Genomic DNA, 72089 nt, shown 5'->3' on the forward strand with positions numbered 1-72089 from the left:
GTAAATGAACACATGTCCGTCTCACACACACACAATGGGTGCAAGTGAATGTCAAAACCCATATCATGACACGCATGAAACCAATGAGATAATACCACACATCAAAGTATGAACCAAAAAATTTATTAAAAGCAACATGAATGGAGCAAAAAACAAACAAACGACAAAGGGAATTATAAACGAAAAGCTGCATATCCGTAAAATAATGAAAAACAACAAATCATAATCCAAAGGGGAGGTGTCCAAAGTCACAATTCAATAAATGAAATCCAAGGGAAAAACAAGCCTCACAGCCCTGTACATACACATCCATACATGGCCCTACAAAACCACATGTACAACCTGCACACTACTGGCACACCACCACACGCACAGCTTCAAATCAGCATGCATGTACACTTAACGCTCGACTCCAGACAGGTCTGCCTCTGAAGGACCTGGACGTGGAGCGCTGGGCGTATGCGTTCCAGGACCCTCATCTGATGTTCCGACAGGTGGCCCCGGTGCCCCTTAGCATCCGCTACCTTCAAGAGGCGCCGGGCCTTGTTGCGGGTCCTGGACCTGAAGTCCTCCCAGTGCTTCTTGACATGTTGGAAGTCACGGACTGCCACCCCCTCCGCGTTGATGGCAGTCACGATATCCGTCCAGATCCGAGTCCGTCCTTCCTTGTCGGCGGCCGACCTTCTGAAGAGGGCATCATACTGCCCCAGGACTTGCTCCACCAGGACACCAACTTCGGTGGCAGTGAAGCTGGTGGCCCTCTGCCTCCCTGGCTGGGGGTTGCCAGTGGTGCCAGATGGTGTAGTGCCCGACATGGCAACCCCAGAGGCAGGTGTGGGTGGGCAACTGGGTCCTGGGGCTGGGCTGTGGAGCGATGGAATCCCAGTCGGGAGTCTTCTGTTCCAGCAGGGGTGGTCACAGCAACAGCACCCCAGGCTGACGTGCAGGCAGCAAATGGCAGGGCACGTGGGCAGCAGGCAATCAGGCAGCAGCAGATGGCAGGTGGGAGCGTGCTCGGGGCTCTGGGGGGCAGTAATTCGGCCTTCTGGGCAGGAGCGTGGTCTTCCGTATGTGAACGCGTGGCCAGCTTGATACGGAGTGATTTGGCACGTGAAAATCTAGCATGTCAGCGTGTATTTCGAGGAAAGGCCCTTAGCGCGTAAGCGCATCAGCACGGGTACACGATTTCAATGGACCAAAGGCCCTTAGCGCGTAAGCGCGTCTGTGACGTGCGCGCACGGTTGTTTCCATGAACACGGGTGCATGTTACACGTCCAAGAACTGCACGTCCGAGTGTCAGCTCGTGTAATTGGAGGTTAGGGCCTTAGCGCGTATACACGGAAGTGACGTTGGACGTGTGGGCCGGTTCAAAAGGCACGTGTAGGACGTCATTTCCTTGTACGTGCTTTTCGTGGAGAGCGAGTGGGTGAATTCTGTACTTCTTGTCGGTTCACACACGATTTACTTCACAGCGTTTCTAGTTTGTACTCCCTGTTACCTCTGACAGCTTTTTTCTGATTTTCTGTTGGGCCTGTTTCCTCAAACAGCGTTCACTTCTTCTTTTGTCCTGTCTCCTCAGACAGTGTACAATTCTTCTTGTGGTGGGGGTGTTGCCAACGCGCACACGCGCGTATTTTTCACGCTCATTTTCCAGGCAGACGGTGAGTCGTGCACTTATTTACCAACGGTGCTTGCCCCGTGGTTCGCGTACCCCTTCAGAGGTCATTGTAGGCTGCGTGTAACACGCGTACATTCATTTTTGTGTTTCTGGGTGCCACAGCGTAGTGCGGGTTCATTTTTCAACGCACGTGGTCTACGAGGGGTTGCGTGCATGTTATATTCTGTTTTTGGGGTGCCTGTGCATTGCGTGACCCGTCATCTTTCCCCAGGGGTCACATACAGCCTTGCTAGAGCACTAGAGTACGAATTCCATCTAGTACCCTACCCCTTTGACACCCAATTGCCCAGGACAATGGTTTACTGCAACTCCCATACGCACAACACCATCAGTGCCATGGTTGGGAGGCGACCAAGCGGTAAGGGTGGCAAAGGTGGCTGAACCTCAAGAGGTGGCCGTGGTGGGTGCGGTAGGGGACGTGGCCGGGATTTGCAGGGTACCCCTAGCCCCCCATGTGTGGAGGACCAGTCAGGGACACCCATTGCCCCCCATAGTTGAGGGAAACGTTGCTGACACCATCTCTGATCAGCCCTTGTTGGACCAGCCCATTGTGGCACCTGACCTGGCAGAGGGTGACTCCCAGGCTGACTTCCAGGTCACCAAGTCTAGGCCACGTGTGGCGGTGCAAGTTGGTGTCACCAGGCCACGTGGATCAGGGGCAGCTATGTCATCTGCTGCCCCGAGTAGGCAGGGTGGGGCAGCTGCAGGGGCAGCTGCAGCTCCATCCACCCCAGCTCTGACTCTCCCAGCCAGGGCAGTGTTGGTCCCAGTCCATCTTGCTAACGTTCCACCTGACTATGTAACACTTCATCCAATGCCTGCACCAAATCCCATGCTCAGTGTGCATTCCCACACTCCAACTACCCAGTCCACCGGTGCTACTGCCCCTAGTGGCCAGAGCGGCGTAGGCCACTCAGGATCCCCACCACCTTCCAAAAAAAAGAGGAAGAGTGCTCATCCACTACAGGCTGATACCCCAGACACAGCTACGCAGTCCGGCACGCAAAGGAAGCCTAGCTTCAATGAAGCCGAACTTGATGCACTTGTGCAGTATGTGTCCGCACACGACAGTGAAATGTTGATAACTGCAGGGTGCAAGACCACACCTGCTCAACGTCAGGCACACTGGCAGACCGTCGCGGACCCTTGGATCAGTGAGGCGCACAGCTGGTGAGTGCTACAAGCGCTGGAATGACCTTAAGCGCAGGGCAAAGAAAAAGCTGGCCTCAAGTCATGCCGCTACTCTGGTGACTGGAGGTGGGTCTCCACAAGAGGACATTGAGTCTGTTGCTGGTACCTACGTCACAGAGGATCAGATCCAAGGTGTGGGAGATCTGCCAGTTTACGAGGCATTGTCCGGTGAGTGCACATGCATGTGGGTGTGATCCATGTGTATGTTGTGTGTGTGAGGGGATCTGATTGAGTGCCAGGTGAGGGTGTGTGTGCCTGAGTGGTTTGGGTCACCCATGTGCTTCATCCATAACATTCTGCACCCCTGGATTTGGGTATTACAGTATCCCTTCTGCCCACAGTAGACGTTTTGTGCAACATCACGCCATTTGCCCTTGAAGTGGCATCTTGCAACAACATTGTTCCGTATTTCTCATTGTTCATTCAGGCTGATTGTTTCGATCCCCCCACTTTCACTATGCATATCTCAGCCCTATTGTCAAACAATATGTGACATGCCTATGGTACATGCCATCTGTGTGATGGCATGTGTCATGTATGTGGATTGGACATGCCACTCACAGGCCAATGTGTGATGGCTCTGCTAGCCAGCATGCAGCTAATGTGTTGCTCTTCCATCTTGGTGTCTTCAGTGTCTGACACTTTCCTCCCCTTCAAACTCAGTGACAGTGCATGCATGGGAGGGTTATAGTCATGTGGGACATGTGTCAATCAAGTATTGGTTCTGTACCTCGTGAGGCCTAATTGTGTGCCATGGTGCTAATGCCTGTTTCCATTTTTTGTCTTTCATGGTTCTGCAGGGGATGACGCACTTGATGCTGTTGAGGGTGAGGAGATGGTGCAGACCCTGGAGGGATCTCAGGCACGACCGGGTACCAGTGGGGGACAGGGTGTGGTGGTGGGTGAGAACCCACTCTTGCTGCAGACTGTTCTCTCCGGGGGTGTCTCTGGGTGCACCTCACCAGACCTCTTTTCGGGTGTTGATTCGGATGATGAGACCTATGTGGCTCCGCAGGTAGGTGTTTCTTGGAGGGATTCTGTTCTGTCCGACCCACCTGCACCAGGGGTACAGCCCACTATGGGGATGTCAGTGTTGGTAGGTCCGCCTTTGGTGGTTACGGATGCAGGGCCACACTCTGCAACATCTGATCCTGTTCCTGGGCCAGCAGATCAGAGGGGGAATGCAGTCCTGCAGCCTCAGGCAGTGCCGACACAGCAAGGCACAGTTCGCCTTGCCCCAGACAGGTGTGGTGCCCGGCAACACGGTGGCAGCACGCCACCAGGCAATACCGCATGGGAGAGATCCATATACGGTATGGCAAACCAACAGGCAGCAGCATCTGAGATGATGGCTCAAGCTATGGAGAGGATGGCCACTTCCATTCTCGCCCCAGAGCGGCAGATGAAGCAACTACAGCAGGCAACAGACTCCATTTGCCAATCACTCAGGGAGGACATGTTGGCGTCCAACAGGGACAGACGGGCGGCCCTGGACACTCTGCGGGAACCATTTCTTTAGAGTCCCAGGGCTAGAGGGAAGCCCTGAGGGTAGAAGTCCATCACCTCAGGCAGACTCTTGTGGAGCTTGAGGCTTCCACTATCACGAGGACAGAACAGCTGCTGGAGCGTGTCACACGTACGCTCTCAGCAGAGATGCAGGCAACTTGGGAGGAGGTCCGGGCATCACGTCAGGTGGTGTATGGTGATCTCCGCACCATAATCCTACAGAACGAGACCTTCCACACCCGCATGCTTGCTGCCATGGAGGACCAGACTAGGGCTTTGCGTGGGCTGCCTCCCATAGCACCACCACCTCCTGTGGCGGCAGCAGCACAGGGTGATAAGAGTGACCACAGCGATTCTGAATCTCTCACGATAGCCCAGGCCATGAGCCCATGGAGGTGTTTTTTTTTTTGCAACATCCACACAGGTGGCTGTTGGTGTGCACCTTGTCCTCAGACCTCCTGGGTGGCCTTCCCCACCCCCCCTGGCCCCGACATGTCCATTTTTGATTTTTGATTTTTGATTTTTGATTTTTGGATTTTGGTTTTTGATTTTTGAGTTTTTGGCTGGGCACATGCAGGCTTGTCCTGAGTTTGGGTTAGATGCTTGGGTTCGTGAGACACACACCCCTCCTGCTTCCCGTTACCATGAGCTTGCAAAGGGTGTGCCCAAGTGACAGTAACTTACACAGTTATGTTGGACTCCCATGACATGTGTGGGCAGTCTGTAGTCAATACTGTGTATACATTCCTAGTGCATTTTGCTGTAGTATTGTACACTGCATGGTGTATTGATGTGTGCTTGTGCATCCATGTCTCCCTCCTAATTTGCAGGTTCATTCCACATGTCGTCACAAGGCTGTCTACTTTGGAGATGGAGTTCATGTTGTAAGCAGTGCACTTCCAGATTTGCGTGGCACCAACACTGTACAGTTGGGGGTGGTCGATGTGCTAGCATCAGCAGGTTGTAGGTCTACTTTAACTTAGTACTGTCATGTGAATGCTATGTTTGGGGTGGCTAGCTGCATTGTATTGTGGTAAGTCTTTGGTCATGTGTGTTGTCAGTTCTACATTAATGGGAGCATATTGTGTGTGGCCATTTTCCAAACGGGACACTGTACTTTGTGACACTTGTGGGGGATTCCTTTGTTTGCTCTCACATAGCATGACATGGCATGGTATGTTGGGGGGCAGTGCTGGGGAGGTGTTGGGTGACATGGCACTGTTGTCATGTTGTATCTTGCAAGGGGGTAATAATTTTAGCAGCATAGAAGTGTGTCTTTTGATGACACAGCATTGGTAGTGTTTGTGTAGGTAGGGATGCACACAATGGTACACTACGAGGTGAACAATCTCAGGCTGGTATGGTTGTGACAGTTGACTGTCAGTTGACTCATCATCATTAACAGTCAGCTGGTATATGCCAGGGCTGTGTGCACTCCACAGGGGTGTGATTTTAGGTGAAGTAATTAGCCACCAGCTGCGTACGGGCTGCCTCACCCCATGCGCAGCGGGCGTGCATGTGTTTGGGTATGTGGGGGCACCACCATGTGCACCGGCAGGCCCCTGCATGTTGCAACGTTGTACAGGATACCTGCTGCCACTATGATCCTGCACACTACTGGGGGAGCGTATAACAGCTGCCCGCCAGAACGGTCAAGGGAGCGAAAGCAAAAGCGTGACTTGAGCACTCCGAATGTGTGCTCCACTATGCCCCGGGTTGCAATATGGGCTGTGTTATATCTTACCTCGGGTGGCGTGGTGGGGTTCCGAATTGGCATCATCATGTGGGTGCTCAGAGGGTAGGCACTGTCCCCTGGGGAGGTGGTGATGGGGATCATTAGTGGGGTTGTGACATTACTCAGTATCTGACATGCATGCATGTGCTGTGGCATTTATACTCACCAATCAGCCATGTATTGCCATGGAGACCAGCTTCTAGGTCCCGGTTTAGGGTTGAAATTCTGTAAATGAAACTGTCGTGGGTGGACCCTGGATAGTTGGCATATACTGAGGTTAGGATTCCCTTGGCATCACATACTACCTGCACGTTGATGGAATGCCAGTGCTTGAGGTTTTTATAGATGTGCTCAGATGCCCTGGGGGGACGTAGATCCACATGGGTGCAGTCAATGGCACCTAGCACTTTGGGGAAGTGTGCCACCCCGTAAAAATCCTGGACGACAGCCTGCCTTTCTGCAGGTGTTCTGGGCAGGTATATGTGCCTGAGTACTGATGGGCGTGCAGTCATGATGGCCAAGACCTGGTGTAGGCAGCGTGACTGCGTGTCCTGTGACACCCCCCCCACTATGGCACTTGTCCGCTGAAATGATCCAGTGGCCAAGAAGTGCAGTACATTAAGGACCTTCCCCAGGGGGCTGAGTGCTTGGGAGCAGAGGGTGGGTGATGTGAGGTCATCCTCCCACTCACTGACCAGGTCGAGTATTACGTGAGGTGGAAACCTGTACCTCCCATACACGTGGTCATCAGGCATCCCAAAAAGGCTGGTTCTGGGTGTAAAAATGCTGGCCCTGGCTATCCTCCTCCTCCTCCTGCGGTATCCCATGGCCACTGCTGCTAGGACCGGTATATTCATCCTGGCGTCTGAGCACTTTTATGCTGCGTGGGTCGACGTATGCCTGCTTCCTGCTCGTGTACGTGTTTCCGGATTAGCGATTAGCGTGACTTTTTTTGCGTGTGCGTGTGGGCGTTCCGCGCATTTGCCTCTTGTACTTCCACGCCCACCACAGTGATACACATACCCCGCTTGCCCAGGCCCAATCGCGTGTGAAACTTCCCACGAGCCCCGGAAGTACACAGACCCCGCTCGGCCAGGACCAATCGCGTGTGAAAGTTCCCGCGAGCCCCCGAAATACACGCTATTTTTGACACAGCGGGTGTCCGTATTTGTTGCACCCCTTTGCACGTCATTCGTCCTAGAGGGCCACGGTATGGGACATTCATCGGAGCTGTATATACGGCTTTTTGTTTGCGCACATTTTTTTAATGTGCATGGACGCTACCGCCGGCCTTCATGTGGCGGACATGTGTTGATGTACATAGTTGACTTTTGGTTTGTGTTGTGGGATTGCCATTTCACTGCTGGGGGGCGGGGGTGCATGGGGACTTGAGTGGGGGCCTGCTGGCAGGTGCCCCGCACTGGTGAGGGTGCAGGGGGACATGAGTGGGACATGAGTGGGGGCCTGCTGGCAGGTGCCCCGCACTGCTAGGGGGTGGGTGTGCAAGGGGCATGAGTGGGGGCCTGCTGGCAGGTGCCCCGCACTGGTGGGGGGTGGGGGTGCAGGGGGACATGAGTGGAACATGATTGGGGGCCTGCTGGCAGGTGCCCCACACTGGTTGGGGGTAGGGGTGCAGGGGGACATGTGTGGGACATGAGTAGGGGCCTGCTGGCAGGTGCCCGCACTGCTGGAGGGTGGGGGTGCAAGGGGACATGAGTGGGGGCCTGCTGGCAGGTGCCCCGCACTGCTGGGGGGTGGGTGTGCAAGGGAACATGAGTGGGGGCCTGCTGGCAGGTGCCCCGCACTGCTGGGGGGTGGGGGTGCAGGGGACATGAGTGTGGGCCTGCTGGCAGGTGCCCCGCACTGCTGGGGGGTGGGGGTAAGGGGACATGAGTGGGGGCCTGCTGGCAGGTGCCCCGCACTGGTGGGGGGTGGGGGTGCAGGGGGACATGAGTGGGACATGAGTGGGGGCCTGCTGGCAGGTGCCCCGCACTGCTGGGGGGTGGATGTGCAAGGGGACATGAGTGGGGGCCTGCTGGCAGGTGCGCTGCACTGCTGGGGGGTGGGCGTGCAAGGGGACATGAGTGGGGGCCTGCTGGCAGGTGACCCGCACTGGTGGGGGGTTGGGGTGCAGGGGGACATGCATGGGGGCTTGCTGGCAGGTGCCCTGCACTGCTGGGGGGTGGGGGTGCAAGGGGACATGAGTGGGGGCCTGCTGGCAGGTGCCTCGCACTGCTGGGGGGTGGGGGTGCAAGGGGACATGAGTGGGGGCCTGCTGGCAGGTGCCCCCCACTGCTGGGGGGTGGGTGTGCAAGGGGACATGAGTGGGGGCCTGCTGGCAGGTGCCCCGCACTGGTGGTGGGTGAGGGCGCAGGGGGACATGAGTGGGACATGAGTGGGGGCCTGATGGCAGGTGCCCCGCACTGGTGGGGGGTGGGGGTGCAGGGGGACATGAGTGGGGGCCTGCTGGCAGGTGCCTCTCACTGCTGGGGGGTGGGTGTGCAAGGGGACATGAGTGGGGGCCTGCTGGCAGGTGCCCCACACTGCTGGGGGGTAGGGGTGCAGGGGGACATGAGTGGGACATTAGTGGGGGCCTGCTGGCAGGTGCCCCGCACTGGTGGGGGGTGGGGTGCAGGGGGACATGAGTGGGACATGAGTGGGGGCCTGCTGGCAGGTGCCCCGAACTGCTGGGGGTGGGGGTGCAAGGGGACATGAGTGGGGGCGTGCTGGCAGGTGCCCCGCACTGGTGGGGTGTGGGGGTGTAGGGGACATGAGTGGGACATGAGTGGGGGCCTGCTGGCAGGTGCCCCTCACTGCTGGGGGGTGGGGGTGCAGGGGGTCATGCGTTGGTGATCAGTAGTATTAGTGGTGCAAGCTGACATGTGGCTTGCCTGGGGGGCATGCCCATGGTGGATGGGCTGCCTGTGGAACATAAATCCCCTGTGGTGTGGGCTGCCTGAAGGGGCCGTGGAGGGTATAGAGGGAACACCTTGGAGGACCCACACCGCCAATTCACGTGTAGGACTCCCCTGCTCCCCAGATATACATGTACCCCACTCGCACATGGCCTGTCTCGTGTGATGATTTCCGCGTACCCCCGAAATACACGTTCCCCGCTTGACCAAGGCCAATCGCGTGTGAAACTTCCCGCCCACCCCAGATTTACACGTACCCAGCCCAATCGCGTGTGAAACTTCACGTGAACCCCAGGAATACACGCACCCCACTCGCACAGGGCCTATCGCGTTTGAAACTTCCCACGAACCCCTGGAATACATGTATCCCGCTCCCCCAGGCACGATCGCGTGTGGAACTTCACGCGCACCCCTGAAATACACGTACCCCGCTCCCCCATGCCCGTTCGCGTGTAAAATTTCACACGCACACATGAAATACACGCACAAGCTAATTTTTCACACAGCGGGTGTCGCTGTTTGTCGCATACCCTTTTGCACGTCATTTGTCCTAGGGGGCGTTCATCAGAGCTGTTTATTCGTGCTTTTTGTTAGCGGACATTTTGGCGCACATTTTTTTCCACGCAGGGACGCTACCGCCTGCCTTCGTGTGGCGGACGATTTTGGGTCAGTGCCCGTCTTTTCCCATGCACTGGTTTGCCCTATTTGATTCCATGAATACATGTTGTAGGTGAGCGTGTGGGCGTTCCGCGCACTTGCCTCCTGTACTTCCCCCATGATGCCCACATTTTCACGAGTTGTTCTCCATTCCGAGTGTTCCGCCCCGTGTTCCGCCTACTTTTGTTATGTGCGCCGCGCTATGTGCGCTTTCGCTGTGGCCTTCGCGCACGCCGTTAGATGACCTGTGCGCCGGCGTGCGCCGCGCACTTTTTCAGCGCACATCCCTGATTTTACTCATGCACGGACTTCCATGAATAGATGTGCAATGGTTTCCCTGCGATATTCGCACTTGCACTGCGATTTTCGCTCTTTCACTGCGAATCGCACGTTTTCGCACGCTTGTGCCGAAATTTTCAGCGCACATTAATTCCATGAATCGGCCTGATAGGCTTCAGGTGTCGTTCGTGCAACCATCATTCTCTTATTGGTATAGGCGACTTCATCTTTCATAATCGTCTCACTTTTGGATGCCATACGCTTGGCTTCTGTGTCTGCTGCTTGATTTCCGTGTGAGATAAAACCTGTCCCCTTCGTGTGGGCGGCACATTTCATGACCAATATGCCCACTTAGAGTTGTAGTGCCTTAATCAGCCTGTCCAAAAAGGCTGCGTGCTGCACTGGCATGCCGTCCGCTCAGAGGTAGCCCCTCCTTTTCCAGTGTGCTAAGCCTGTGTGCACTGTTAACATCATATAGGCGGAGTCACTGTACACCATTACTTCCTGGTCTGCGTGATTCTCAACGGCGAGTATCATCTCCAATAATTCTGCAGCCTGCGCTGAGTAATGAGATGGTATTTGTGCGCTAAGAAGTACTCGAAATTCTCCATTTGCTGTGTGTTTCATTACAGCAACGCCTGTATATCTTTGTCTGTTATTTTGAACGATCCTCGAAGACCCTACAATAAAGACGATCTCTCCTACTGCCAAGGCATTTTCTTTCACCCTGGGGATTTCATCATAGAATTCTTCATAATTTGCAAAGTCATGTATTGGCTCTCCTTCAGTGACTGGCTCTGCTATAAATATGACTGGGTTCACTATCTTACATCGAACTATCTTATTCTAAGGATTTGATATGATCACTTCATAAGCGGAAGCTCTCTGAGATGTCAATGTGCCCTTTGGTCTCTCTAGAATGGCAAATAGTGAGTGCTCTACGTACAACGTCATTGAGCATCCCATTACAATAGTTGTAGCCTTCTCTATGGCGAATGCTGCGGCAGCTAAACTCTTTTCGCACAGGAAATTACCTCTCATTACTGGGTCCAAATTCCCAATATAGTATGCCAGGGGTTTGTACCCCAACGTGGTTCTCTGTCTGAATACTGCTGTCATAATGCTGCCATTTGTATGCAAAAACAGATAAAATTCCTCTGCATAATTGGGAATCCCGTGAACTGGAGCTGTGCAAACAGCTCTTTTGAGTTCAGCAAACCCTTTCTCCATGGCCTCAGACCATTCAATCTTTTCTTTTGGGCCTTCTTTAGGGCCTGAAATCAAGGCTTAGTGTAAGAGCTGTAGTCGAAGACCCATGCCCTGACATAGTTGCATAGACCTAAAAAGCTCTGCATCTGCTTTATTGTGTGCAGCTTAGTCTTGTTCAATATGGCTTTAGCCCTTTCGGGGGTCACCTTCCTTCCCTCATGTGAGATCAGCTGGCCTATGTACAGCACTTCTTGCTGACAATATTGTAACTTTTCCTTGTCAACTTTATATCCTTTCTCAGCCAGTATAGGCTGTTGTGCTGCAAATTAGGATGTCATCCACATACTGCAGGACAACACTTTTTAATGCTATATTGCTTAGGTCCATCTGCAGGACTCTGTTAAAAATAGAAGGAGACACAGAGTACCCCTGTGGAAGCCTCGTGCTTTTCAGACGCATTTGTCTGAACGTGAATGACGTCAGATTTTAGTCTCGGTGCAACGGGATTAAAATGCATTTTTCAAGTCAATCATTGTGAAATGTTTTGCCTCAACAGGTATATTACATAGGATTGTAGACGGGTTAGGGACTAAAGGGAACTCAGCCTCAACAATGTCGTTTATTGGCCTTAGGTCTTGCACTAGCCTCCAAGACCCCCTTTAATTTTTTTCACAGGATACACTGACGTATTACATGGTGACTCTGATCACGTCACTAAGATGCCCTGGTCCATCATGGCAGAAATTGTCTTGAAAATCCCCCCATCGGCCTCTCTGGGCATGGGATATTGTCGGGCTCTTGGTAAAATTGCTCCTGGGTTCAGTTTAATCTTCACTTCTCCAACCCCCTTCAAGAAGACTACATCATAGGGTCGTGTATTCCACACTGAGACAGGCACTTTGGCTATGTCGTCATCAAAATATTCAGGACGATTTAGTGCGATCATCATTCTCTGAGGTACTTCTCTTTTAATCATCTTTACCCAAAAGGTGAGACTCACTTACACCATTGCCTCTCCCATCTCTGCTTGTTCTTCAAACAGATCGTCATCGGTGACATCAGTCACTCGATGACCTTCTTCAATGGCAATTATCGCGCACCATTGTCGGCACTCGTCATTGTAACTGTCAACCAAAGCCACTTTCCCTCGTATTGCAGCTGTGTGTATCATCAAGGGAAATACTTGTCCCTCCTCCTCGTGCATCGGTATTCTGGGTCTGAATAAGATCTCATCAGGGATTCTCATGATTTTGTCTGCAAGGCTTGGCAATCCTGCCATAAGCACACGTATAACATATGCGAACATTTCTGGCTCTAATGGTATAGCCCTCATGGCTATGTTTCCTGAGTTTGTTCTAATCATTTTGCATACACTTGAGTAGTGCATGCCTGGAGTGGAACATACTATGCCCTTCTCTGTGAACAAGATTGTCATGTCCAACTTTGTCATTAAATCTCAACCCAAAATACTTACTGGGGTCTGCCGAGAATATAATAGAGGTACATTAATTTTGCAATCTCATATAGAGACTGGAAGTGCATTTGTAAAGGGAACTCGACTGGTAGCTCCTGTAAAACTCTGAGTATCTATGGCCTCGCCGGACAAGGATGTGCCTTCACGTATGCACAAGCGTGTTACACCCGTATCAACTAGGAAGGAATTTTCTTTACCCCCTTTAACAACATCCACCCTAGGTTCCCTGTGTGGGTCTGGTGTCACTGACAGGATTGAACACATCAGGGTTCCCAGTGAGCTGCCCTAGTTTATATACAAATTCAGCCCACTGTGTAGTGGTGGATTTCACCCATTACCATTATTACTTCTCATTCCAGGGTTCATGGTCTGTGATAGTTGCAGCGATGCCTGTTGGGATTGTCCTTGTGGAAAATTCCCAATGCTTTGAGGTTGCACTCCTTACTGCTCTCCTTGCGCTTGTTCTTGAACTGTATTTCAGCCCAAGGTTTGGCTTTGATTCCCATCAATTCCTGGGTTTTTTCTGCACCAGCTCTGGCAGCCCTTGGCACAGTATTTGGTAAAACACAGGTATAGATTTCATCCACGATTCATGAGTCTCGAGCACCCATGTGTCTTGGAAATTCTGTATATAAATTAACGGATCTTCAGACTCCTTCATCTTTCGCGTCATTATAGCTCCCATATTAGAAGTTTCTGGTTATAGTACTCATAGCGCTTTCAATACTGCGGCTCTACAATTGTTAAATGGAGCTCCATCCTGCGAAGTATTAATTGTGGTTACGCCAGGGTAGCCTGCTCGTGCCCACACATCGTCTGCTCTCTCACCAAGTATGGCAAATAGGAGACCTTTGATGTCCCCTATAGCTAGCGTGTTTCCTCCTGTCATTTTTTCCAACTCCTGTATCCATTTTCCAGCTCCCGATGTCAGCATTGGAAGCTTGTTTTTCAAATTTTCGGATCCATGTGTGGCCATGGAATATATTGTGGTTTTATTCCCCCTTCTCAAGCAACAGAAATTGGAATGTGTAGCATTCTCTCTCTTCTCTCATTGTTCTCCTGTCTATTGCAGGGGTAATATTCCTGCATCGCCGTCAACCTGGCAATGCCCTTAGTCTGTCCACATAGGGTGGCAAAGACACCCCACCTGACCGTGAGATACTTCTTCATATCGGTCAGGCTGCGTGGCGGGCTCTGATGCTCTTGGTGTAGGTTCTCTATTGTTTGACCATCTTATTTCTTTTTTCCTTGCGAGTCGTCTTTCGCTCCATCCCTCTTCCTCATCTTCCTCGCGCTCCCCCCTTTTGGAGTCAGACATTGTCTGTCCCCAACTAGTGTGACTTCTCATATCCTCTTTGTTCCTACTTATTTCTAATCTATCCAGGGATAGCTCTCTATTCGCACTACTTCGAGTGACCTCCTCAGTGTCATACAGCTGAGTGTTTTCCAGGCGCTCGTCTTCCCCCTCCCATTGGGGTATTTGTTCTAGCCATATTTCATCATATATTCTATCAATCGTTTCGCCGATGCTTCTGGTGTCTAAGTCATCGTCAATATTTACCCTAGACGTGCCTGTTACTGAATCGTATGCAGGGAAGAATTCTTCAATGTCTTACCAGTCTACAACTGGAGCAGGTTTTTTAACCTCTCTACCCAGAAAATCAAGATCACAAGCTCTCTGTCTTCGCTAAAGCTCTACATTGTCATCAAATTCTTTCGGCCTCATTACGACCCAGGCATTAACCATGGCTCTATTAGCGCCATGGTTGACGCCGGTATTTTACCGATTGCGCCATGGTGGATGGCGGAATTACCGCCCCATTCCAAGGTTGGCAGGGCGGTAATTCCCCATTCACCATTGGCCCTTCTCCATTCCCATTTTTGCCCCCATAGGGCTCAATGGGAATGGGGAAGGCGGTAATTACGGTAATGCAAATTGCGGTACCGTAATTACCTCGAAAGTCCCTTTGTGGGTTCCTTCCTTAATGGCTGGTTTTACCAGCCGTTAAGGTAGGGACCCGCAAAGGGACCTCGTAATTAGGCGATAGGAGGTTAACGGCACTGACACCTTTTACTGTGCCGTTAACCCCTTACTGCCTGGGTCGTAATGAGGCCCTTTGTGTTTCCTCGCCTCTTCTCTGGCCCTATCTTCTTCCTTTCTCTTTTCATTTCTACGTTCATCTGCCCTTCGAAGTTCCTTATCTCTTTGTCTCCTTATTTGTTTTCACGTATCCTTTGCTCTTCTTCTAATCTTCGCTGTTTCTGTCTGTCTTGATTGTAGGCTGATCTTGGGTTGCGATCGAGCTGTCTTTCTTGCTCTTTGCGATATAGATGTTCTCACCTTTGTTTGTCTTTCCTTCTTATCCTTTCGTCTCTAAACTCCATCTCGTACCCCTTCCTCTGTGTCTCATCTAACCTCTCCTTTTGTTTCGTGTCATCAATGCCTTGCCCATCGAGTATTAGTAAAATGTGTCCTCCCATCCATTCGTCTTTTGAGAATGCTATCTCATTAGTTCTATCTTTGCTTCCTTTATATCTCTTCCCTTCTCTCTCCTTGTCGAGAGATGCACTTGTCTGTGCCTGATCTCTTCTTTTGTCATTGCATCTTCCCTTGTCCCTTCGGACTGCGGAGGTAACATTCTTGTTATTAACTTTCCCTTATTTTTTGTCACTACTATGTGTAGGTGACTCATGTGCAGGGTTGCTGTACCCCGTGGCTGCTTTAAGTTCCCTCAATGGGTTTAATCCCTCGTCCTTACTTTCTTCAACTTTTGTTTCGGGTGGGGCAGGTGGCACGGTAGGCGTCTCAACCCCCTCCGTCCATACATTAAGTATCCAAGTATCCAATCCATTGGCGGTTCTTCCTCCTTTCCCTGTCCATACATTTTCCATAACTCGAGAATGGCAAAGCGTTTTTCTAACTTCTTGCCTGTGTATGTGGCATGCAAATATGTCATCATATGTGGTAAGACGGCTTTAGATAAAGACCCTTTTTCTGGCCATGGCATAAAAATCTTGTGGGCGGTGCCTTTAACCCACTCTGTATTATATTTCTTTAGCTTGGGTGCGTGTTTTGGCAACTGTTTGGATAAGTGTGCCAATGGAGTCATGTCTTCCATGCTTAAACCTGTTCCCTTTCCTCTTATATAACACTTGTCAATTATTTTGTGTGGTTTAAACAGCTTCTAACAATATGAGCGAGCACCAAATATCGCAAGCTCCAATCCAAATTTCCACAAAATTGTATATCTTCTGATTTATTCAAAAAACATCAATTCTCATGCGATTTTATCTCAGCTATTAAATCACACAAATTTAAATCAGTTCTCTAAGAAAATATTTGACATATGACATCACAACAAAACATATAAGACAGACGCTTGACAGACTAGACGGACACCAGCTGGACACAGATATCTCTGCCTCTAATCATTACCCCTTCATGGAGTGTAAACGTACCCCTTTCACAACGCCTTTAAACGTTGTGGTAGTCTATTTGTTCCCCATTATGTGGGACTCTGGGTACATATTTCTTCTAGCCACTATATTAAAGCGTAGGAATAAGATAAATCCTCTCACTTCTCGGGTGTCTGCCCCGGTAACCTCTCTCTTCTCGGGTGTCCTCCCCAGTTACCTTTTATTTACTTTTATTATTCTCGAGTCATTATCCCCTTATATATATAAACAGTCTTCTCTACTTCTAACCATATTTTGATTTCTCTCCTCCCTCCATTATCTTTTCACTTTACTTGTTCAAAGGCATGCACTATTTGCCAAAACATTACATTTTTTGCTTCACTCACCGTTCGCATGGTTCCTCTCTGGACCCTCGGGATCACTGCCTTTGTTACCACCTTCTTCTGCTTATCACCCGCTCAGCTGCCCGTAGGAATGTGAAGGGAAGTGTGAGGAACACGCGTCCCTTCAGGCCCTTTTTACAGGACTTTTTCTAAATTACCACTGTCTATGGGGAGCTTCACGGTCTACTCAGCCGAATGGCAAAGAACTCATGATATTGCTGAAGACCTAGAGTTACTTTATGTCGACGGTCAATAGGTGTCTTACTTTAATCAATAATCGATAGTCGATAACCATCAAATCTCTGCTACCAAGTGTACTGGGGAGACCCCCGGCCGGCCCATAGAGCCGAGGTTTGCTCCAGAGTACTTTAAGACGAGATAGCTGCACCTTTCAGATGGATGGGGGTGCAGATTTATTACTCCAACACCAATCAATAAGGACAACTCAATGGTTTGGCAAAGTTAGTCCGTTTAATGACAAGTACAAAAAATGGGGAGTCATGGAAATCAGCAGTGATGCGATAGTCCGTCTCGCTTCAACTCCAATGAACATCATACAAACAGAGACACTTATACTCAAAACCCGTCATAATCTGACATGTAACACTCAAAAGTTAATATGCATTTCTATTGCTTAGGAAAATGTAACTTTAATATAGATGCTATATCTGTATATGATAACAGAGTGAGGGGATTGGATAAACACTATCAGGTGGGCGTCTAAGCCCTTCCTTCAAACATGACTACTGTAGATGTCACTAAGAGTTCAACATCCCATTGGTTCTGCTATTTATAGGGCCCTAGATTATTTGGTCCATTGTGATTGGGTTGGCATCAACCCCATGCATACATGTCCACTTTACTTAGCAGCACGCAGATCGGTCAGCCAGGTGCAGGGTGACCTTGATTCACGCTGCCTTTCTTCAATCAATCATTACTTTAGTGGCTATGTGTCAATTAGTTCACTGTGGTTGGCCTCGAAACTGCATCTTCTTGTCTTGAAAAGTTCTGATATCTCTGTCTGGGCGGATGCCAAGCTTTGGTGTGAACCCATGTTCCTTCTCGCTCGGATGGTCACGTGCTACCCACGCCGTGAATTTGCCGAGTTTCTCTCAATTTGTGCATTTAATTCTTATTCGGCTTGCCACCTGCCTACGCCTCCTTATCTCAACATTACAAAGACAGGGTATTCTGTTCTTAAGTTTCAATTATGTGAAGCTACTGTTTGTTCCTTCTATTGGTCTGACCTTGGCTCTTCCTGGCTCAAGTTGCATCTGCTGAGTTTCTATTCAGCCGTCTCTTCTCGTTTAGCTGGAATATGAATCTTGTCCTGTTTGGCCTCTAGTAACCTGAGTTGATTCTGCTTTTTGTGTAAAGTAGACTCGCACTTATAATACTGTGCTTCGTTTTGAAGTAGATTATGTATAATGGCACTTGCCGCTTTATTCTTCTACTTTTCATAGCAAGCTGCACTGTTTTTTTTAGCTTTTTTGAGGATTCAATTTATGTACAGGTGTTAGCTGGTTGAATGTCTTCATCCTGCTTTCAGCTTAAGCTTCTTTATATTTCAACATAGTTCTCTTCTTCTAGGTTCACAATATCCTTATTCATGGTATTTTGTCTCTTTGTGTCATCCTTGGGTCGTCATATCTTCTATCTGCGAGTCCGTCCGGGCCTTCGTGACGTCACCATTTGTCTTCCATCAAGGCCTTTTTGGTTTCTTCTGGGACGGTACTTACGCAATCTTCATTTCGTCTTATTTGCTGGTAGGGTTTTCTCAATGGATACCTTACTCTCCATGGTTTTCTGGGTATCGGTACTTCAACAGGTGTTGTTCTTCTTATAGGCACTGGGCAGAGCCCTACTGCGGCTCTCTGCTGGTTTATTTGCTCATCATACATCCTGGTGAACGTTCCTTGTACTTCAAAATGGGCGATGGGAGTGCAGGCTTTATTTGGGAAGTCCTCTACAAGTGAAGAAGATGTTTTTGCATTCAGAATAAGGGAGTACCTTGGTCGAGGATCAAGAAAGCTATGTGGAGAGATGGTGGCAAGGTACAATGGAAGTACAAGGAATGGACCACATGTGTAAGACATATTTCTGCTAAGATTAAGAGAGACAAGGACACTTGCAAGTGCCAAGTACCGAACAATCAGAAGGGCAAAAGCCTATGTGAGGTGAAGTGAACAAATCTCTAAAGACCAGAGAAGGTAATGGCACCCTGTTTATTATAATCAAATAGTCCTGAAGAAGAGACTGAAACGTACAAAATCGTGGTCTCCTAACATGTGACTTAGAAGTCAAAAACAAGGGCTATTGATTAAAACCCAGATGGAGATAGTGGTTTCTTCATAACCCCTCAATGTTTCAGAACAGGGAGCATACTACGAGGTCGGCTACAAACAGACGGCCCTGGATAAGGTTGAGGACATATGATGGACTAATTGGGAACATAAGAAATTAATTGATGCATCTCAAGCACCTATGTTTTATTTCTACTTACGTGCTTCTAAACAAGTTGAAAGTCCAAGGTTGGATGGAGTTGCCAACCAATCATAAGGCCGGCCACGTACTTTCACATACAATGTTGCAGTTACCAATCCACTGCCATATTCTCTGCTATAATCAGTATACTACTTATGTAGCTCAGGACGTGTCCTACAGACAAGAGGCAGCCAATGATATATTAACACTTATATATTATTATATAAGTAGTTCTGTTCCCCTAATCCAATCATCCTGTAATAGGTTTTGTAAAATGCCACTTAGGATGACATCATAGATGGTGTATGAAAGAGTACATAAACTCTGTATACACAAGAGGAAGTGTGATTATACAAACATCTATTTTGATAGCTGTAAAGCTCCCTGCTTTTTTCATTGAGATTAAAGCAGTATTTGACTTTCTTCCTTGGGACTGTCCGTTTATTTGGTCTAAGAAGTTCATTGGTAATTGCACCTAGTACATAGAGGATGCTTCAAAGTGCTACAGCACTGACCAATAACCTGAGGACTTGTGCCTTTAAAAGGAGTCTCATACCCCTTCAGCGGAATTCCTTCAGTTCCTCAAGGATCCTCTAAGGCCGAGGAGACATTCTGACCATTCTCACCCGGACTTCCTTTGGGACAGATTCACTATCCAAAGACCTTCTGCAGGAGGTGAAGAAGGAGCCGTCCAAGACAGAACAAAGTTCTATCCCCTAACCATTCCCAGGGAACATCAGGATTGACCAGTGCTGTGCACCAGAACCATCTTCTGTGACAGAAGAGCAGACCCTGAACTTGAGCATCCTGTCCTCATGTCCTTTGCGAAGGCATCACAGCAACTGGAGGGCCAGAGCAGCCACAGCTCCCTGTACTCTCACACATAACCAGACACTCTGTGTTCCTCGCATCCTGAACAATAGGGAAGGCACTAGTGCTAGTGTTTGCATTCCTCTAACTAGGCAAACTATTGCACTGCATGTTAACTAGCTTGATGCTGCATTGTGTTGTAGTGAAGCACGTCACCTGCTAGGCCCGTATCGGCTGTTCAATGCAAGAACAAAACTGAATCTCTAGAGGGTCACTCGCTGACTTTAACAGATGATAACAACCACGACTTGGCCCAGTCAACCCTAGAACCACTGCCTCATTGATTGCACATTGATACAACCTCAATCACCACTACAATGACCAGCACCTGTCGACTGAAACTGCTGGACCATCACTCGCTGACCTCTCCCAGTGGCCAAAACCCAATTCGGCCTGGCCAACTTTGAAGCTGTATTGGGTCTAATCTGACCTGAACCACTTGAACCTCTGCTGTTTCAGCGCACAGAGCACCAGCACTCGACCCTACTGGACGCCCGCTTGATGACAGGGCCTCTGCAATGCTCCGTGCCTGACTGAACCTGATCAACTCACATCAACACTCAAACCTGGCTCTGATGTGTCCGTCCAAATACCGTGCATGGCACTAAACTACCCCCATGGTCCACCTGTGCCTTAGAGACTGGTTAGGTCACTATAACTCCTGTTTGCAACCCAGTATCATTTTCATGGTAGTGCCTTACCTACCATCCCATGAATTACTCTCAGCAGCACATCCTTCTCGTTATGGTCCTTTTGCAAACATTCATGATAGATTTTCTTCAGCTTGCCTGCTGCAATAGGCAGTATCTACTTGTGATCCTGGATGTGTTATCAGGGTGCATGGTTGCATTCCACTGCCGCAGGGCAGATGCTGTGATCATAGTCACAATTTTACTGAGAGACTTGTTTACTCAGGTTTTGTCATGATCTCTGCTTCCAAAAGGTCAGGTTTTTCCCAACTCCCTTGGAAGCAGATCCATAACCCAGGTTCCGAGTGCCAACCAGTCCCAATTGGGACCTTTTGGACCCAGTCCTGGCGCCAGTGGCACCAGGCTCATAAATATGCCCAGTCCCAGCGCTGGAAGCGCCGGGCTCATAATGCTTGGGTGGACTTACCTTCAGCAGACCATGCTGCTTACTTGCCTGCCAGTTGAGCCTCTGATCCTCTTCTGTTTGGAACTACTTTTCCTGTTGGGTGGGGCTGGAGCCACTCCCTAGATTCAGAACACTGGAACTCTTCTGGAAGGCAGGAACTCTTTTCTTACCAGGAACTCTTTTCTTACTTAGGCGTGGCTGTGGAAGCAGACACCTAAGCACTACAGGAGGCTATTTAAACCACAATCGGTGGATGAATCTTGCTTTGCGTTATTCTGCAACCTCTGCAGCAGAACGCTCATCGTGTCTTCTGCATCCGGTCCTGGGCCTAAGGAAAAAGGCTTACCATCCTGAATCCAGTCTTCAGCAACAACTATAAAGACAAGAAAGAACAGGTTAGCATTCCGGCATCTGAAAGGCAAAGGCTTACCATCCTGAATCCAGTCTTCAGCAACACCTATAAAGACAAGAAAGAACAGGTTAGCATTCCGGCATCTGAAAGGCAAAGGCTTACCTACTCTTCGTGCGCTCCGGAGGTCTTCACACTGCATTCCGGCATCTGAAAGACAAAAGTTTACCAACTCTTCGCACGCTCCGGAGGCCTTCGGCGCTGCATCCCGCATCTGAAAGACAAAACAAGGTGCGTTTAAAGACATTGGGGAACTTTAATACTCACGTGCCATTACTCCTTTCCACATCTAACCCAGTGGGTATTTCGGCACCCTGCAGCCGCTCCGAACTCGTACCTGCAAAATAAAAAGACAGTTAGAGCGCATAGTGAAGCAGGCAACAAGCGCTTACTTACGTGCTTCTAGGCGCTTCTATTCATCACACGGGCTCCATCTTCAACTCACTTCAGCCCGTCATCCGCCATCGCCGGAATCCTGCAAAACAAGAGACATCATTACTAAAGACTTTAAAGACATTTGAATGACTCGAAACTTACCGTTCGTGCAGTAAACGACGGACAGCAGTCCTCTGAAGTCAAGAGGCCTGCGCTACCTATCCAGTGAAGAAACTGGTTACAGCACCCTGCCCCGAGGCAGATGGAGAGCTCGGCATTCACTTACCTAAGGTGAGAGCGTTAACCTTTGGGGGTCTACAGGAGAGGAGAAGAGATAGGGACACCCCAATAACCCCAGTTCATTAACCCCATATTTTCTATCTGCAGACATCTTACTCTACACGTCAGGCATACAGTGCACAGAGGTCCAGCCCAAAGAGCCAACGGGGTGCTACACATCACCTTTGAAGATACGGTAGTCGCCCAGTCAAGACCGGCGCCTCTGCGAGAATCAGGTGAGCGTTACAGAACGCAAAGCCTACCGCAAAACTCTCGCCCAGGCGCTATGGAAACCTCGGATACTGACCCCCTAGCCCGGTTACTTGGGGAACTAAGGGCAGAAGTGCATGCAGCTCGTCAGGAAACGAATGCTCTAAGAAGGGAACTAATTATTTCCAAGGAGAGAACAGACAATCTTGCTAGACAAGTGCTACAGTCACAAGCCGGACAGACCCCGTTACCCGCATCAGGGGCAAATCTTCCTTCAACATCCTCTATGAATCCAGTGCAGATCAACCTACCTGGGAATGTACCTCTGGCTCCGCCCGAACGATTTTCTGGTGACCCAAAGAGGTTTGCAGTATTTATCAATCAGTGCCGGTTGCACTTCTTATGCCGGCCAGCAGCCTTTCCAACTGATCAAGCAAAAGTAGCTTTTGTACTTTCGTACCTTAGTGGCAATGCGGCAGACTGGTCGATCCCTCTAGTTAATCAAGATGATCCGGTTCTCCATGATTTTCAAGCCTTTCAGCTTAGTATGGAAAAACTGTTCGCAAGACATTCACAGGGGCAGGCCTTGGACAATGAGCTTCTTTCGTTGCGACAGGGTAATCAAGACCTTTTGGCTTATATTGCATCTTTCAATAGACTAATAGTGGAAACTCAATGGCCTGAGGACAAAAGGATTACGCTGTTTTATAGAGGTCTACGTGGAGAGCTCAAAGACGTTTTAGCCCAAGTAGTGAATCCCCCACAAGACTGTTCGGATTATATAGACTTGGTCGTTCAAATAGATCACAGGCTGCAGAACAGGAAGGCCGATCGTTCCAAGTTTGATGCTCGAGTATTTTCCAAACCGCCAACTCCTTCCAAAGGAGTAGACTCCGGGGAACCCATGCAAATAGGGGGTCTGAAAGGTCCTCTAACACAAAGGGAGCGGGAAAGGAGGAAACAGTTGCAATTATGCCTATATTGCGGAAACTCAGGGCACTTTCTTCGAGACTGTCCGGTGAAACCTGCCAGGAAGGCAGTAGGAGCTGCAGTTACCAAAGTTACAAACTCTGAGCAGGGAAATGACCTCGCCCGACAAGAATAGAGGTCCTCTTGCCGAGCGTGAAAACCAGTTCCGTGACCTCGCATTTCGTGATACCTATGGTCCTCATTAGCCCTGATAATCCGGATCGATTACATGCAATTGAAGCTTACGTCGACAGCGGTGCCATCGGCAATTATGTGGATCATGAAATGGTTTTGAGGATGAATCTAACTCTTTGTCCCAAGGCTGTAAAGGACGTCATTACTACGGTGGATGGTACGGAGATAGCCTCCGGGCCAGTAACGCATACCACTCAAGAGGTGACGCTAGTAAGTCAAGATGGACACCATGAGAAGATCGTGTTCGATGTGATCAAGGCCCCTCAGTTTCAGATTATTCTAGGAATACCTTGGTTAGAGAAACACAATCCTCTGATCGATTGGCGAGCAAGAACGGTCCAGTTTCCAGAATGTGTCTCTACTTGTCACCCTCCTCCTGGTGTTGCACTGGCCGCAATTTCTTCAGAGACTCCCCAGTTACCTCCCGAATACCTAGAATACCAAGATGTTTTCCGGAAGGATCAGGCTAACTCTCTACCTCCTCATAGGTCTTATGACTGCCAGATAGACCTGATACCTGGATCTACTCCTCCTTGTAGTAGAATTTATGCCCTCACCGAGCCTGAGAACCTTCACCTTCGACAATACCTGGATCAATACCTGGCAAATGGGTTTATTCGTCCTTCCAAGTCCCCTGCTTCTTCAGCTTTGTTCTTCGTTCCAAAAAAGGAAGGAGACCTTAGAACTTGTATCGATTATCGCTCCCTGAACCAGATCACCGTTAAGAATAGATATCCGTTACCTTTGATCCCTGAACTCCTGGACCAAGTCAGAAAAGCATGCATATATACAAAGCTGGATCTTAGAGGAGCTTACCACTTGGTACGAGTAAAAGAGGGCGATGAATGGAAGACGGCCTTCCGCACCAAATATGGGCTATTTGAATATCAGGTCATGCCCTTCGGACTTTGCAATGCCCCGGCCGCCTTTCAATATTTTATGAACGATGTCCTCAGAGAGCTCATAGATGTATGTGTTGTTGTTTACATTGACGACATCCTCGTTTATTCTTCATCGGAATCTGAACATCGGAAACACGTGAAAATGGTCCTCGAAAGATTGCGTCAACACAAACTTTTCGCTAAGTTGGAAAAATGTGTTTTCAACGTGACTGAAGTTGAATTCTTGGGATTCATATTATCGCCTGGCGGAGTGCGTATGGATTCAAAGAAGGTCGATGCAGTTCTCAAATGGCCATCACCATCCTCCGTAAAAGGTGTGCAAAGCATGTTAGGCTTCGCTAACTTTTACCGCAGGTTTATCCCCGAATTCTCTCGAATAGTCCAGCCCATCACTGCCTTGTTAAAGAAAAACAAAAGTTTTGAATGGTCTACCGAGGCGGAACAAGCTTTCCAGGATTTGAAGACTAAATTTATCTCTGCACCAATCTTAAAACACCCTCGCCCCGAACTCCCCTACATCGTGGAAACTGATGCTTCAAGCCTTGCCATGGGGGCAGTTCTATCACAAAAGGACCCGGTAACCAATCAGTTGCATCCCGTGGCATTTTGGTCCCGCAAATCCTCGCCTCCTGAAATCAATTACACGATTACTGACAAGGAACTTCTGGCTATCAAGTCTGCCTTTAAGGCTTGGCGGCATTATCTGCTGGGGGCCCGACACACCGTTACTGTGATTACGGATCACCGAAACCTGCAATATTTGAAGACCGCAAAAGCCCAATCCTCTAGACAACTCCGTTGGGCATTATTCTTTGCCGAGTTTGACTTCATAATTACCTATCGACCTGGTACAAGGAACGGTAAAGCCGATGCCCTTTCTCGGATGGGAGTGGAAGAACACTTGGTCAACCCTAAACCTGTACCAATCATTCCCGAACAAAGAATTCTGGGTGTAATTGCCACAGAATCCATAGAGGAAGTTAAGGATAAAGCCAGGCAACTTGTAACTCCAGCAGACATACAGAATTGGCATCTGCAGGGAAAGGACTTTGCAGTAAAGGACAACTTATTGTATTTCCAAGAACGGTTATACCTATCCAGCACAGATTTACAGAAAAAAGTAATCTCTTGTTATCACGACTCTTTAATGGAAGGTCATCCCGGTATAGCCAAGACCTCAGAAAAGATCAAGCGCTACTTCTGGTGGCCGTCTTGGAAAAAAGATATCAGAGACTTTATAATGTCCTGTGGAGTATGCGCCCAAAACAAGAGTCAAAAGGAAAGACCAGCAGGCCTCTTACGCCCTATTGACATCCCACCTCGCCCTTGGCATACGCTTTCTATGGACTTCATCACCGATCTACCTCCATGCTCCGGATACAATACGATTCTAGTAATCGTGGACTTATTCTCCAAGATGGCGCATTTCATTCCGCTCAAAGGCTTGCCAACAGCAGCAACTCTGGCCCGAGAATTTCTCGAAAACATCGTCCGACTGCACGGTTTTCCTTCGGTTCTAATTTCGGATCGAGGTAGTCAATTTATTTCTCATTTTTGGCGAAGTTGCTGTCGGTCGGCTCAAATTGATGTGAGACTATCGACCAGTCACCACCCTCAGACCGACGGACAAACCGAGAGGACCAATCAAACTCTGGAACAGTATTTACTCTGCATGCTGCAACAAACTGAAAAAACTTGGAAAGATATCCTTTGGATAGCCGAGTATGCCTACAATAACTCTGTCCATTCGGGAACTGGGAAAACCCCGTTTTTTCTTTTGTACGGCAGTCACCCTCGAACCTCGGAGTTGGATCCCCTCCAAGATCTTGAAACACCAGCAGTAGACTACCTGCATTCTACAATCACCCAAGCCTTTAAGGAAGCTGTTTCTCACCTTCAAAGGGCTAAAGAACAATACAAGAAAGGAGCAGATCAACATCGGAAGGAAGCCCCTCACTATCAAGTAGGGGATCAAGTCTGGTTATCCACCAAATATCTATCTCTAAAAGGGCCACGCACATTCAACCCAAGATACCTTGGTCCCTATTCCATCACTACCATAGTAAACCCAGTAGCGGTCAAGTTGGACTTGCCCCCGCACATGAAGATACATCCGGTCTTCCACGTCTCTCTATTAAAACCCGTGCAACCTCAAACCCGACTAACCAAATCTCCAAAACCTATCCTAGTGGATGGAGAACTCGAATTTGAAGTCAAAAGCATTCTGGACTCCAAGATCTCCAAATCTAAACTATTCTACCTAATTGACTGGAAAGGCTACGGCCCCCAAGAGAGATCCTGGGAACCTGCTGAATATGTCCACGCTCCTCGCCTAATCAAAAGATTTCACCGAACATTTCCTGACAAGCCAAAACCCCCAGAGAAGCCCGGTTTGGGAGGGGCCTTGAGGGGGGGTACTGTCATGATCTCTGCTTCCAAAAGGTCAGGGTTTTCCCAACTCCCTTGGAAGCAGATCCATAACCCAGGTTCCGAGTGCCAACCAGTCCCAATTGGGACCTTTTGGACCCAGTCCTGGCGCCAGTGGCACCAGGCTCATAAATATGCCCAGTCCCAGCACTGGAAGCGCCGGGCTCATAATGCTTGGGTGGACTTACCTTCAGCAGACCATGCTGCTTACTTGCCTGCCAGTTGAGCCTCTGATCCTCTTCTGTTTGGAACTACTTTTCCTGTTGGGTGGGGCTGGAGCCACTCCCTAGATTCAGAACACTGGAACTCTTCTGGAAGGCAGGAACTCTTTTCTTACCAGGAACTCTTTTCTTACTTAGGCGTGGCTGTGGAAGGAGACACCTAAGCACTACAGGAGGCTATTTAAACCACACCCGGTGGATGAATCTTGCTTTGCGTTATTCTGCAACCTCTGCAGCAGAACTCTCATCGTGTCTTCTGCATCCGGTCCTGGGCCTAAGGAAAAAGGCTTACCATCCTGAATCCAGTCTTCAGCAACAACTATAAAGACAAGAAAGAACAGGTTAGCATTCCGGCATCTGAAAGGCAAAGGCTTACCATCCTGAATCCAGTCTTCAGCAACACCTATAAAGACAAGAAAGAACAGGTTAGCATTCCGGCATCTGAAAGGCAAAGGCTTCCCTACTCTTCGTGCGCTCCGGAGGTCTTCACACTGCATTCCGGCATCTGAAAGACAAAAGTTTACCAACTCTTCGCACGCTCCGGAGGCCTTCGGCGCTGCATCCCGCATCTGAAAGACAAAACAAGGTGCGTTTAAAGACATTGGGGAACTTTAATACTCACGTGCCATTACTCCTTTCCACATCTAACCCAGTGGGTATTCCGGCACCCTGCAGCCGCTCCGAACTCGTACCTGCAAAATAAAAAGACAGTTAGAGCGCATAGTGAAGCAGGCAACAAGCGCTTACTTACGTGCTTCTAGGCGCTTCTATTCATCACACGGGCTCCATCTTCAACTCACTTCAGCCCGTCATCCGCCATCGCCGGAACCCTGCAAAACAAGAGACATCATTATTAAAGACTTTAAAGACATTTGAATGACTCAAAACTTACCGTTCGTGCAGTAAACGACGGACAGCAGTCCTCTGAAGTCAAGAGGCCTGCGCTACCTATCCAGTGAAGGAACTGGTTACAGCACCCTGCCCTGAGGCAGATGGAGAGCTCGGCATTCACTTACCTAAGGTGAGAGCGTTAACCTTTGGGGGTCTACAGGAGAGGAGAAGAGATAGGGACACCCCAATAACCCCAGTTCATTAACCCCATATTTTCTATCTGCAGAAATCTTACTCTACACGTCAGGCATACAGTGCACAGAGGTCCAGCCCAAAGAGCCAACCGGGTGCTACACATCACCTTTGAAGATACGGTAGTCGCCCAGTCAAGACCGGCGCCTCTGCGAGAATCAGGTGAGCGTTACAGGTTTGGCTTACCTGTTAGCGTTAGCACTGACTATGGTCCACCATTTGTCAATAATGTGGTTAAGGCCCTTTTGACAGCCATACATGTACAGCATAAACTACAGAGCCCACACCCTTCCATTTGTGTTGTTTAGTATCTGAAGAATTCCTAATAGAAACACTGGGCTCAGCTCCCATGAGATTTTGCATGGACAGGACATGAGATTCCCCTCATCTATGACTGTGAAATCTGTTGATGTAAACCTGCACTTTATATTGAAGTATGTAAAGTGATTGATTGATTCTGCCAGTTCTGTTCACAGTTAGGCCAAGGCTGTCCTGCCTTTGGAATCCAGCTGAGGCCTGTCATTCCCTATAGCCATGCAATTATATCCCCCTACAGTACGTGAGCACCCTATGTCGGTCCATACGACCCACTGCTCAAGGGTTGCTGCATCACCACACTGAATGAAAGGATAAAAAGGTCTTCTGCGTGTCCCTCGGTTATGTGAGCCTTTTGGATAATTTTCAGCCTCTCTTATGTCTCTTCATCTGAACAAATGAGATTCTATAATCTTTCAAACATGGTGACATCTTCGGAGTTTCAATCATGGCCATGGTATAAAAGGCAGTAAATTATTCATTGGCAAGGGGAAACATGTGGATTCATGGGAAGTTGGGATTGTGGAGTGGATTTATCAGGTTTTCTGCCAAAACAAGCTATGTGACTCAATGTGATACTTCCCTACCCTCTCCCAAATTGGATCTCGAAAGAGGACTATGCCCTAAATACTGAAACACAATCATCAAAGTGACCCCTACCTCAAATGGATCAGGAAGGAAAATGTCCACTGTCATGAAACCTAACCCAGCACCTGAAATGTACCCTGAACTGTCCCAAGTCTTAGATGTAATCTACTATTATTACTCTCTTTAAATTCCAGCGTTGTAAATAGGGAGATCCTGAAGACCATCTACTGGTTCTGTTGCATAATGAACACAATGAAAGAAAGGGTTTGGAGCACAAACAAAAGAGAAGACACTGATGTAATATCCTTGCCATAAGGGTTCCACAGAGTGATGAAACCAAGAGAATGTTGTATAGAGAATTGGCACTTCATTCTAGGGAGAGCGTTTAATGATTCCATAGAATTATATTGTTTTTCAATAACTAAATTGACTTCCAGGAATAGCACCAACGTGTTAAGGGTGTGCTCAAACACTGCACATGATCTGTGCAGGTATAACACCAAGTCAGAAAACAGAACATAAACCTTAATAAAGGTTCTGATTTTTCCTACATTCGAGGTTGCTGAATTTATGAGAAACACACATAGTCAGTCTTTGTGGTATGATACAGTGAAAAAGAAAAATAGGTCAGGGCTCAGATATTTTGTTTTGATCACCACTTTAGTGACAATGATTTTCACTTTACCCGTATCTGCATTTGGTTTACAACACAGTTTCACAACTGCAAAGTAAAATCTGCCAGCAGCAGTCTTAGGAATTATGCAGAGAGGTAAATAGAAGGGATATAGTTGCTTGGGTATGGGACTGGGCTAACACTACTGTTGCATCTTGGAGTATATATATATAAGGAGCAAACGTTAGATGGTCGCTTGATCTAATTAGAATGAGCAACAGGATTTATCTTTGCGGCACAGCTCTCTAACACAAACATCAACATTGGTGAGCTGCACATAATTGGAAATCTCATACACTCACGAGAAATGCACTAAAACAGATGATACACAGAGTGATTTCTTCTGTGTGGAAAACACAGTGGACCATTGCCTGTGAAAGGAGAAAGAATACCTAAGATCCCAACTCCTGGGTATCAGTGATGACGTTAAGCATAATAGCTGGCTGAGAAACCTGGGAAATGAATTAGGAATACTGGAAAATCTGTGGCCCTGGAGAGACTTCTGACAGTAACAGACATTGGCATCTATGCTGACCAAGTCAAAAGAGTCCTTAAAGTGAAACCGTACCATAAATCTACGGCTAAAAAAACTCATTTTTGACCTATAACAGTTTCCACCCGAGACATGTCCGGGATAACTTACCAGTTGGACAATTCTTAAGACTGAAACAAAACAACACTAATAAAGAAGAGTTTGTAAAAGAAGGTGAAACATTATGTACTAATTTGAAGAAAAGAGAGTACCCTACAAAGATTGTTAAACAAGCCTTTAGAAGAGCCTCAAAAAATAACTGAGAAGGCCTATTGGAAGATATACTGAAAAATGATGAAAATGACTCCATTGTTTTTGTGAGCACATTGAATGCGATGATGAACTAGATTAAGAGATTAGAGAATAATAACTGCCATATTTTGTCAAAGGGAACGAAACCCATCAAGGCCCTAAAATGTGCATTCAAAAGAAGTAGGAATTTAAAAGAGCTAATTAACAGGAATGATGTATATGAACCTACCAAAAGACAAACTACTTTGAAGGAGTCATGGGGTTTAACTAAATTAAAGGGACATAGTGCCTGTGGGAACTGCAGATGTTGCAGTTCGACAAGCAGAACCGCAATAGTAGAGACCCATTGTAACAACAACAATTCACAAACTGTAAGACACCATGGGTGATCTATGTGATCTGGTGCCCATGTAGAAAAGTCTACTTTGCCAAAACAGAAAGACCAATTAAAGTTTGTATTGGTGAACATACAATTTGCATCAGAAATAGCGTATTAACAGCACCACTGGTAGGACATTTTCTGATTGTGGGACATTCTTGTGATGATGTCAAGTAATCAATACTAACAAAACTATATCATATCCACAATATACAAAGAGACAAACAAAGGCTAATAAGAGAAGAGACACAAAGAATCACGTTATACGGATGGACGACATGATACACAGGCACAATTTATGCTAACCATAACTCAAGATGCTCTGCAATAACCACTTAGGCACTTCTGGCATCATGGACGTATATAACTTATACCAGCGCATTTCACAAATGCTCAAGATCTAGTACAGCTGTTTACATTAAACATAATTTAGAACACAAACTGAATATGGGCAACTTGGTTGACCTTACCAAGCTAGCTGGTATGGTTTGTTACTTTGAGTGGGTTTCATGATACTGGCCTGCAGGACTAGAATGTTGTTCATTTTCCCCCCTGCTCCAAAATGCCTGGCACAAGTTGTGGTAAAATGCTGTTTTTCAGTTATTTACATCAAACATAGTGTGTTCACTGATCCTTGTTTTGAGTTTTCTGATAGTGCTTCCAATGTATAGTTTGTTGCATGGACAAGTGATGGCGTATATGACAAATTTGCTATTGCAATTGATTAATTGTTGATGGTGTTTATTTGTTGTTTGTTTATTCACTTATTATGCGCACCCGACCCAGAGGTAATAGGGCGCGACAGAAAGACAATGCAAGGCTTACATAGTTTTGTAAATGGTTCCATTTGGTTTGGTAATGGTGGTTTTTGTGTTGTCTGAAAATGTACAAACCGAACATTGGCCACATTTGTAGTTCCCTTTTAGTGGTTTCTGTAACCACATGGTATGTGTGTCAAGATTTCCTGGGGTCGATTTGCTCATGAAATGGGAAGGGCTTAATTCATCTTTAAGGTTCCTTGCTTTTTTATGGTCAAAGTAGGTTGTGCTTCTAGTATGCTGAGGAGATCTGGGTCGGATCTGAGGATATTCCAATTCTTCATGAGAATTTTCCAAATGATTATGTTGTTTGAGCTGTAGGCCGTGATTAAGTCGGTTTTCCATTCTTGGTCATTGGTTGGTTTGTTTATTTTGGATTTGACTTGTAACAACGTTTCTCTAGTTCTTGTGAGTGATTTATGATAGCTTCTTTTGACAAGTACTGTGGGGTATCCCCTTTGATTAAACTTGTACATTGTTTGTGCATCAAGTTTTGAAAAATCATTTTCTTTAGTGCAATTCCTTTTGATTCTCAAAATTTCGCCAAAGGGTATGTTGCGAAATAGAAAGTAGATAGAAAATAGATAGGAAAAAGAGAGAGTGGTAGAAAAATGGTGTGAATGGTACATATTGCTGTTCACAGGAAGTGACATAGCTCTTGGTCTGCATTCAGGCCGGTGTTGCAGGTATCCATTAGGTAAATCCAACATGCTTCCTGTTGTCTCAAATACAGTTCAGTGTTGCCACCTCTTGGAGGGAGTTTGAGCTTGGCAATTCCAAAGAATTTGAGATCTTTGATCTGTGCTGGTTGATGAGTTTCCGAAAAATTATTAGCTGTAAGTGATCTCGTATCTTGATTTGTGATAGATGTGATGTGTTCGTTAATCCTTGCTTTGAGTTTTCTGATAGTGCTTCCAATGTATAGTTTGTTGCATGGACAAGTGATGACGTATATGAAAAATTTGCTATTGCAATTGATTAATTGTTGAATGGTGTAAATGGTTCTATTTGGTTTGGTAATGGTGGTTTTTGCGTTGTCTGAAAATTTACAAACCGAACATTGCCCACATTTGTAGCTCCCTTTTAGTGGTTTCTGTAACCACATGGTATGTGTGTCAAGATTTCCTGGGGTCGATTTGCTTAATTCATCTTTAAGTTTGCTTTTTTGAAGGTCAAAATAGGTCATGCTCCTAGTATAGTGAGGAGATCTGGGTCGGATCTGAGGATTTTCCAATTCTTCGTGAGAATTTTCTGAATGATTATGTTGTTTGAGCTGTAGGCTGTGATGAAGTTGGTTTTCCATTCTTTGTCATTGGTTGGTTTGTTTCTTTTGGATTTGACTTGTAATAACGATTCTCTAGTTCTTGTGAGTGATTTATGATAGCTTCTGTTGACGAGTACTGAGGGGTATCCCCTTTGGATAAACTTGTACATTTTTTGTGCAGCATGTTTTGAAAAATCATCTTCTTTAGTGCAATTCCTTCTGATTCTCAAAATTTCGCCAAAGGGTATGTTGCGAATGACATGTTGAGGATGGTTGCTAGATGCATGAAGTATATTATTGACAGTGGTTGGTTTGGTGTAAAGTGTAGTACAGATTGTATCATTGTCTATATAGAGAGTGATGTCCAAGAAGTTTATATTAGTTTGGCTGAATTCTGTTGTAAGTTTGAGATCATAGGTATAATGATTGAGGTATTGGAAATAGTCCTGGAATGATTGTATTGATCCGTTCCATATAAGAAAGATGTTGTCGATGTAGCGGGCCCAAAAAATTATATTGTTGAGATGGGTGAATGAAGGATGTTGCCACGCAAATTCTAGTTCGTAATGGCTCATGTACAGGTTCGCATGTGGTGGGGCGAATATTGCACCCATGGCTGTGCCTTGTATTTGCCGGTAGAGGGATTTATTGAATGTGAAGATGTTGTTTTGAAGCGTGAATTGTAGCATCTCGAGAATCATATTGTTTTGGTCATGAAGTGAGACAAAGCAGGTTTTCAAGAAGTATTCGGTGGTGGTGAGTCCTTTGTCTAGAAGTATGCTGGTGTATAGTGATGTGACATCCATAGTTATCAGCCAGTAGTCCTTGTTCCATGGTATATTGTTGGTTAACTGTATAATATGAGTCGTGTGTCTGATATATGAAGAAAGTGAACTTGCCAGTGGTTGAAGTTGGTGGTCTATATACTCGGAAATATGTTCAGTGTTTGATCCAATACCGTTAATGATGGGTCTGCTTAATGGTAGATTGGTGAATTTTTTGTGAATTTTCAGTAGAAACTAGATGGTCGGAATAGTTGGATGTGAAATGGTCATGTATTGGTGTTCCTCTTCTGTCAAAAGTGACTGGTCTCTCCAGTAGCCGCTCATAATCGTCCATCTTTCTCCTATCGCGTTGAGTGGATTGTCACTGATTTGTTCATAACATTTCTTATCTTTCAAATGCATTGATGCCATATGTATGTAATCGTTTAATCTTAATTTCACAATGTTGCCTCCTTTGTCAGATGATTTAATGGTGATATCATGATTGTTTTTAAGGTCTCTAAGTGCAAATGTTTCGGCAGTTGTGAGATTGTGCCGATATTTGAACTTCTTCTGACTGGCGTGGTTGTTGATGTAGATGTCCCTGAGTTCTTTTTTATCTACTTTAAAGAAGGTATCAATTACATTATCAGGTGGCAGTGTTGGCATGAACTTAGATTTGTCTTTGAGTTTTGTGTTGGTGGCTAGTCCTGTTGCAATATTTTCTTCTTCTAAAAATCTTTCCATAGTGAACTGATCATTTTCCTCCGTGATATTGATGAGGTACACGCATGATGTCATCACGTGTACGCCAATTGACCGCGTTGCACCTTAAATACGGCTCCCGTGATGCATGCAGCATTGCGGACATCTTACTTCTACGAACAAGAATGAATAGACCTAGCACCATACTGGTAAGCCTGCTCCCCTATTATGTTGTTCCTTTGCACTTTCGCCTCATCAAGCTTCCCTATTTTTCACTTACCAATTACCATATTGGTAAGAAATGCTACACCAATCTGTTGCTCCTTCATGTTGTTGCTTACTTGACATCTTGCTATTCCCATTTAATCTTCAACCTTTTAACCAAGCCGTAAAAACATGTACTGAATACATCTTGCCTATTTTGACCTCTTGTTTGGAGTTACTCCTCTAACATCCCATTCTGAAAACATGTATTTTTTGTGCATTTAGTAATGGTGAAACACATTTGGTAATACACCATTTAATCAATCCCTTACAGACAACCACCTTTGTGAAAACATCTGTACCACAACCAATGTGAAAGTGTTCCTGTACCATCTGAACACTTAAAGTCAATAAAGATGCCCTTTATCTGTAAGTGTTAATTTGTCTTCACCAAGAATCTTTTAAACAAGAAAATGCAAGACATAACACTTTGAAAATATTTGAAAAAATCTGTGAATTCTCTCTCTTCCTCTCAGAATCCAAATCAATGTTTACAATGGAAACTCAAAATCTTGAGTTAACAATCCTCTGAACAACATATTGGTATTCACCTCAATACATTTCCTCCTGAAGAACCACCGTGACCACGCGGTGGGTAAACACGTGTTGAGGATTCCAAATGTATTTTCGCACTGCTCTTAAAAGGACTCTCTTCAAACATGGAGCCAATTTCTCCCGAAAGTAACTTTAACAACAATTAAGGATATATTTTCAACCAGAAGATCTCAATCGCATTGTCGCACTGCTCTCAAAAGGACTCTCCTCAAACATAGAGCCAATTGCTCCCCAACGTAACTTTAACAACAACTAAGGACCTATTTCTTTACCAAAACCAACAAGGACAACAAGAGAATCTTTCTCACAATGTTACACTGTCCTCAAAAGGACATTTTTTCAAATACAGAGCCTATTACTCTCAAATTCAATTGCAACAGTTATCAAGGGCATCATTCTTCACCATGACACCCTAGAACAACAGAGAATAAGTGTGTTCTTAACCAATACGCTCAAGAACAACAGAAAAAAGAGTGTCCTTCAAACTAATAATTACTGTTCACCAAGACTAAGTGAATGTAACTTAGCAAACCTCAACTTGTGATCTAGACAATTTATAATCCATAAGACTCATGAACATTTGAAAAATAATATTTTTTGGGACTTCATTTAAACATTCGAAATCAAGTCACTCCAACTTGTGACCTTAACATTTTGTATGTTTTAGAGATCAGGTAGCATCACGTTTATTTTGTTTCTTCGTGCTCAGTGCACTAACCAGATTTTTGGTTCAAATTTGTTTGTATTTTCAAAGAATGACGTCTTTATATGATCTCAAACCAAATAACTTCTTGTTATTCCTTTATGATACAGAGAAGTGCTACAAGAGGGTTCTTATCTTCAACATAAATAAACAAGACTTTTTAATCCAAGGAAAGATCAAGGATTTCTTTTTCATTTTCATGAAAAAATGTACATGAATATTTTACCACCCAGTGACATCATCCTTTTTCCATTACACTTAGGGCCAGATTCTCAAAACTACTTTTGTCGCTAATTGCGTTAAAAAAGGGAGCTGGCGAATTAAGACTTTAAAATGGGCGCATCTCAGATGCGCTCATCAGGGTTGTCATTTCAATTAAAAATGCAGGGGTAGCAGAAGTGACATCACACGACCCTTGACCTCAGATGACATCACAGGAAGAGATGTCATTTGACCACACCCCAAAGTGACATCACGAAAAGTGATGGAACACGACCTTGCACCCCTTTACAAAACAGGAAGTGGCATCACATAGCATTGTTCCTAAGTACACTATGGAAAATATGGTTACGATATCACTGCAATGTGATATACATTTCATACAAGAATCTATCATCATATGTATTGTTAATATCAGAGGGTATAGGCCCATATGACCAAATTACTGTGAATGCACGCAGACGTTCAAGCCCAAATGATAATGACTTGTTATTATATAGCATTTACGCTTAAGGGCTTTATATAGTACTGTAAGAGGATTCAATTCAACACTACAGCTAAGTCAATGCCTAGTCTGGGATACTGAATGGAAACCCTTGATCTTTACGTCCAGTTCATGAGTTCTGGATGACTACCCCTATATAACACCCCTCTCTTGGAATCCCCCTGACCCCACTGAGCCAAGAAGTAGTTCTGTTTTGCAAGTTTAAACGGTTTATTTGATAATTTAAACAATATATATATATATCACACTTTATAATAAATTAATAATTGAATGTCACACTTAATCTGAGCAGTAATCAATAATGGATAGTCCGGCACTAGCACACTTCTTTATAATCAATGATGAGTGGTTATAGGATGGATACGATACCAACAATACTTTTATGGTTTCAAATGGATGCAATGTGGAATGAAATGCAGTACAGAAAATAACTTGATAGGATTTCAGCAAAAGACAATGTAATCACTTTCTTGGACAATTCACCCCCCCCCCTTAATGCAATGTAAGGAGATGAATAGAATGGGACTCAGTTCTTAGGAATGCAATCAAATAGAATTCAGTTCAATTCCCCCCCAGCAGCTTATACAACAGATAGGAGTTTTGAAACACAGACCCAAGTGCTTTGAATATGGTGACACTGCAGTGAGAAATATGCTGAAAATGCTTTTAATTCCCTTCAGGAGGTTCAGGGTGAGTGGTATCTAGTTAATATTAGTCCAGGCTCACTCTAGCAATGATTCAGGGATGGTTCTTAAGAGGCAAACGAAATTTAGTAGTTCCGGCAAAAGCAGCTATCTTTTTACAAGTAAAGAAATCGGGCCAAATCGCAAATCGCGGCAAGATTCGCGGGTGCGAGAATCGTGATTACGGAGAAAGTATAAGGAGTAGGAAGTCGGTTCTAGGCTTGTTGAAAAGCTGAGATTCTAAGCCTTCAGAGGAAAGTTAAACCAAACGGTTCCAGAGATACGGACGATTAAATAAAGGTAGTTTTTCGGATTTGAAATTTTAAAAGTTCAAAGCGACAGGTTAGAGCTTGCAGCTAGAAAATGACAGGTGACAGCTTTGCAAATGACAGGTGACAGGAGGCAGTTCTGGTTAGAATAAAATAGTTTGGATTAGATTATTTTAACTAAGAGATTGGTTCTGCACAGTTCTGCTAGGTACTCACAATATATTTTTGAATTAGGCCTCCTCACGGATCTGGTCAGGTTTTGGACTGGACTCCGGTTCTGGTCTCGGCACTTCACAGTGATCTGGGTCAGCTCTCTGGTTCTGCGAACAGCGGTCTGGGTCAGCTCTGCTCTGCTGGTCTAGCCTCTCTGGATTCTGGATACTGCTCTGCTTTCTAGGTACTGCTACAGGTTCTGGAGATTGATGGATTTGAAGTCTGGATCTCTGGATGTGAAGTCGTCGGTCCGCATGCTCCGCAGCAAATGGAATTGAATGTCCTCTCTAGCTTCCAGTGGCTCTTTTTATGTCTTTTGAAAGTGGGTGTGTGTGCAGCATCACTAGCCAGCCCCTCTCTCAACTGCCCATTGGTCAAACTTTCCTTTCTCTCTTGATTGGGGAAAAGAAGTGAAGTGTCAGAGCGATGTCATTTAATGGCTTGTGAAAGGACACTCCCCTGTCAAATTACACACAATCTATATTTGACCTAAAGACATATTTCATAGATACACAGTGGTTTGAAATTACATGCACCCATCACATATCACATGAGGTATACCCTGTTCAAACTCTGCTCTTCCTGGGGGCTTGCATTCAGAAATGGCAACATTTGGTGCTTTTTAGTGGGTTTTGCAACATCGGATTTTTCTCCAGATTTATACACATGTACACGGCCTGTCCATACATACTCCAGTAAACTCCCATGTCTCTAGCTTAAACACAGAGTCTGTAGTATACATAAATAGCAGGGATTTGCCCCAGAACATCACACAAATTCCCAACGCGTCTTAAAATGTGCACAGAAAAATCACAAGAATTATGGTATCATTTAAATAATTTTGACAAGTCCGCACCATGAGTTATACATCTTTCTTAGAATCATATTCTGGCCAACAGGGGTGTGTCTTTTCAGGTCACATGGTGTAGAAACCAGTTTATCCAGTTTCTGCCAAGCTCAGAGACCCTGCCCCTCCCAGCTTCTGCCAAGAGGAAGCTATTTTACGGCCACCCTAATAAACCATCTGCCTGGGCCCAGGACAGGCCTTTGTTCAACTCCCTGCAGCTGCTCCACCCCTAATCTAATCAGAGAGGTGACAACTCCTTTTGGCAAGGGGAAGAGTGGCTGAGCAGGTTTTAACTCATGTGGGGGTAGATGTCAAGCAGAATTCAGTTTCATTAAGCCAGGTTTCAGATAAAATGTCACTTTTTGTTCCCCAGTTTAAGTCAAGACAATTTTTACATATGCAGCTAGAATGCTGATTCTAAGTTCAAAACTATGACATTTCAACAGTGACAAACTATGTGACACTCAAAAGTAGGTCACTCAGTTAATTTAAACATTTTCGATTTTTGGTAGTTTTAAATCCAGTTTGTTAGGCTGCTGCAGACCTGCAGAGCTCAGCCAGTCTTGTTAGGAACATTGTTTTGGGGCTCTTCAACTTCCCAGATTGAGTATGCACACATACTTCATTCTGCCAGATGTCCGCTGGTGTTCAGTGAGATTTTTGGATATGTTGCAGTGTTTGAAAATAGGCATTTTGAGCTGGCATTCAGGGAAACAAAAGGTGATTTTAAAGTGCGTTTTTTTCTTTGGCACACATTTCACTCATGGCACCCCGGCCCATCCTGCTCGCACTGGTGGGTGGCAAGTTAGGCAACCATTTTAGTGTGCACAAACTGCATGGTTCTCCTGGATTCTGGCGCACATGTGGGCTTTTTGGCCATCTTGGATTTTCTAAGCCCACAGCACCAAATGTTGCAGCATGATAGCTCAAACGTGGGTCAGGACACCCAACAGTACAAATATGCATAATATAACATGCAACCTGTGTTGCTACTCATTTATCAACCTCAGAAGGATGAAAGGCTGAGTTGGCTATGCCGGGAATTCGGGCCTGCAACCTGCAGATCACACATACATCGCGGCAGAGAGTGCTCAACCCACTGAGCTTTCTTACCGACTATAGCTATCTTATCGGCTATAGTAAAATGAGCAATTACAAGTCTGAATGTTCTCAAAGTCAGAAAGCAAATTACCATCTGTAGTGGATACCATTAAACTGGCAACTGAGATTTAACAGCAGGCCAGTCATCGGCAGGTTTGATGCAAAGTTGGTCACATGTCAAGCCTGGGTGGATCTACTTTTCAGGCTTCAGAGGTTGGCAAAATGCATACCATTGGGTGGGTTCATAACGGTGTTTTAAAGAATTTAGAGTTGCGCAGGGAAAGTGAACCCTCACACGGCATCCCGAGCACTCGTTACCTCATACATGCAAACAAACATCCTGAACTGCATGCCATGGAGATAGAAAAGATAGATGCATTACAACAAAGCATTAATTGTAGCACAACGAAAGGGAGGGCCACTTGATGTGCTATGGTCAAACATTTCTATGCTGTACACAAGGTTTTAGGCACAAGGATTTTGTCAAGTGACCGAGGACACCAAAATGGAATGTCTTGTGATAATCGTAACAGAGACAACGGCAGAAAAAAACATGCTATAAATGCAACTTTCAAAAAGGAAATTACAAATCCTGAAATTGATGCTTATTCTACTTTAAATGCTTTTTGGACGTTTTTGTCTGCATTGTGAATTTAAGGTGTTTAAGAACAGACTAAATAAGTGACTTACCCTCTCAAGTGTGCCTGAAATAAACCTTTAATCAGTCTAGCAATTATTATATAGAATTCCAGAAAGACAAATTATTTGTTATTCCTATTCTTACTTATTCAGGGTCAGTGCTTACACTTGTGGATCCCCCTGAACTAGAAAGCCAGCCACTCCAGAAACAAAGAGCCACATGGCGCTGCCCACAGCCCAGGAGCATACTTTGTAAACAAAAAAAAATGTTTTACGTTTTTTTGTTTTTTAGGGGCAGCAAGGGAGACCACAGGGTTAGTAAGGGAGACCTCAGTGGTCACAGGTGTGACCCCTGGTGTCCCCAAAGGATGTCCATGCTGCTCATTCAGATACCCCTTTTCCCTCTTTTGCACACATGCCCAAATAAAGGGGCATTTCTGGGCATTTTGCAGCGCAACCCAAATAAACAAACCGGATGCGCTTTTCAATCTCTTTAAATCTCTTGAAATGAGAATCATCTCTCTGCACCTTTTGAAACAGGTGCAGGGAGAGATGCAAATTATGACAGGGTCATTTTTGACCCTGTTGTGATTTTTATTTTGAGTGTGACAGTCACGGTTTAGAATGGTCTCCTTTTTTTCTGGCAGGAGTTGACCGTCATGTTGCCAGTGTGTTATAAAAATAATGTGCCTGGGGGGTGGATGGGTTTAGTGTGGAGAGAGCTGGTTAATGGCTATGGTGGTGTCAGTTTGCTTTGCAAATAATAACTCACTTTGTTTAACCATCACTAGAATTGAGAAGACAAGTCTGATTGACTTTAACACCTGCTCCTCCCATGGCTGCAGGTCCAGAGCTGGTGGTGGGGAGCCATATTCAGTTGCTAGGCGCTTACTTTGGTGTCTAGTAACAAGCTTACTTAGGACCTACCAGCACTTCTGGATCTGGGCCACCCCGTAAGGTATTGATGCCACTACATTGACATTGATGGCCCACCAGTATTTGACAAACTGGAGTTTCTCAGATCAAGAGTCACTCTTGACCTGTGAGACATGTCAAGTGTGTCACAATGGTCTCCACCAGAACTATCAGCGCCTCCTCTGAGAACCTGTAACAAAATAACTGAAGCATGGGATTCTGGGGGATAATGGTAAATACGGTTTACAGTAACACTGGGCCAAGCAGAGGTTGGAGGCAGCAATGCAGGGGAGTAAGATGCAGAAGAAGTGCGTGCGTGCGCACGTGCATTCGTGCATTTGTGCGTGTGTGTGTGCGTATGTGAAGGGTTGATAGACAGGGAGGCAAAACATTTAGGGAGGGCACAAAGGGTGTGTAACTGGTCATGAAGGGCACACACAGAGGTGGTAGAGAAGGGGTGCAACAAGTCTGGGGTCAAAGGTGGAATAGAGAAATGGTGCCACCAGTAACAGGGGGCATAAGGGGGACACGGAGTGAGGTGTCATCCCCAATCAGGCAGAGGGGAACGGGGAGAGGAGGGTTGTGAACTCTCAGGGGGTACAAACAGGGTAAAGAGGTTGAGTCACCAGTAAAGGGAGTGCAGGGGCAGAGATTGGGTGTCAACAGTCTGTGGGGTGCAGATGGCAAGTAGGAGGTGCCACCAGTCAGGGTTGACAAAAGGAGGAGTGGCAACCTATGTAGGTCACAGGGAGGCAGCAGAAATTGGCGAGGCAACAAAGTGGGTTGCAACAAAGAAAGAGAGGGACATAGGAATGTGTAGGCAGAGGGGAAAAATAATAGGTAATACCTTTTTTGGGTATGCTGGCCATCGGGTAGAAGACAGGGGCTGTTCTGGCAACTGAAAAACAGTTTGGGGCAGTGAGATAATTTTCTAATGTTGACAGAGAAAATACTACTGGCTCCAGTTTTTTTTAAAAAAAATTTCATGGACCGAGAAGCATAAGTGATGTGAAGATTTGCATATTTGCGGTGTGAACGCGAAGCACAGACACCTCGCTCTTCTGCCTTACATAAGAGTCATAGAACAAGGAAAATTAAGTGTGAATACGCCTCGAGTTGATGAAGGGGTAAATGCAAAGTGCTTTCTGAGAACATTTGAAGAATTCAGCAACATGATGTCCTAAGTATTAATATGTTAAACTTTACCATTGGCATCCTCAATGTTTCTAGAATTGTATCTTTTAAAGATAGTAAACTTGCATTTTCTAAGAAAATGTCCCCATTGATTCCATGTTTTTTAAAGGACTAATTGTCTAAATTGTCTAAAGAATGTGTGAATTATGTGTCACATTTATTGAAATGAGTATTTTGTGTTTGTCAGGCTTTTTTGTGGATTGTTTTATTGGTGTTGATACTATTACATGCATGATCCAAGTTCATGTGGTTCATTTAAAATACCTTGGTCGGACTTTCTGTTTTGGTTGCACATTGACACAGAATATCTAATGTTGTGTGAGTATAGAGATTCTTTTGATCAGTGATAAATGTATGAGTGAAGATGGCAGTGAAATTGGCATGTGAATGTGTGATGGTCCTAAAACATTTACAAAATTCAAATGTATGTCCGAGAATGGGCGGATAGCTCAGGGGCAACGTGTTTGTCTTGGAAGCAAGACACCATGGAGCAAACTAGGGTCGAATCGCTGTGCTGCTGTTTGATCGTTGTAGAAAATGTATTTCTTAAGGCTCATGTTTTCCACCACTAGATGATAAGATCAAATTTGATCCAAAGCAAGACGACTGAAGGCATGTACCATGGTCAAGAAGGTCTGAGTTCGAGTGGCTAAGGGCCCTCTTTACTTAACGTACTATTGGATATGGGTGAAAATCCTGTAGAGTGCGCTATGATCACTATCTTAGTTGAAAAATGCCTGGCTGGGTCACCAATTCTATGTTAGGTCCACCCATAAGGACCTTGAAAAGAAAGATACAACATGTGTTGAAGAATCGGTGTGTCCCGCCTTGCCTTGATTGAACTTGTGAAACAGTGTATCCAAAAATGAAATAAATGCCAAATTTCATCAATAGTTGGCTTAATTCGCCAAATTGTCAGCCGACACGTGTTTCGACCGGAGTCGTTTTCAAGGCAAGCTGTCAATTCTGTGTGGTACTAGCCGAATACGAGCTTGTGAGAGAAAAGGATATATTCCTTAACAAAGAGTTTCTAATATTTGAAATATAAAGGGTTTCACCAATGGAAGTTTCAATTTTAGGCACTCTCTTTCAATCTGTAAATACGATTATTCAGTTGTATGATATATTGTGGTCCTTATCTCAGCCCAAATGGTGATATATTATGCGACATATTGACCTAGGGCTAATGAGAAAATCATGGGTTGTATCCCTGCCGTGGAGTGCGTGGGGTTTGCAGGCCACGGCTGGGATACAGTCCATGATTTTGATCATAGGAGAAGAACTGGACAAGCCCAAAGAAATCAGCATTGCAGTCAATTGAGTGTACATGCAAAACATTCAGAGAAATGTACTCTTAATACTGTGGCACCATGAAGAAGGATGTGTAAAGACTGCTTCAATCATATTGTACCGCTTCCTGCAAAGTCTTGGATTAGTACACTGAATAGTACTTCCTCTGTCAAAGGGGATGGGCATTAAGTGGATCTGACAAAAGGAAACACTTGAGTAAGCTAGACTAATGGTGGTAAGGTGTACGTCCAGGAGCAGACACTGTAGGTCCTAAAGCGTAGGTCCTCTGGGAGCTAAATCAGCAATGAACGTTGTATCATCTTCTGAAAAGGTCTTGGCACACCTATGTAGGGTTGAGGGACAGCAAATGTTAAGTCTACATTCCCATCCTGCTTAAACCTACAGTGAAATGAAGAGCGAAATACTGTCTTGCCAAGAATTATGCATTCAGCGGTCCCTCCGGATGCCGCCTAAGAAACACTACACTCCCAGAATGGCAGGGCACACCCGGAGCCAAATACTTAAGAGCTCGATTGAGAATAAATGGGGCATAAATGTACAGAACACAGCTCCTGTCTGGGAAGAGCCTGGCTGAAATTGTGAAGTCTCAATAATATATAAATATTTCCCAGCTCAGAACATATTTCAGGCGCAGCACTTTTTTGGAAACAAATCATGTTTTTCCAGGCACACTAAAGACATTTGCTGCCCTCTTTTCTTTGTGTATTTAAAAGTAGGTGCCTGAAAAAACAATTGGGGCTGTGGAAACTGTGGTATGTTTTGGTCTACTGCAGGTTAAGGGATGCCATAGCCAAACAGCTTTTATTTTAATACAGCATGGCAGATCATTATTAATATCAAAGCTTCTGGTGCAAAACAATGAAAGGAGAAAAGGCAAAGAAGTACAATTTATTGATGGGTAGAAAGAAAGAGGTAGTGGGGCAAAAGAATACTTTCTTTGGTTTCAAGAAGGTTTTATAGAGCACAGTATTCTCGTGGGTTTCTTACCACTGGAGTTTAAAGGGCACAGAATGTGAGACCAGCCATTAAGAAGGGAAGAGGCAAGTTTTCAAGGACTCTGGAATTTAAATGATTGATAATCAAGGCTGTTATTTGGGGGTTGGCAGTGGTCACACCTTGCGACCCCCGGTGGCTGCAGTTGCAACCCCTGTGGACTTCCTTGCGACCCCGACCTATTCTTTGGTTTTAGATATATATATATTGTTTTCTTTTAAAAAAACACAGAAACCTCTGGTGTAGTGGGGGCCACTATGATGCAGGGGCCCCGTCGCACCAGGTCTGGTGGGTCCCCGACTCTGTTCTCACCCATCAGGGTGAAGGCTGGGCTGGGGAGGCTCTCAGTAGGGGTTGCAGCTGACCGTGACATGTGGCACACGTCACATTCCACGTTCAGCTCCAACCCCTTCTCCATTGGCTTCCTCGCGGCTACCTGGCTCTTGTTTGTGAGAAGCAAGGAGGAGCTGATCATGGCCTGGAAGGACAGACCAAAGCTGCAAGAAAAAGGTAAGAAGGCTTTTTAAAAAAAATATGATGTGTATTTTGCATGTGTGAAGTGCATGTACACATATGAATGGTGGGTGAATGAGAAGTGATGTGGTGTGTGCTTTTGAATGTTCTGTGTGGGTGTGCGTGGGCCTGTGTAGAGAATACTATGAGGGGATGTAATAAAAGGTGTGTTTGACTGGTGGGCGACTGAAAAGTGATGTGATGTGTGTTTACTTATGTTCTGGGTGGGTGGGTGTGTGCCTGTCTGAAGAATGCAATGAGTGGATGTAAGAGAAGGTGTGAGTGACTGGTGGGTGAATGAGAAGTTATGACATGTGAAGTGTGTTTTTAAATGTTCTGGGTGGGCGGGTGTGTGCCTGTGTAGAGAATGCAATGAGTGGATGTAATATAGGTGTGTGTGACTGGTGGGTGAATGAGAAGTGATGTGAACTGTGTTTTGGAATGTTCTCGTTGGGTGTGTGTGTGCATAGAGAATGCAAAGAGTGGATGTAAGAGAAGGTGTGAGTGACTGGTGGATGAATGAGAAGTGATGTGATCTGATATGTGTTTTATAATGTACTGGATGGTGGGTGTGTCTCTGTGTAGAGAATGCAATGAGTGGATGTAAGAGAAGGTGTGAGTGGCTTTTGGGTGAATGAGAATTGATGTGATGTGTGTTTTTGAATGTTCTGGGTGTGTGTGTCTTTGCATGTGTAGAGAATGCAATGAGTGGATGTAAATGAAGGTGTTAGTGACTGGTGGGTGAATGTTATGTTATGTTACTGTCATTTCTGAAGCGCACAGTCACCAAAGGTAAATTGGTGCTTCAGAGATGGGCAAACATCCACGGCAGAGGCAGCTATCAAAATGAACACTGAACTAGCTAAACAGGAGAGTCTTAATTGCCTTCCTAAAGGTCAGATGATTCGAGGCAAAGAAGTACAATTTATTGATGGGTAGAAAGAAAGAGGTAGTGGGGCAAAAGAATACTTTCTTTGGTTTCAAGAAGGTTTTATAGAGCACAGTATTCTCGTGGGTTTCTTACCACTGGAGTTTAAAGGGCATAGAATGTGAGACCAGCCATTAAGAAGGGAAGAGGCAAGTTTTCAAGGACTCTGGAATTTAAATGATTGATAATCAAGGCTGTTATTTGGGGTTGGCAGGGGTCACACCTGCGACCCCCGGTGGCTGCAGTTGCAACCCCTGTGGACTTCCTTGCGACCCCAACCTATTTTTTGGTTTTAGATATATATATTTTTTTCTTTTAAAAAAACACAGAAACCTCTGGTGTAGTGGGGGCCACTATGATGCAGGGGCCCCGTCGCACTAGGTCTGGTGGGTCCCCGACTCTGTTCTCACCCATCAGGGTGAAGGCTGGGCTGGGGAGGCTCTCAGTAGGGGTTGCAGCTGACCGTGACATGTGGCACACGTCACATTCCACGTTCAGCTCCAACCCCTTCTCCATTGGCTTCCTCGCGGCTACCTGGCTCTTGTTTGTGAGAAGCAAGGAGGAGCTGATCATGGCCTGGAAGGACAGACCAAAGCTGCAAGAAAAAGGTAAGAAGGCTTTTTTAAAAAAATATGATGTGTATTTTGCATGTGTGAAGTGCATGTACACATATGAATGGTGGGTGAATGAGAAGTGATGTGGTGTGTGCTTTTGAATGTTCTGTGTGGGTGTGCGTGGGCCTGTGTAGAGAATACTATGAGGGGATGTAATAAAAGGTGTGTTTGACTGGTGGGCAACTGAGAAGTGATGTGATGTGTGTTTACTTATGTTCTGGGTGGGTGGGTGTGTGCCTGTCTAAAGAATGCAATGAGTGGATGTAAGAGAAGGTGTAAGTGACTGGTGGGTGAATGAGAAGTTATGACATGTGAAGTGTGTTTTTAAATGTTCTGGGTGAGCGGGTGTGTGCCTTTGTAGAGAATGCAATGAGTGGATGCAATATAGGTGTGTGTGACTGGTGGGTGAATGAGAAGTGATGTGAATTGTGTTTTGGAATGTTCTCGTTGGGTGTGTGTGTGCATGCATAGAGAATGCAAAGAGTGGATGTAAGAGAAGGTGTGAGTGACTGGTGGATGAATGAGAAGTGATGTGATCTGATATGTGTTTTTTAATGTACTGGATGGTGGGTGTGTCTCTGTGTAGAGAATGCAATTAGTGGATGTAAGAGAAGGTGTGAGTGGCTTTTGGGTGAATGAGAATTGATGTGATGTGTGTTTCTGAATGTTCTGGGTGTGTGTGTGCATGTGTAGAGAATGCAATGAGTGGATGTAAATGAAGGTGTTAGTGACTGGTGGGTGAATGTTATGTTATGTTATGTTACAGTCATTTCTTAAGCGCACAGTCACCAAAGGTATCTTGGTGCTTCAGAGATGGGCAAACATCCACGGCAGAGGCAGCTATCAAAATGAACACTGAACTAGCTAAACAGGAGAGTCTTAATTGCCTTCCTAAAGGTCAGATGATTCGAAAGTAACTTTATTGAGGGGTTAATTTGTTCCACAGTTTTGCTCCAGCTATGGAAAAAGCCCTGCCTCCGATCCTTGTACAATGGTAGGAGGGTACGATGAGCAGGTTAGCGGAGGCTGAGCACAGCTGATGACTAGGGCAGTAGTTTGAAAATTTGGTTTGCAGAAACTCAGCACTGTTAGCATGTATAGCGCAATGGACTATGCATAGGGCCTCATTATGACACAGGCGCTAAGTGTTTAACGGCGCCGTAAAAGGCTGCGGCGCCGTTAAACACTTAGCGCCTAATTACGAGGTCCCTTTGCGGGACCCGACCTTAATGGCTGGTTTTACCAGCCGTTAAAGTAGGGACCCGCAAAGGGACCTTGGTGCTAATTACGGTACCGCAATTTGCGGTACCGTAATTAGCGCCTTCCCCATTCCCAGTGAGCCCTATGGGCCAGAAATGGGAATGGGAAAGGACCATGGCGGCATGGGGAATTACCACCCCACCAACCTCGGAATGGGGTGGTAATTCCCCATTCCGCCATGGCGGACTCCGGCATGGACCATGGTGCTAATAGCACCATGGTTTAGCGCCAGAGTCCTAATGAGGCCCATAGTGTCTTAAAGCTAATGCACTGATTGACAGGGAGCCAGTGCAAAGAACGTAGCACTGGGGAAATGTGTGTTCTGTATGGGGAACTGGTCGCCACCCGGGCCGCCATATTCTGGAGGTGTTGTAATCACTGAGTGAGACCCTTTGGCTGGGCCAGATACAGTGAATTACAGTAGTCCAGCCGCGATAATAGCAAGGCTGCTACCACTGGAGGGCGGAGAGAAGCAGGGATCAGAGGAAGAACTCTCTTTAGAACTTTCAACTGAAAGTGTCCCGCTTGGCAAACAGCGGCAACTTGGTTGGCCATAGACAAGGAAGCCAAAAGAATCACTCCCAGATTTTTCACCTTACCCACCGGGGAGTGAAGGACACCCAGGGAGGTAGGCTAGAAGGAGGAAACCCAGAGTGAAGGATTGGGGGGGGACCCCACCACCAGCAGCTCCATCTTGTCTCCATTCAATTTGAGCCAATTGTGGCTCATCCATGCTCCCACAGCAGTCAGGCAACTCGTAGGCTCGATGGCACCTCAGCCTGATCGAGATCTAATCGGATCAGAATCTGAGTATCATCAGTGTAGGAGTAACACCTGATGACGTAGAAGAGGATGAGACACACAAGTGCCCAAATATAGATGTTAAATAGGATTAGAGACAGAGATGAACCATTTGGAACACAGAGACTAAGCTGGCAGGAAGCAGATAGAAATAATGTCATGGAGAGTGTCTGGGTACGATCCGGCAGGAACAACGTGAACCAAGCTAGTACCTGGACAGATATACCTATCTGGGTCAGATGGGATAACACAATGGGGTGGTCGACCGTGTCCAAAGCTGCTGACAGATCTAACAAAAATCAGAGCACCAACCACACCTGAGTCCACCAGCCTGGCCATGTTGTCCTGGACGTAGACCAGTACACTGTCCGTGCCTCTGCCTGGTCTAAAGCCAGACTGTGCAGGGTCGAGGAGGTATGAAGATTCAAGATAAGATGATAGAAGGGGTGATACCAAAGATTTGAGAAGTTTTGTAAGAAACGGAAGAAGAGAGATCGGACAAAATTTAGCCAATACAGTAGGATCAAGTGATGGCTTCTTTAAAAGAGGGACAACTCTGGCCGCTTTTAGTTCATCCCTTATTGGCATGAATTATTCACAGAATGAGAAGTGATGTGATGTGTGTTTTTGAATATTTTGGGTGGGTTGGTGTGTGCCTGTGTAGGATTGCAATGAGGGGATGAAAGAGAAGATGTGAGTGAGTGACTGGTGGGTGAACGAGTATGAATGTGGCAGTGTGTGTTTGAATTTTCTGCACAGGGTTTGGTGTGTGCCTGTGTGGTGAATCCAGTGTGAGTGAATGTGAGAGTGGATGTATGGGTGAGTGACCAGTGGTTGAAAGGGGATGCATGTGTGTGTAAGGCCCTGGGAGACTGGGTGCATGTTTGCCAAATCCTTTATTGACTTTGCATGTTTTACTGGTATTTTCGAGCAGGGACAAGTTCATGTGTGTCATTGCCTGGCTAGACTGGCATTTTGGTGCAGTCAGTCTAGCCATTGCTTACTGTGGCATGACATTTATTACCCAAGCATGATAAGTAGTGTTACCTCGTTGGACTGATGTTTTGGTGTAGTGTCCTGTATATTTTTTACTGTAGCATGACTTTTTACTAACTGAGCATCTATGATGAATCATACATGATAAGTGTTCTTTTTGGTCTAGACTGGCTTACATTGGAACCAGTTTGGACAGGTTTTCATATTGTGACATGTCACTGTTAATGCCCAATCCAACGGGAGTATGTTCTTACACAGGAGTACTGGCATATATTGGCAGAGCCAGTTTTGTGCCCAGTGTCAGTAATGCTACTATAAAAAAAAACATCTTAAAGCAAACATGAGTATGGTCTTATATGGGAATACCAGCCTATGTTTGTGGAGCCAGCATGGAAATGTATGGGCACAGCCAGCATGAACATGTTTTTATACTGGCATATATTGCATGGACCGGCATGAAAATGCATTGAGAAAGTCCCTGTGCACTATTGGTAACTTGCATCTATTGTACTTTTTTTCATGATTTACTCAACACCCTACAAAACCAATAGTTTGCCTTTTACCCAAATTGTAGGTCATTTACCCAAATGTTCACAGAAAGTGTGCTATGTAATGCACTATTATTCAAAATATTTTATCAGCGGAGGGAGAAGAATCCCTCATGACCACCCACCAAACCCATTTCCGTTAGTTCGGGTTCCCTCAATGTGCTCGGTCGCAATCACATACTTGTGGCAAAAATGTACACCATCCAAAAAAAAAAACTCACCAGCCACCACTGGTGGCTGGTATATTTCCGGACCAGGCACCACCCCCATCTTTCTAAGTCACGATAAACATTAAAGCTTTAATAAAAAAAAACATATTTTCATATTTCACTTGCAGTAGTGCATGTGCCTGCAGTAGCATCATCATCGTGGACATTGCGCACATGTGTAGGTCCGGACCAGCCCAGGGTGTGGCGTGCCCTGTGCTTTTTTAATGAGTTTGGGAGGGGCCCCACAGTGGGGCTCGCAGTAAAGCCGCCAAATTTTGTGCTATGCCATTGGGCACCACTGGGTCTGACAAAGGAGTGGTGTGCAGTGCACGCCTGGAAATCTGCCAGTGAATCCCTGGGTGAGAAGCAACATGGATTTATGTGTGCAGCAATAATATTACATTAAATGGTGTTTTCTTTTTTTTTTAAAGTCCTCTGGCAACCAGCATTACGCTTAGATAATAAAAACTATGGGGAGTCTTGGGTATGTTGAAAGAACCTTTCCCAGGTATTATACTCCAGAAAGATAACATATCAGATGCACTCCCCTGTGTGCATGCAGACCAGTCGAATAGGTTTCTTTTATTGTAGTGGTAGCTGACTCATAGATACATTTATAACCAGGCAATTTTGTTGATACTAAATCCTGGTCAATGATTTAATTTGCAGGCCTTGCTCATGCAGCATTTTTCTCCTTGGCAAACAGCAGCGCACGCCTCCCCAGGTCAGTGCTTTTTTGGCTTGTTTAGCACAGCAATGTCCCAGACAATGCGTACTTCTGTGTCATTTGATCTATAGATGTTTCATACACTAGCTCTAGCCTGAGTTAGAGATTTCGGTTACCCCATTACAAATACTGCATTATGTATGTTTTACTTATAGAACCCACATCGAATCTGGAAAATGACATTCCCCAAATGTGTGATCGTGGACAAATCATGCCTCCCTCTTTGCCTCGGTTCTTATATCTGACTGAAATGAGAGCACCTGGAAACACGGGTGCTAGATGCATCTGAAACATTCTGAAAGTCGTTTTCCACCACTTCCTGTGATGTCCCTTGGGTGTGGGGTCAAATGACATCACTTCATGTGATGTCATCAGGGGGTCAAGGGTCACTTCCGCTACCCCTGGCATTTTGGTGAAATGACGTCCCTGTTGATAATACTTTTAATGGTAAATGGTAGGGTATTCCATAAGTGACAATGTCTTACATTCTTTTGTTTGGAAACCAAAGCAGCAAGGCAATGCTGGGATGCAGTGAGTGTGTTGAAATGCAGTGCTTTGTATTCTCAATCGGAAATGGAGGGCTCCGTCCATGAAAGGCTCAGTAGCTGACACAGTATTTCAAAGATATTCCACTCTCTGACAGGAAGCCAATGTAACTGTCTAATCATTGGTAATCTGGCCACAGCATTCTGGACCACCTGAAGACATCTGATCAAATAGGTATGCAGTCCACTGTCATAACCCATTGTGAAGGAAATGGTTGAAGGTATTGATGTAACCTGGAACTTGTGAGTAGAAAGGGGAGGATCTTTTGCAGGATGCAAAGTTGATAAAAGATGACACTGCTCATATGAATTGTTCTGCAGTGATAAGCACTTTATACCAACATACCACAGCTGTATAGTGTCAACATCATGAAGAAATACCTCGACCACTGATTGACTACCAAGTTCCTAATGGATTTCATACTGGAGTGTATCCGACTGCCACTTACAGAAAACAACTTCCTTTTCAATGGCTCCTTCTACAACCAAAAACATGGGACAAGTAATCTTCTCCCAACCCCGGTCACTATCCCTTCCAATTTCTCACTCCGCCGTTCCACATCCACCCTTAGATCTTGTAAGCGACTCCAATCAAGCAATCCCACTAAGTCAGTGCCTTGTCTGGGATGCCCAAGGAAGCCCTTACTTATATATCTTTATGGCAAGTTATGATCTGGATGATGAACCCTTGTATAACACCCCTCGCTTAGAATCCCCCTGACCCCACTGAGCCAAGAAGTAGATTTGTTTTGCAAATTTAAAAGGATTATTTGAAAAATTAAACTATATATATATATATATATATATATATATCACACTTCTATGAATAAATTGTTAATGGATAGCTAACTGGTGAATATGAGCAGTAATCAGCAATAGGTCATCCTACAGTAGCACAGTTCTTGGTTACTTATGAATAGGAAAAGAAGAATAAGGTGGCAGAGAATGCTTCTATGGTTCAAGGAAAGGCAAGGTGAGACAGAATACAACACAGAAATAACATTGAGATGATTTCAACCAAAAGATAATATGATCACTTTTTCTTGAACACTTCACTCCCCCCCCATGCAATGTAAGGAGATGAAAAGGAGAGCATACAGTTCTCAGGAATGCAAACAATATAATTCAGTTCCCCCCTAGCAAGCTTAGAGGAAAACAGGTAGAAGTTTGAAACACAGGCCCAAAATGCTTTGAATGTGATGATAATGAAGTGAGAAAGGTGCTAAAAATGCTTTTAATTCCCTCTAGAGGTTCAGGGTGGGTGATATCTAGTTTATATTAGTTCAGACTCACTTTAGCAATGCTCTATGAGTAACTAGCAGGTTAAAATGAATTTTAGCAAAGGAAAGCAAGGAGCTGCTGATTTTTACATGTGGCTGAAATAGTGCAAAATGTCAAATCGCGGCAAATTTAATCGCGTGCGTCAAGCGTAATCATGGAGGCCCTATAAGGAGTAGCAAGTCAGTTCGTTGGAAAGCCTAGAAGCTTAGCTTTAAGATAAAATTTCGCTCCTAGCACAAACGGTTCCGGAGATACGGACAATTTTGTGAAGGTAGTTTTTCGGATTTTAAATTTTAAAACTCAGAATGACAGGTGACAGTTTGCAGTTTTAAAGGTGACAGAATGACACAATTCTAGGAGGCAGTTCTAATAGGCTAAAATAGTTTGGATTAGATTATTTTAAACTAAGAGATTGGTTTTGGCACAGTGAGTACTCACACTATATTTTTGAAATAAGCCGTCAAGGTCTGGTCAGGTTGGACGGGACTTCCGGCGGGTGGTTCTGAAGTCCCGGCTATCTGGGTCAGCTCTGCTCTCTGGGTCTGTCAAGCACCGGTTCTGCTCACAATGGTCTGGTTTGTGGTTCTCTCTGGTTCCGGATACAGCACTGCTTTCTGGATACTGCTACAGGTTCTTGCAAAAGTTCTTGGCAAAAAATTCAAACAGCTCGCCCGGATGTTGAATAGTTTGGTTGGTTTTGAGACTGCTGAAGAGGATTCAGTTTGTGGATTCGGGCCTCTCTGCTACTAATTCTGGAGTTAATTTCTGCTATAGATTCTGGAGATTGATGGATTTGAAGTATGGATCTCTGGATGTGAAGTCTGAAGTCTCCCGGCAAAGCGTCCCGCAAGAAAGTGGAAAGTGAATGTCCCTACCTGTCCTGCACTGTCTGCTTTTATGTGTTTAGAAAGTGGGTCTGTGCGTGGGCCTAGCTAAGCCTGCCCCTCTCACTTATCATTGGCCAAATTCTCCCCTCTCCCATGATTGTGGGAAGGAAATGGATTGTCATCATGATGAGGTCCGTTTATGGGTCAGAGGATCCTCCCCATGTCAATTTGCCCACAAATCTATATTTGATTCAAATACATATTTCCCAGATACACAAGTGGTTGACATTACATGTACATATTACAAATGAATTAAGACAGGTCTTTGTTCAAGCCCCATGTTCCTGCGAGCTGGGATTCAGAAATGACAACATGACAACAAAAATCACAAGGATAATGATATTACTTATATAATTCTGACAAGTCCGTACTATGAATTATCCATCTTTTTTTTAAATTATGCTCTGGCCCAAAGGGGTGTGGTTTCCCCCAGGCACATGGTGGAGTTTCTGGTTTGTCCACTTCCCCCAAGCTCGGCTTGCTCTCACAGGCACTGCCCCTCCCAGTTTCTCCCAAGAGGAAGCCATTTACGACCCCCCAATATAACATTTGCCTGAGTCCAGGACAGGCCTTTGTTCAATTTCCTGCAGTCTGCAGGTACCCCTCCCTTAATTCAATCAGAGAGGTGTGATCTCCTTTTGGTGGGGGCAGCAGGATGCAGCCAGGCCTGGGAAGAGTTGTTGAGCCAGTTCAACTCCTTTCGGGGGTAGTTGTCAGGCAGAATTCAATTTCTTTAAGCCAAGCTTCAGCTAAATGTCCTGTTTGTTCCCAGTTTAAATCAAACTTACAATTTTTACATATGCAGCTAGAATGCTGATTCTAAGTTCAAAACCATGACATTTAACAGTTGCAAACTATGTGACACTCAAAAGTAGGTCACTCATTTAATTTAAACATTTCGATTTTAGTGGTTTTAAATCCAATTTCAATTAAGCTGCTGACATCCACAGCTCAGCCAGTTTTGTTATAAACATTGTTTTGGGCTCTTCATCTTTCCAGATTTTGTATGCACACAAAACTTCATTCTGCCAGATGTCTGCTGGTGTTCAGTAAGATTTTTGGATATCTTGCAATGTTTGAAATGGGCATTTTGAGCTTGCATTCAGGGAAACAAAGGGTGTTTTTTAAAGTGCTTTTTAGCTAACAGACACTGCTGTTTTTCTCTTTGGCACCCCATTTCACCCATGGCTCTTCTGACCCAGCACGCTCGCACTAGTGGGTGGCAGGTCAGCCGATTATTTGGGTGTGAGCACACCTGCGCAGTTCTCCTGGACTCTGGGATGGAATGATGGGCAGCGACAGCTCATCCCCACATCTACCCAGTCTATTGGTTCAACATGAGTCAAAACCCTTGACAATCTTACTTTCTTTACCACTCGTGTTCTTATTAACGCCTCTAATCCCAACTATCCTTCTACTTCTATTATTCCTTTTCCCTCCTTCCTCTCACTCTACTTCTTTGCCTCCACCTAGTCTTCTTATCCTAACTCCTGTTCAACTATATACCAATAGCTACTCCTGATCTCCCACTCTACTTCTTTTCCTCCACCTATTCTTCTTATCCTAACTCCTGTTCAACTATATACCAATAGCTACTCCTGATCTCCCACTCACTGTCACTCTTTCCGCTACTACGACCACTGTTGCCCCACCACTACTACCACTAATTCTCTCTAATACCTTCCCTATCACTCAGGGAGAGGGTGCCCTAAACACTTCTCTCACTATTAAAAAACCCTAGAGATATGCTGCCCTGCTCACCTTCTGTACTAGCCCTTGTTTGACCCTCGGGTACTCCCAGGGATATGGTGCCGTGCTCACCCGGGGATATGGTGCCCTGCTCCCCCTTCTACAACTAACTCCCACTCTCTACTCTCACCACTTATCACCTCTACTCCCAACCACTACTACCTCCACCACTACTACTATCCCACTCTATCACTCCTACTCCCACTCTACCTCTACTGCTCACACTCCTCTCTGACACAAACACAACAGAGATCCCCTAATTGACAAAATACTCTGCACTCCAAAAACGCCCTCGCCTTCACTGGTCTCTCAGACTTCCTCCACCTCCTCCGGTCCTCACCCAACTAACCTACAATCAAACATTCACACAGGCTTACTTAAATAGCCCCCTCCATGGATTGGCCACATACCTTTACCAATGACTTACCTGGCTCTGGGGGTCTGGCAGGGTATGTCCAAGGCAGGGTTTGAAAAGGCTAGTAAACCCTACCCATTTTCCAACATGGACCCTGCTGGGGTCCCGAGATGCTGGAACTGCTGAATGACTGCAAGCCCTGTAAATTGATAATAGTACAATCCCTAGTGGTTAAGAGGGTCAAGGTCTTATGTTTAATTAATAAAGATAAATCCTTGGTGGTGTAGTGGATAAAGGCCTCTGTGGGGCCTTTATTGCATAAAGAAATCTCCCTCTTGGGGTAGGGGTTGCTTCCTGTGTGGACCTCAGCGTGTCAGCTGGATCCTCACTCCCTGGCCGATGTTGTGGGTTAGCGTGGCACCCCTTTGGTGCCGCACTTCCCTTCATTGGCATCCTCTGCCAGGGTTATGATGCTTGGCGCACCAGTTGGAAACGGTGTCGCCAGCGTTGCGTCCCTCGTTGGACTCTGCAGGGCTACTGGCACCTTCTCCTGTGACCTGGAGCCTGCAGACTACACAGGTAAGGAGGGGCAGGAGGGGCATGCCCACACACAGACACCAAAGAGGGTAGGTTGGGACAGGGCCACCCTGTCACACCATGTTTTAAGCATTGATCAGAATATCATTTATATGAATATGTTGATGGCATATGTGGGTTGTTGTTTGAATAAGTCACGTGTTTTGACATCTAATTGTAACAGTTGCCAATATTTCCACAATCGTTTTTTGTACTGTGTGCTCAGAGCATGGTTCTGAAAATTGACTTTGTGAAAAACATTGAAACATATGCATTACATTGTTAATTCTGATGGATAGCCATGTGCAATACATTTCTGGTACACACCCTGCTGCACATCAATGATTTTTGTATCCTCCTTTAGCTATGATTGTACACAAAGTAACTGTCAGAATGGTACATGTTCCAATAGGAACTGGATATGAAGGCGATTGTAATGAAGAAGGGAAATAATACTGGTTTAAAGATGCTACAAATATCTCATGTAGAATTTAAAAATTAACAAACAAATATCGTACATTAGGAGACCCAAGATTCATGATCATTTCCATTATAAAGGTAATTGAGAAATGTTTTTCATTTCACAGACTGTCCAATGCCAAATATGTTGTTGAGTTATCAATGCCACCAAATTCATGTTTCTCCATAAGGGATGTTACTGACTATATATTGGTGTTCAAAAGAGTAGCTGTAGATGTTATCTGAGATTGGCGTCATTATGTCCCCATTGCTGTTCTGCATGGTTGTAAAGGAAATTGTCTATCAAAATGCAATTAATTATTGTATAATGACTAAATAAAAAGCATAAAATGACCTTTAACTGTAGATGAATTCCAAAAAAAGCCACTCATTTGCTTCTTCTGCCCTGCTCTTGTTGCATCAGTGTGGTGTAAACAATTTTAACATCTAAAGGAAATTAGATGTTTTGGCGTTCATTTAGGTGGGTTTGAATTAACTGTAGATGAAAATGTGTAGTATCTTTCAGGTAGGTTGTCGTTGATGTATATAGCTAATTGTTTCAACAAACTGCCAATCACTGAGTCACTTGGGGCCATATTACAGACATTTTGCCCCGGTGCAAGTGAAAAGCTGCACGTAGGGCAAAGTTTGCCAGGAGTATCGGACGTGACATCACACGACTCTTGACCTCTCATAACATCACAGGAAGTGATGCAATTTGACCCCACCCGAAGTAACATCACAGGAAGCGATGGAACACAGACTTTTACCCTTTGGATAAATAGGAAGTAGCATCACATAGCATTCTTCAGAAGTACACTACGAAAGTTATGGTTAAAATATCACTGCAATGTGATATACATTTCATACAGGAATGGATCACCAGATCTATCGTTAATATTGGTGTGTATAGGCCCATATTACCAAATTACTCTGAATGCAAGCAGAGGTCCAGGGCCAAATGATAATGATGTGTTATTATATAGCACTTACGCTTAAGAGCTTTATATAGAACGCATATACATACAATAACACTTAACCTGTGTTGGTACACATTTATCAACCTTAGAAGGATTAAAAGGCTGAGTTGGTCTTGCCGGGATCCAAACTTGCAACCTGCAAAGCACCCAACGCCATGAGCTATCTAAACCTACTATGTCTGGATTTCTGGCTATAGTACAGTTAGCATTTACATGTTTGATTGCTCTCAAAGTCAGAAAACAAATTACACTCTGTAGTGGATACTATTACATTTTTAACTGAGATTTAACAGCAGGCCAGTTCTTCTGCAGGTATAATACAAAGTTGGCCTCATGTCAGGCCTGTTTGGATCTACTTTTCAGGCTTCATAGGTTGGCAAAATATATACCATTGAGAGGGTTCATAACTGTGTATAAAGAATTTAGAGTAGCACAGGGAAAGCAGCGCACACACACGGCATCCCGTACTCTGGGCACTCGTTACCTCCACATGCAAACAAACATCCTCAACAGCATGGCGTGGAAGACAGACACATTACAACAAAGCATTCATTGTGGCACAATGATACCAAAAACAAATGATATCGTAAAACAATTCTACACTGTACACAAGCTTTTAGGCACAAGGATTTTGTCAAGTGACCAAGGACACCGAGATGGAATGTCTTGTGATGATCGTAACAGAGACAATGGGCCTCATTACGACCCAGGCGTTAAGGGTTAACGCCGTCGTTAACCCTTAATGCCTGATTCTGATTTTAACGGCTGCTTTTGGCAGCCGTTAAAATCCATGGCGCTAACCTGCCATGATGCTAATTACGCCACCGTAATTTACGGTGGCGTAATTAGCGCCTTCCCCACTCCCATTATGCCCTATGGGGCAAAAATGGGAATGGGGAAGGGAAAATGGGAAATGGGGATTTACCGCCCCACTCACCTTGGAATGGGGTGGTAAATCCGCCATCCACCATGGTGTAAACGTAGTTTACACCATGGTGGTAAAGTTGGCGCAATTAGCGCCTGGGTCGTAATGACCCCCAATGGCAGCAAAAAACATGCTGTTAATGCAACTTGCGAAAGGCAAAATACATAGTACGAAATGGATGCTTATTCTACTCTAAATGCTTTTTGTAGGTTTTCGTTTGCATTGTGAATTTGAGGTGTTTAAGAACAGACTAAATCAGTGACTCACCCCCGAAGTGTGCCTGAAATAGACCTTTAATGAGTCTAGCAATTATTGTATAGAATTCCAGAAAGACAAATGATTTGTTATTCATATTTTTTCTTATTTAGGGTCACTGCTAAATGTGTTAGACTTGTGTAACCCCGTATTTTTTTAAGAAGTCTGAACAAGAAAGCCAGCCACTCTAGAAACAAAGAGCCACATGGCACTGCCCAGAGCCCAGAAGTTTAAATTTGTAAATTTGTAAAAAAAAAAAAAAAACGTTTATGTACTTTGGGAAATTCGTGAATGTGAAGTCATCAAACATCTATATGTAGAAACCATAATCCAAGCTTTGTTTGGCATTCAAAAAGGCCAAAGCTACCCCCCCCCCCGCACCACCCTTTATCAGTGGGTTTGAATAAAAACATTACATTGTTATTTAAATCTATGTAAACTTTGCGATCGTTAACACTCAAATTATGCCTTGATCCAGATGATCACATGGTTTTACTCAACTCTGATGACATCTATTGTAAAACGGATTGCATGTCCTGTTCTGGCATATGTCCAAGAATGGACAACAATCTTCAATGAAATCTGTCATACTATTTGGTTCTGAGAGAATGGGCCTCATTACACGGATGGCGGAGAACCATGGCGCTATTAGTGCCATGGTTCATGCCAGTAAAATACCGGCACCGCCTTGGCGGAAAGGGGAATTACCGCCCCATTCCAAGATTGGCGGGGCGATAATTCCCCCTTCCACCATTGCCCTTCCCCATTCCTATTTTTGCCCCATAGGGCATAATGGGAATGGGGAAGGCGCTAATTGCGGTACTGTAATTAGCTCCCTGGGTCCCTTTGCGGGTTGGTTTTTAACGCCTGCAAAAAGGGACCTCGTAGTAAGGTGGTAAGGATTTACCGGTACCAGTATTTTACCGGTACCAGTAAATCCTTACCGCCATCCGTGTAATGAGGCCCAATGCTTTCAATTTCATTGTACGTTTAACACATCCTTCAGTCTAATGTAGAGGCCAAGATACAGGCCTTTGTCAAGTATTACTCTGTCCCATGAACTCCCCAAGTTTTGCCATAGAACAGCAGAAGGAATACTTAAGAGCGAGATCATTGCTGACTGAAATTAACTCCAATTGAACAGCAGAACTATTAAATCATACCTCAACTACTGTGTACATTTCTCCAGTAAATTAATCATGCCCTCTACATAAGAGCTTTGGCTGTGATTGCTTGACAATGGATTTATAAAAAATGTATGCTTTCCCTATTATTGCAACTTGAACACTTCTTTAATACCTTTTGGACAACTGGTTAGGTAACTCCACTGATGGAGAATCAAGCATAAGCCTGTTGGCTAAGTAGGCCAGCAATCCTTTGTCATGCATATTACAAACTTATATGGGTGTGCTTACCTACTCTATCAAAATATTATTGAAAATAACTGCTAACAGGATTGACTCAATTCTTCCTAATACAATCCACCCAGATCAAACAGATTGCATTCTGAGAAAATTACAATAGCAGCAGAAAAACTGTATACAGTTGAGCTCAGCATACAGAGTAAGGTTCTCTTTATATTTTAGGCCTTGATTCAGAAAATGTGCTATACCAGTTGGATTGGTCCTTTTTAAAATACGTTTTCTCTGAATTTGGATTCAGCTTTAAGTTTAGTTCAGTAAGTTCTGCTGAATTTCAATTCCCATGTGAACTTTCATTCAGATGATCCCTCTCTTCTCCCCCTTTCTTGACATCTGGAGAGCCAGAAGGGAACAGTCTCCTCTGATCCCCCTGCAATTTGCTATCCATTAGAGCATTTGGCACACCGATTTAGATCTAAGACTCCTATTGAGGGCTTCCCCACGTCAATGAGTCATCACAAGGTAGTTCTGTTTGCAAATTACCTGATATTGTTCACGCATCAACTAGAGCCAGCTATCCCAAACACAATAGATGAACTGGACAAATACATAATGATCACAAGATTTGAAATGACAAGCCCTGAGCAGCGGAGAAGATAACGGTCTGTTACTTGGTTAATTCAACAGCACAATAGAGTCTTAGTAAATAACTAAATAATTAGAAGATTTTAGACAACATTTTTTATGATTTTGACAAATGGGGTACAATAAGGTGGAGGTCGTAATACATGAAATGACATTAATGTATTCCTACAACTGCTTCCTTTCACATTCCCTGTAAAGCTTTGCAGGAATATTTAAAGAAAAATGTTAACTTGCTGTGGGAAAGCAAGACACCTCAAGTTACGGCTACTGTGGATCACTGTGGTTTCAATTTAGGGAAGAGAGTTAAGCTTCTGGTCCCAGTCCGTCAGGGATACTTGGATGCATCCCACTTAAACGGTCTTGCTGGTGCACATGCCCATCCGAAAGACAGTGGTAATAAGTAAAGCAGCTCTCATTGAAATTCTTCTTCAAGACAGTGATGTGGTTTAATGCAAAAGATTCTAAGATACAAAAGCCCTTGCTAAAGTCCTGGGCAGTCCAGAATGCAGAGTGGAATTGGGATGAAGCCTGCATGAACAATATGCTCTCTACCTTTCACTCTCTATACATACCATTGTTTGGTAACACAGCCTTTTCACCTAGAATAATTACTATGCCGTATATGGCCAGACATTTAGGTAGTGTGATGTCTATGGTGCAACAAACCCAGCCACCGGAGATGAGATAAAATGGCATGAATGTGTTACTTCGGCTGGGATAACTTGAAGGAAACTATAGCACAGCTTTCAGCATTTAAGTGCCTTTCCTACAGTGTATCCTCGCTACCCAGATCCAGCTTCCCCTCCCACACATTCCCCAGTGCCCCGTGATCCAACCATACAGGCCCAAGAGTCACGCTAAAAGCATAATCCAACTTCCTCCAGCAGGGCAGACTCATTTACCAATCACTGCACGTGAGTTAACTTGAGGTTAACTTGAGGTTAAAGCTGCATTGTTATTCTAACGTTTAAGGTTATTTGCCACTGTATTTCAGACCTGTCTGCTCCCTTCTCACAACACCCCAGGACCTCTCCTCCCACACAATCTAGCCACCATAAAATGCTAAAACAGAGTCTTCATCAGGGCTTGCAACAAGGGGCAAAGGCAAATGCTGTCACGTGTTTCCTGTTTGCTGTGTCATCCCTGTCCTGTCCTGCCACACCAAGATCAGAAGGGTCTATGACCAGGCAAGAGATGATGCTTTACAGTAGTTCACCTTTTTGGTGTCCGAAAACCATTTGTTCTATACTGTGATTTAGTTCCGCGGTGCAGCACTCGTATTCTCTCCTTAGCATCCCATTGTAACTTTGGATTTTACTGTGATCTGGTTCCACTGTGCTTGTGAGTTTGCACTTTAATTTGGTGTCATACTTTCATTGTGCTCCCTTGTGTCCGACAGCATTTCTGCTCGCAGTGTTCCATCATAACAGGTGCTATACTGTGATTTACTTCATGTTGCTCCACGGTCTTTCTTTCCTTGATTTCCTATTTTAATGTATGATGGACTGTGATTTTGTACTTTAATGTATTATACCCAGTGATTCTGTCTAAATGTTCCAACATACTTTTTGGTACACCTTGCGTTTGCTCCCAGGTGTCCCACAGTATATCTACTCCTGTTGTCCCACTATAAATATCCGATAAAGTTATTTTACTCTCTTGTGTCCAACCGATTACTCCCCCTCCTCCTTGGTCCCCCACTAATTGTGTGATTTACGGTGATCATTATACTTGCTGTGATTTTGCACTATAATGTTGTTTTATACTGTGATCTGCTCCCTGGTGTTCCTCAGTAACTATGTTCCTGATGTCCTACTAAAGTGGGTTTTCTCCCCGGTGACACACATTTATTTTCCCGTTGGCGTCCCACTATTTCTGTGCTTGAATTTGATCCTGCTCCCTGCTCACTGTGAAAATGTACTGCAGATTTGTACTATTCTGTGATTCTGTTCACTTATGTTTACTGTGGATTTGCTCACTAATATTCCACAACGTTAATTACACATATGGTTTACCTCGATCTGGGACTACAATTGTACGTGTTCCTATTTATAAAATGGGAGATAAGAATACGTATCGCCCAATCTCCCTCATCAATTCTCTTGCCAAAGTGTATGGCAACATTCGCATTGAGATATTCGAAGAGTGGGTGTTTGTAGATTACCCAATTACAAATAAGCAAGGAGGTTTTAGTCAGAACAAAGGCAAAATTATCACTGACTATTTTGACTCCAGCTCTCCTCCCCTAGACCTTCTTGCTATCACTGAAACCTGGATCACTTCATCTGACACTGCCACTCTTGTGGCCCTACACAACTCCAAACTAACCTTCAGTCACTCACCTCGACTGACTGGCAGAGGTGAAGACGTTGGACACCTACAGGGTAATTCATAGAATTCAGCGCACAAGTAGCGCACGCGGCTGGCGCACAGCGTGCGCGTGCGATAGTCTGCGCCAGCCGCGTGCGCCAAAACCGAATCCGGCGCACAGCGTATTCATGGATTTTAGGCTCCCAAACCAGCCGTGGCGCAGAGTATCGCAGCGACCCTGCAGCAGCGCCAGTAACGCCCCCAAGAACGCCCTCGCGCAAGGAAAAGCCATCAAAATCGCTAAATCATCGCAAAGGGCTGCGCTAACCCTGGACCAGTTTACAGGGCTGCCAAACAAGGAACGCAAAGCGGGTAACGTGCATATCAGGGGTACGCGTGAAGTTATACACGCAATTAGCCAGGGTACGTGTATTAAAGGGGTACGCGGGAAGTATAACACGCGATTAGCCAGGGTACGTGTATTACAGGGGTATGCGGTAAGTTTAGCATGCGATTAGCCAGGGTACGTGTATTACAGGGGTACGCGGGAAGTTTAACACGCGATTAGCCAGGGTACGTGTATTACAGGGGTATGCGGGAAGTTTAACATGCGATTAGCCAGGGTACGTGTATTACAGGGGTACGCGGGAAGTTTAACACGCGATTAGCCAGGGTACGTGTATTACAGGGGTACGCGGGAAGTTTAACACGCGATTAGCCAGGGTACGTGTATTACGGTGGTACGCGGGAAGTTTAACACGCGATTAGCCAGGGTACGTGTATTACAGGGGTACGCGGGAAGTTTAACACGCGATTAGCCAGGGTACGTGTATTACAGGGGTACGCGGGAAGTTTAACACGCGATTAGCCAGGGTACGTGTATTACAGGGGTACGCGGGAAGTTTAACACGCGATTAGGCTGGGTGGGTCCTCACAGGTGTTCCCTGTACACCCTCCACGGCCCCTGCAGGCAGCCTACAAAACAGGGGACTACCCTGCACACCTGCTTATGTCCCCCTGCACCCCCACCCCCCAGCAGTGCAGGGGCAGCCTCCACCAGGCCCCCACCCATGCCTCCCACCACCCCCAACCCCCAGCAGTGCAGGGGCAGCCTCCACCAGGCCCCCACCCATGCCTCCCACCACCCCCAACCCCCAGCAGTGCAGGGGCAGCCTCCACCAGGCCCCCACCCATGTCTCCCACCACCCCCACCCCCCCGCCACCAGGGGCAGCCTCCACCAGGCCCCCACCCATGCCTCCCACCACCCCCAACCCCCAGCAGTGCAGGGGCAGCCTCCACCAGGCCCCCACCCATGCCTCCCACCACCCCCAACCCCCAGCAGTGCAGGGGCAGCCTCCACCAGGCCCCCACCCATTTCTCCCACCACCCCCACCCCCCCGCCACCAGGGGCACCCTCCACCAGGCCCCCACCCATGTCTCCCACCACCCCCAACCCCCAGCAGTGCACGGGCAGCCTCCACCAGGCCCCCACCCATGTCTCCCACCACCCCCACCCCCCCGCCACCAGGGGCAGCCTCCACCAGGCCCCCACCCATGTCTCCCACCACCCCACCCTCCCGCCACCAGGGGCAGCCTCCACCAGGCCCCCACCCATGCCTCCCACCACCCCCAACCCCCAGCAGTGCAGGGGCAGCCTCCACCAGGCCCCCACCCATGCCTCCCACCACCCCCAACCCCCAGCAGTGCAGGGGCAGCCTCCACCACGCCCCCACCCATGTCTCCCACCACCCCAACCCCCCCGCCACCAGGGGCAGCCTCCACCAGGCCCCCACCCATGTCTCCCACCACCCCCACCCCCCCGCCACCAGGGGCAGCCTCCACCAGGCCCCCACCCATGTCTCCCACCACCCCCACCCTCCCGCCACCAGGGGCAGCCTCCACCAGGCCCCCACCCATGCCTCCCACCACCCCCAACCCCCAGCAGTGCAGGGGCAGCCTCCACCAGGCCCCCACCCATGCCTCCCACCACCCCCAACCCCCAGCAGTGCAGGGGCAGCCTCCACCACGCCCCCACCCATGTCTCCCACCACCCCCACCCCCCCGCCACCAGGGGCAGCCTCCACCAGGCCCCCACCCATGTCTCCCACCACCCCCACCCCCCCGCCACCAGGGGCAGCCTCCACCAGGCCCCCACCCATGCCTCCCACCACCCCCAACCCCCAGCAGTGCAGGGGCAGCCTCCACCAGGCCCCCACCCATGCCTCCCACCACCCCCAACCCCCAGCAGTGCAGGGGCAGCCTCCACCACGCCCCCACCCATGTCTCCCACCACCCCCACCCCCCCGCCACCAGGGGCACTCTCCACCAGGCCCCCACCCATGTCTCCCACCACCCCCACCCCCCCCGCCACCAGGGGCAGCCTCCACCAGGCCCCCACTCATGTCTCCCACCACCCTCAGCCCCCACCATCCAGGGGCACCCTCCACCAGGCCCCCACTCATGTCTCCCACCACCCCCACCCCCCCGCCACCAGGGGCAGCCTCCACCAGGCCCCCACCCATGCCTCCCACCACCCCCAACCCCCACCATCCAGGGGCACCCTCCACCAGGCCCCCACTCATGTCTCCCACCACCTCCACCCTCCCGCCACCAGGGGCAGCCTCCACCAGGCCCCCACCCATGCCTCCCACCACCCCCAACCCCCAGCAGTGCAGGGGCAGCCTCCACCAGGCCCCCACCCATGTCTCCCACCACCCCCACCCCCCCGCCACCAGGGGCACTCTCCACCAGGCCCCCACCCATGTCTCCCACCACCCCCACCCTCACGCCACCAGGGGCAGCTTCCACCAGGCCCCCAACCATGTCTCCCACCACCCCCACCCCCCCGCCACCAGGGGCACTCTCCACCAGGCCCCCACCCATGTCTCCCACCACCCCCACCCTCACGCCACCAGGGGCAGCCTCCACCAGGCCCCCACCCATGCCTCCCACCACCCCCACCCCCCCGCCACCAGGGGCAGCCTCCACCAGGCCCCCACCCATGCCTCCCACCACCCCCAACCCCCAGCAGTGCAGGGGCAGCCTCCACCAGGCCCCCACCCATGCCTCCCACCACCCCCAACCCCCAGCAGTGCAGGGGCAGCCTCCACCACGCCCCCACCCATGTCTCCCACCACCCCCACCCCCCCGCCACCAGGGGCACTCTCCACCAGGCCCCCACCCATGCCTCCCACCACCCCCAACCCCCAGCAGTGCAGGGGCAGCCTCCACCAGGCCCCCACCCATGTCTCCCAACACCCCCACCCACCAGCACTGTGGGGCACGTGGCCAGCAGGCAGTCAGGCAGCAGCAGATGGCAGGTGGGAGCGTGCTCAGGGCTCTGGGGGGCAGTAATTTGGCCTCCTGGCCAGGAGCGTGGTCTCTCGTGTGTGAACGCGTGGACAGCCTTATAGGGAGTGAAATCCCACACGTCAGCAAAGGCCCTTAGCGCGTAAACCCGTCAACAGCATATGCGCGCCTATAGTCGCCTGCACGTGCAGGAAATTGTTGCGTGACACGTCCCAGTGTCAAAGCGTGTGATTGGTGAAAATGGATCTACACGTAGAAGTGACAAAGCGTGTGATTGGTGAAAATGGATCTACACGCAGAAGTGACAAAGCGTGTGATTGGTGAAAATGGATCTACACGCAGGAGTGACAAAGCGTGTGATTGGTGAACGTACACGCCGCGTAAGTGACGCTGAACGTGTGGGCCTGTATATAAGGTACATGTAGAACACCATTTCCTTGTACGTGCTTTTCGTGGAGAGCGAGTGGGTGAATTCTGTACTTCTTGTCGTTTCACACGCGATTTACTTCACGGCGTTTCCAGTTCGTATTCCCTGTTACCTCTGACAGCTTTTTCTCTTTTTTCTCTTTTACTGGTTTACCTGGGCCTGTTCCCTCAAACAGTGTCCCCTTCTACTGTTGTCCTGTCTTCTCAGACAGCGTACACATCTTCTTTTGGCGGGGGTTTAGCCAGCCAAACGCGCTCATTTTTCACGCTCTTTTACCTGGCAGACGGTGAGTCACGCACGTATCCAACTTCTGTGCTTGCCCCGTGTGTAGCCTACCCCTTCAGAGGTCATTCTAGGCTGCGTGTGACACGCATACGTTCATTCTTGTGTTACTGGGTGCCACAGCGTAGTGCAGGTTTTTCTTTCTGCACACGTGGTCTAGGAGGGGTTGCGTGCACGTCATCTCCCTTTTTTGGGCCTCCTGTGCGTTGCGTGACCCGTCATCTTTCCCCAGGGGTTACAATCAGCCGTGCTAGAGCACTAGGGTACAATTACCATCTGGTACCCAACCCCTTTGACCCCCAATTGCCCAGGACAATTGTCTACAGCCACTCCCATACGCACATTAATATCAGTGCCATGGCTGGGAGGTGAGGATTCCGTAAGGGTGGCAAAGGTGGAAGAGCCACAAGTGGTGGCCGTGGTGGATCCGGTAGGGGACGTGGTCGTAACTTGCAGGGTGAGCCTGTCCCCCATGTGTGGAGGACCAGTCAAGGGCACCCATCATCCTCCCCCCTCCCGTCCTCCCCCCCTCCCGTTGAGGCTGAAGTGGCTGACACCATCCATGCTCAGCCCTTGTTGGACCAGCCCATTGTGGCACCAGACCTGGCTGACTCCATGGCTGACTTCCAGGTCAGCAGGGCTACGACACGTGCGCTGGTGCACGTTGATGCCATCATGCCACGTGGATCTGGGGCAGCAAGGTCATCTGCTGCACCAAGGAGGCAGGGCGGAGAGGCTGCAGGGGCAGCTGCGGCTCCATCCACCCCAGCCCTCACACACCCAGCCAGGACAGTGTCGGTCCTAGTCCATGCTGCTGACATTCCCCCTGACACCATCACACTAGAGCCAATGCCTGCACCAACTCCCATGCTGAGTGTGCAATCCCACACTCCTGATACAGAGTCCACCAGGGCTCCTGCCCCTAGTGTCCAGAGCGGCGCAGGACACTCAGGATCACCACCACCTTCCAAGCGGAAGAGGAAGAGTGCTCGTCCGGCACAGGCTGATGCCCCAGACACGGCTACACAGTCCGGCCCGTCCAGGAAGCCCAGCTTCACGGATGACGAACTGAATGCACTTGTCAAGTATGTGTCCGGACATGACAATGAGATGGTCATTGTTGCAGGATCCAAGACCACACCTGCACGACGCCAGGCACACTGGCAGACCGTTGCGGACATCGTAAGTGCCCTTGGAATCGTGAGGCGCACAGCCAATGATTGCTATAAGCGCTGGAATGACCTAAAGCGCAGGGCAAACAGTAAGCTGGCCTCAAGTCATGCCGCAACTCTAGTGACTGGAGGTGGGTCTCCAGTAGTAGACATGGAACTCACTCCACATGAGTCAGTCGCTGGGACCTACGTCACGGAGGAACAGATCCAAGGCGTGGGAGATCTGGCTGATTACGAGGCATTGTCCGGTGAGTGCACATGCATGTGTGTGTCATCCATGTGCATGGTGTGTGTGTGAGGGCTTCTGTTCGGGTGCCAGGTGAGAGTGTGTGCGCCTGAGTCGTATGGGTCAGCCATGTGCTTCATGCAATCCTTCCTGCGCAGCTGCATTTGGCCATAGCAGTATCCCTTCTGCCAACAGTAGACATCTAGCACAACTGCACGCCAGTTGCCCTTGAAGTGTCACCTTGACACAACATATTTGCCTCTTTTTCACTGTTCATTCAGTCAGTTTGTTTGCATTCCACCACTTTCACTAGGCATGTCGCTGTCCACTAGTCACATGTCTGACATGGGTATGGTAAAGTGGAGTGACTTTGTTACCTGGATATCATTTGTACACACATGTCCCAGTGCAATTTGACCATTTCAGACTGGCAGCTCCAGGTGAAAAATCTGACCTGTTAGAATTAGAAAAGCTATTACATGCGGGAACTGGACTGAATGAATAGGTGCTGCCCTCCTCTCCATCTTCACTCAATAGCAATGGTACATGCCATCTGTGTGATGGCATGTGTGTTTCACCTGCCAATCACAGGCCAATGTGTGATGCCACTGCCAGGCATCATGCAGAAAATGTGTTCATCTTCCATCTTGGTGTCATCAGTGTGTGCCATTTGCCTGCACTTCATACGCAGTGAGGGTGCATGCATGGGAGGGTTTTAGTCATGTGGGACATGTGTCAATCAAGTACTGGTTCTCTTGCTTCTCAGCCCTCCATATGTGTCATGGTGCTAATGCCTGTTTCCATTTCTTTGTTTTCATGTCTTTGCAGGGGAAGACGCACCTGATACTGCTGGGGTTGTGGAGATGGTGCAGACCCAGGAGGTGTCCCAGGGCCGACCAACCACCAGTGAGGGATGTGGTGTGGTGGTGGGGGAGAACCCACAAGTGCTGCAGGTCGTGCTCTCAAGGGGTGTCTCTGGCTGCACCTCCCCCGAGCTGTACTCAGGTGTTGATTCGGATGAGACCTACGTGCCGTCGCAGGTGAGTGTTCCAGGGAGGGATTCTGTTCTGTCTCACCCACCTGCACCAGGGTCAGTACCCTCCATGGGGATGTCAGTGTTGGCAGCTACGCCTTCGGTGGTTACGGATGCAGGGTCACACTCCGCGACATCTGATCCTGTTCCTGGGCCAGCAGATCAGAGGGGGAATGCAGTCCTGCAGCCTCAGGCAGTGCCGGCACAGCAAGGCGCAGTTCGCCTTGCCCCAGACAGGTGTGGTGCCCGCCGACGTGGTGGCCGTACGCCACCCGGCAATACCGCATGGGAGCAATCCATTTACGGTATGGCTACCCAACAGGCTGCATCATCCGAGATGATGGCTCAGGCCATGGATAGGGTGGCCACTTCCATTGTCCCCCCAGAAAGGCTGATGGAGCGACTAGAGCAGGCAACCGACTCCATCTGCCAGTCACACAGGGAGGACATGTTGGGGTCCAACAGGGACAGGCGGGCGGCACTGGCGACTCTGCAGGAGGCCATCTCCATTGAGTCCCAGGGCCACAGGGAAACCCTGAGGCAGGAGCTCCTTCACCTCAGGACGACTCTTGTTGAGCTTGAGGCTTCAACACACCAAAGGACAGAACAGCAGCTGGAGCGTCTCACCCGTACGCTCTCAGCTGAGATGCAGGCAACGAGGGCGGAGGTCCGGGCATCCCGTGAGTTGTTGCATGGGGACCTCCGCACACTCATCCTCCAGAACCAGACCTACCACACCCGCATGCTTGCAGCCATGGAGGAGCAGACTAGGGCCTTGCGTGGGCTGCCTCCCATAGTGCAACCACCTCCGGATGCAGCTGCACAGGGTGATAATAGCGACAGCAGTGATACTCCCACAATAGGGTAGCCGTGTGGGCCATGAGCCCATGGAGGTGTTTTATCTTCCCAGGATCCACGCAGGTGGGTTCTGGTGTGCATCCTGTCCTCGGACCTCCTGGGTGGCCTCCCCAACCCCCCCGGGCCCATCAATGGCCATTTTTGATTGTTTCTTATTTTTATTTTTATTTTTATTTCTTTTATTCCCAATTTTTTTGGGACAATCTGTTGGCTTCGATCTGTTGGCTTCGATCTGTTGGCTTCGATCTGTTGGCTTCGATCTGTTGGCTTCCGTGGTTCCTGTGGGCATACGCTGCATTGTGGCTGGGCACATGCAGGCTTGTAATGTATTTGGTTCAGATGCTTGGGTTTGAGTCACACACACCCCTCCTGCTTCCCGTTTCCATGGGCTTGCAAAGGGTGTGCCCAAGTGACAGTGAATTACACAGTGACGTTGGACTCCCATGAGCTGTGTGGCCAGTCTGTAGTCAATACTGTGTATACATTCATAGTGCATATTGCTGTTGTGTTGTACACTGCATGTTGCATTGATGTGTAACTCTTCTTCTGTGTCTACCTCCCAATTTGCAGGTCCCTTCCTCATGTCCACACAAGGACCTCTAGTCTGGAGATGGGGACCATGTTGGCAGCAGTGCACCTACAACTCTACATGGCGACAACACTGCACAGTTGGTAGTGGTGGGAGTGCAGGCATTTCCAGGTGGTGAGACTACTAATATGTAACATTGTGATGTCATGTTAATGGTACTACGTGCTCAAGTATGTTGTTGGTCCGGCATTGCTGTGAGCATTTCAGGTGTTGCAGGTTTCTAATAGTGCCACTGTACATAGTGAGACTGATGTCATGTTGTGGGGATTACTTTGTTTACCTGCAATTAGCATGACATGGCACGGTGTGTCGTGTGGCGGTGCTGGGGTTGGGTTGGCTGACATGGCACTGTCCTCTTGTTGCATTTTGCAAGTGGGTATTCATTTTAGCTGCTTCAATGTGTAACTTCACAAAACTGCATTGGTGGTGTCTGTGTGGGTAGGGATGCACACATTGTGACACTTCCAGGTGAACAATCTCAGGCTGACATGGTATTCCCGGTTCATTCTCCAGACATTCAGGATCAGTGTCAGGTTGAGTCATCATTGATTGTCAGATGGAATGTGCCAGGGCAGTGTGCACTCCACAGGGGTGTGATTTCTAT

This window comes from Ambystoma mexicanum, chromosome 8 (genome assembly GCF_040938575.1).
Source record: "Ambystoma mexicanum isolate Mex_15411 chromosome 8, UKY_AmexF1_1, whole genome shotgun sequence".
Classification (NCBI taxonomy): Eukaryota; Metazoa; Chordata; class Amphibia; order Caudata; family Ambystomatidae; genus Ambystoma; species Ambystoma mexicanum.